Source organism: Sminthopsis crassicaudata, chromosome 2 (genome assembly GCF_048593235.1).
Source record: "Sminthopsis crassicaudata isolate SCR6 chromosome 2, ASM4859323v1, whole genome shotgun sequence".
Classification (NCBI taxonomy): Eukaryota; Metazoa; Chordata; class Mammalia; order Dasyuromorphia; family Dasyuridae; genus Sminthopsis; species Sminthopsis crassicaudata.
Window position 1 is genome coordinate 51,611,374 of NC_133618.1, and position 72,089 is coordinate 51,683,462.

A 72,089-nucleotide genomic window follows, 5' to 3' on the forward strand; every position below is an offset into this window, starting at 1 on the left:
AACAGAGCATTTCCCAGAGTTCTTTTGCTGGGTGTAGCTGGTTCTATTCATTATTGAACAAATGGAACTGATTTCGTTCATCTCATTTTTGAAGAAAGTCACATCCATCAGAATTGATCATCATATGGTATTATTGTTGAAGTATATAATGATCTCCTGGTCTTGCTCTTTTCACTTGGCATCAGTTCATATAAGTCTCTTCAGGCTTTTCTGAAATCATCCTGTTGGTCATTTCTTACAGAATAATAATAAGGAATTCTTTTTTTCAGGGAATTTTTGTGCCTCTTTTTTTCATTAGGCCAATTCTGTTTTTAAGGTGTTATTTTCTTCAGTATTTTTTGTGTCTCTTTTACCAAACTGTTAATTTTCCTTTCATAATTTTCTTTTATCACTCTCTTTCTCCAATATTTCCTCTAATATTTTTAATCTCTTTCTTTAATTCTTTCAGAAATTGTTATTGGGCTTGTATTTGTTTAGTATTTTTCTTTGAGCCTTTGCTTGCAGATATTTTTATGTGGTTATTTTCTTCTGAGTTTATGTCCTGGTCTTCTCAACCACTCTATTACTTTTTATGTGTGATTTCCTTTTTTGTTGTTTGCTCATTTTCCAGCCTGTTTCCTAATTTTGAAGTTTGTTAAAGTTTGTCTCTGCTCATCTGGAGGTGGGAAGGCACTGTCCCAAGCTTCAGGATTTTTCTTGCTACTGCTTTCAGAGCTAGTTCTGTCTCTTACAAGTTTACAAGATGATGTAATCTGGAAGATCTGTGATTACTACTTTTCTGGTTTGTCCTCTGGTCTTTATCCAGAAGAGTCCTTGCTTCTTTGCAGTTGCAAGTGCTAGTAATTCTCTGGACCCTAGAACTGTGACCACTTACTCTGCTCTCCTGCAAACACAAGTTTGAGCCCTCCTTGCTTCCTTGGAACTGTGAGCAGGGTCCTTACTCACTCAAGAGACTCAAGAGAAGCACAAAAAGGTAAACAGAAAAGAAAAATATAAGAGCTTCATTAAGGTTAACTTGTTTATATTTCTACATGGCAATATAATACTTGTAATTATTAAGAACTTTATAGGGTAATTAGAAGGAATATATATAGACCAAAAATGAGAGTGAGACAAGACTACTTATGGACAATAGAGCTGTCAATCAGCATCAGCTGCACTCAGTATCAGCTGAGGTCCCCTATGATCTCTTTCTGACAAGTTGTTTGACTCCATTATTGTCCTTAGGCTGAGAGCTCCCAGTGTTGTTGCTGCTATTGTTGTCAGGGCCAGCACCAAAGTCCACCCTGCTGCTACATTCCAGGCAGAGCCCCACACCAGTGTCACAGACCTCGCCTTTGGACCTCCTAACTTGTCTGAGGCTGGAAAAATATCTCACTCTGACATTTTGTTGGCTCTGCTGCACCAAAATTTGATAAGAAGAGTTTAAATTTAAAATTGTTTGGAAGAAAATGTTGGGAGAATTCATCTGGGTTACTGCCTGTACTTCATCATCTTATATGGCTTATATTTTAAAGTTCTATTGATACCTGTCATTTTTATATCACAGTAATTGACAAACATGGTTTTTCTCTTCCTGTCTATCCTCATCCCCCAGACCAAGTAAGCATTCCCTTCTAAGAAAGAAAAACAATTGAGAAAAAAAAAAAAAACATAATATCATATCAGTCTATCTATGCACATTTGTCACCCACAGTCTCCTTTCATTATCCAATGAATGGAGGGTGGTAAATTTTGTCATATCTTATCTGAAGTCAAGAACCTTTACTTTCAAGGAGAAGAAAGGAGGAAAGGAGGATTGGGAAAGAAATGCCCAGGTAGAAGGTAGATATAGACAAAGACTTTAAAGGAAGAACCATGAGGTGAATCTATCTATCTACAACTTTCTTTCCCAATACTATTTGGATCCAGATTTTTTGAAACACAAAAATAACAGGGATTGGAGAGGAAAATAAGTCTAATCAAAATACTATTAGTTTAGAAGTCTAAATGTTTTTTTTCCCACTCCCTCCTTCCCTTCCTTCCTTTCTTTCTTTTTCTCTTCCTTTGTTTCTTCCTTCCTTCATGCATTCCTTCTTTCTTCCCCCCTTTCCTCCTTCCTTCCATCCTTCTTTTCTTTTTTCTTCCTTTCCTCCTTCTCTCTCTCCTCCCTCCCTCCTTCCTTCCTCTCTCTTCCTTTCCTCCCTCCCTCTCTCCCTCATTCCTTCCTTCCTTCTTTCCTTTTTCTCCAACTGAAAGGTTCCAAAGAGACAGAGGATACACTTAGTCTTCCTATTTCATGGAGTAAGGAATTATTAAAATATTAAGAATAATGACAGCACAAAAAGAAACATAGCATGGTCCTATTCACATAAATTACATATCTCTGCATTTGCTGTTTGTGTGTTTTAATGACCTAAGTATTCAGTTTTCAGTAAGGGACAGAATGGGACCATAATATTTTTGATTGAGGGCTTGAAGAGGTCTTGGAAGACATATAGAGAGAACAGAGGGGGCAAAAAGCCAGTCTATGGGCCACATGGGACTCATAACATTCCTGACTCATGGATGGACCAAATTAAAATGTAGGTCCCATTTGATTCTATTGTGCTGATAAATTAATAACAAAAGAAATATGTAAAAATGTGTGATTTTCTAAATGAATATGCAACCTGCAGGAATTCTTATATATAGTTTAGAGATCCCTATTTCTATTTGAGTTTGACAGCACTTATCTAGACTACTTACTGCTATTTTACAGATGAGGAAACTGAAGCCCAGAAAGGTTAGATGACCTCATTTTTGGGACTTGGGGTTCAGGGCCAATGCTTTTAATATCTACCTTTAAATTCTACCTTTTAATATTTACCTAATGTCTAAGAACTACCTTTAGGATGGATCAGTCCTGACAATATAATGTTCTTCATTTTTCCAGGAATGTAGATTATTGAAAGTCAATGTATTTCATGAGCCATTTTAAAAACAAACGCCATTTGCTTAAATATTTGCTAGATGTCTATTTTACACAATCTGAATTTTGGACAAAATGGCTCGAACAATCTAGCTGTGGAATTTTCAAGCAGAGTGTTCTTTTCATTTGTTCATTCATTCAATTATAGCTAAATACTGAGTTCCTACTTTGCACAAGCCATTGCCATAGGCTCATAGATATAGAGCCAAAAGGGAAACTGAGGCAGGCAGTGGTTAAGGGATTTGCCCAATGTCACACAACTAATGAGTATCTGAAGCAGGATTTGAATTAAGGTCTTCCTGACATCAAGTCCAAATAAGACCATAACTTAAATGAGTAGTTGCTGGAAGTATTGTCAAAGGGCAGAAGGGACCCATAAAGTTATCTAATCCAATCTCCTCTTTTTATAGATGAAAATATTGTGACAAAGAGTGAGGTGACATGACTTGCTTAGGATAACACAAATAGCATCCATCAATTTTGAATCTGAGCTCTCTGACTCCTAATCTAAAGCTCTTTTCTAGAGGAAATAATTTCCTACAGACAAAAAAATACTCTCCCACTTATTGGAATTGTTTAAACTTCCTTATCCAGAGACAAAAGTTTTTATTCCTTTCCTCTCCTGCTTCAGGAATGACTTAAAATTTATATTCCTTTGGGAAAGAAATAAAGACTTAAATTCACACTAAAGTATGAAGGACTGACATACTGCCTTCCTATTAAAAAGCAGTTTTGATATAGATAGACAAGAGGTAAAGAGGTAGAAAAGCTTGGCTAGAGAAACTGACTAAAAACAGCAGAAAGTAAGACAAGCTTAGAATGTTAAATTTGGAGTTAAAAGATGACTTCAAACCCTAATTCTTCCATTAACTACCTGTGTGACCTTGGACTCTCTGGACCTCAGTATGTTCATTTGTTAAACAAGGAGACTAGACTACATGACTGTTAAGACATCTTGGGATCTATAATCACATTATTTGTGATTATTTTGGATATCTGAAAACATCTGGGGCCTTGGACACTTAAAGAAGAAACAAGGACAGGTAAGAGAAAGGGAAAGCAAAAGCAGCCAAACTTTAGGATTTAGGATTTTGCATCAGTCTGGCTGGGTATCAAGAGGGTCATTTCTTAAATGTCAAACTATTCATTTGCTCCTTCTTTCTCCTTGTTTGATTTAGAATTAGCTTTATTTTGTCATATGGTGTCATTTCACTCAAGGCCAGAATCATGTATACACTAATTTATCTTATATCCTTTCTTAAGTCTTCTTCTGAAAATAATTCATTCATCATGTTGGTCAGCTAACCTATGTTGACAAAACCAAAGGACACAAATCAGACCCATACAGCCAATCGTGGTTGTCTTACTCCATCCTCAAACAAAACTCCACGTCAGCCTGGGTTGAAGGGTCAGGACAGGGATTGTTTGAAGATTAACAATTTAGCTTTGAGATTTGGGTGGCCTTTTGCATGGTGTAGGAGGCACAGTCCAGCTTGGGCATAATATTCCTCAAAGGGAGAATAAGTTTCCATCCATCAAAATATTCGAGGTACAAATCAGAGTGTCCACTGGGGATCTGGGAAACATTTGGGCTCAAGAGTAGAACAGCCCAGGATGTCTAGAGCCAAGACGTTGGTCTTCAACAACCTCAGAAGTTTGAGTTCCCTGTTTTTTGGCAAGCAGGTGAGAAGAAGTCCCAAGAGTCACCCGATGATACCAGAAAGAGCATGTGCTGGGGGATCCTGTGCTCTAAGAAATAGGAATAAATCCTGTAAGTCAATACATGGTTATTCTTTTTCTTTTTTAAAATTTTCAATAAGGTTTTAGTTTCCGAATACATGTAAAAATAATTTTTAACATTTTTTTGTAAGACTTTGTGTTCCAAATTGTTCTCCTTCCTTCCTTACCTTCACTACCTTCCCCCCTCCCCAAGACAGCAAGTAATCTGATCTAGTTTAAATGATATTGAATTAAGAGCAGTGAGTGTATGTGAGAATCCTCTCTACAATGTACTGACAAGTAGTATTCTTCTTATTCACTTAATGATTTCAAGTGGAGGAGAATTTACCTTAGAAGCATCCCATTCCACTTTAGAACAAATTTTTTTCCCCTGTGGCAGTTAGGGTTAAGTGACTTGCCCAGGGTCACACAGCTAGGAAGTGTTAAGTGTCTGAGGACAGATTTGAACTCAGGTCCTCCTGAATTCAGGCTGGTGCTCTATCCACAGCACCTACAAGCTGCCCTGGTCAGGCCAAATCTATTAAGGTCTCTCCTACTGGTAAATCCAGCATTCTATTCCCTTTATGGTGCTGCTGATATTAAAACTAACTTGAGGGGGAAAAAAATTTGAGGAAATTCTTTTTGTTGTTGTTTTGTTTAAATAAATTTTTATTAAATTAAATTTTATTTAAAATAAAAATTTTATTTTTCCCAATTATATATACAAAGAATTTTTAACACTTATTTATCATGCCGCACAAGGAAAATCAGGTCAAAAAGGGAAAAAATGAGAAAAAAAAACACAAGCAAACAAGGTGAAAATCCTATGTTGTGATCCACATTGAGTCCCCACAGTCTTCTTTCTGGATTCAGATGGCTCTCTCCATTACAAATTTATTGGAATTGGTCTGAATCATGAGGAAATTCTTTAATTAATTAGCATTAAAGGTAGGTTTATCTAATAATTACTTATGTTTTCCATTTTATTTTGGCCATGGAAATATAGTTCAACCAAGCTAAGAGTACGTATTTGAATTGATTTTAGTCAACTAAGTGTCTATTTGCCAAATCAATAGACATTTCTTGAAAGTTCCACAACCAAGAATCTCACCCCCTATCCTTTACAACAGAATCCTAACCTAGTATCACTAACCTATGCTCACTCTCTTGACACCACTCTCTAACTTTGCAAGAGAATGACAAGGGACCTTTTTTGATTCTTTGTGAATAAACATTAATGGTGGCCATGTATTTCATCATCTGGGTCTGTGTTCATGTCATTTTGACACCGGGAAAGTCCACCCACTGTGACCACATTCCATGAAAGTAACAGTAAAATAAATCAAATTTATGCCTGAAGCATTAGCAGTTGGATGGAAAGTAAACTCAAAATTTTACAGACAGAAAAATAGCTTTTAAGTGAGAATCACAGCAGGTAGTAAATTCTCATCTTTAGTTAAAATGCATTTCCAATCTCATTTCATTCATCCATTCATCCATTAACCATTAATTAAGTGCCAATCAGTGTGCTAAAGATTGAGAATATAGAGAAAGAAGAAACAGTTTTCTCAGTAGGACATAACATGTACCCAAAAAAAGAAATATATACTGTATGCATACATCCCTTAACCACTGTTTGTCTCAGTTCCTTCAAGTGTAAAATAGGAATAAAAATGGTTGTTGTGAAGTTCAAATGAAATAATATTTGTAAAATAATTTACAGAGTGCCTGGCACATAGTAGGCACTTGATAAAGGCTTATTTTCTCATATATATGAACATATATGTATACATGTGTGTATATGTATATGAACATATACATATATGAATGTATGTGAATATATATGTACACACAAAATTGGAGCAAAGCAATTTGGGGGAAAGGGATATGACTACAACTATGGGGACCAGATCTTTTAGATGAACATTAAAAGAAGGGGTTCTGACCCAGAGGCGAGGCTGGAATGTGTTTCAGGGATGGGATGTGTATAAGTCAGGGTGACAAACTTCTATAAAGTCACTGAAACAAGAGGTGAAGTTAGCAATGAAGAAGAGCTGGTCAGATCTGTCTGGCCTGATTGTAAAGTGAATAAAGTTGAGCCATCAGTCTAGAAAAAATATAAAATACACATGTATATATCTATTTTTCTATATATTTTATCATCTATCTCTAGTTGTGCATCTTTCTATCCATCTAACAATCTCAGTTATCTTTATCTAAGCTATCTATATCTATCTCTTATCTAATCTATATCTATCTATATTTAATCAATATCTATTTTACTATCCATCTATCTATTCTGTCTATCTAATTTATCTATCTCTATATATCTGTCTATCATCAATTTCTAGTTAATCTATTTATCTAAGTATCTAGTCTATATATCTATCTAATCTATCTCTATCTATCTATCTATTTCTATCTACCTATCTAATACATCAATCTATCTAATCTTACTTGAGCCTCACAACTATTATGAGAGGCAGGTATTATTATGCTACCCTCCCTTAGCAAAGGAAGAAATGATTAAGTTGAGTAATTTGCCTATTGTCCCACAGATTACCTATCTATCTGATTTAGAAATTAGAAGTCTTGTGACTAATTCCAGTCCTCTGTAAGCTAGTCTATATTGTTTTATCAAGTAATGAGCATTCAGCTGAGCATTTCCCCTTGAGGTGGTTCTGTAAAATGTTTAATCACTGGTTCTCCAAAAAAAACTATGAAAATAAGACATTTTAAAGCTTCATCAACTTTATTAACATTCTCCCCATCATTTTCTAAGCCTAGAAATCACCATAATAATAAATCAAGTGCTGATTCGTTGTGTTTACTGATTTGCAATGTATAAATGTCTATAATGAAAATTTAACAATTGCCTTTCAAGGCAAGTAGATAAAATATTACATTGATTTCTTTTCTTTTAGAGCATCTAATTTCTGGTTTGGTTTTACAGAATCAAAATCCAAATAGCAGCTTGGTTTGCCCAAGGTTCTAATGCTTCAGGTTGGGCTTATGGGGTGCTTGGCAGAATGGCTTCGTTAATATAGTCTACTTTTCTCTGGATTATAGTACATCCACTCTGGACAAGCCCCATATCTGTACCAGGAGGCACTCAGCAATCTCCTATCAATATTCAGTGGAGAGACAGTGTTTATGACCCTCACTTGAAACCTCTGAAAATCCACTATGACCCCTCTTGTTGTCTTCATGTATGGAATACAGGATACTTATTCCAGGTTGAATTTGATGATTCTACTGATGGATCGGGTAAGTAGTAACTTGCATCTACTGACCTAATCAATAATATCCAATCTTTCCTCCCAGATCTCCTACTTCTCTGTTTCTCCCTGTTCTGTCCTGTTTGTAAAGGGGAAGGCAGTGAGGAATTCTAAGCTTGAGAGAGATCTGAGAAAAGCCTCTCTAATAAAGAGAAACCTTGACCTTGGTCTAAGTTCTCATATATCTTGTGATCTCCAAACTTGTCTGATTGAACACCTGATGGGTAAAAACACTTTGAGTCTTTTGAGATTATGTATATATTTACAAGTGACGCATGGATTGGAGTCAGGAAGACTCATCTTTATGAATTCAAATATAGTCTCCAATACTTGCTACCTATGTGACTCTACTTGCTTGTTTGTTTTTTTCCTCACCTGTAAAATGAGTTGGAGAAGGATATGGCAAACCACTCTAGTATCTTTATCAAGAAAATATCAAATACATGATTGAAATAATCATTCATTAATAATGTCTATGATCATAGTAATAATTAGATGTCATAAGACTTAAACATAAAATAGATATTTTAAAAAGATGAGATAAAGATGAAATAACATTTTATCTTATTGTCACTGAAGTTCTTGAGGATAATTCCTTTGTCAATGCTTAAGAAAAGCATTTTTGGCACCTGTATTGAAATGGAAAAGAGTTGAGGAAGGGAGACCAAGAAGGAAATTACTGTAATTGCTTTTCCAGGTGAGTGAGAATAGAGTGTGGTCTATCCGGATGACTGTGAATACAGAGGAGACAGATGTAAGGGATGACAACTGATTGGATAAATAGAGTGATGGAAGATGACACAGAGATTGTGAGCCTTGGGTGACTGAAAATATTCTGATGCCCTCAAGAGTAATACAAAAAGTTGGAAGGAGGATTGGTTTGTGGGGAAAGATAATTAGATGTGTAAGGAAGATCATTATCCATCCTTGACTGCTCATCCTTATGCCACTTATCTGTCCCACCCAAAACAAAAAATGGAAAGGATAGACTCTTTCTGGTCATGGGTCCAGAGCATAGAACTTGGCTTCCAAGGGCAGCCATGAAGTGATCTGGATTGAAGGGAGTGGAGAGATGGGTAGAATTTTCTATGCAGTTATGAAGCTACTGCTGTAGTTCCCCAATTAAGTTATAATTTCCCCAAATGAAACCAGGGGAAGTTAATACTTATAAAATGGAATGAGGGAACTATGTAGGGGAAAATATGTTTAAATGGGATTGTTTTTAGAGATAAGTCCCGTCATTGGCCTTTTAAAAAACTTATAATACTTTCATCTTTTGACCAATCAGTGTCTTATATCTAGTCTTTAATATTTTCTTTATAGTTCTTCTAATCCTATATATCAAATTTTCCAATGAGTTCTAGTCTTTTTGTTACAAATATCTGAAAGTTTTTCAGTTCATCAAATGACTTTTTTTTTCATGCAGAATTACAACTTTGCTGGATGCAAATGCTGGATGGATCTTTGAATGCAACCTCATCTCTTTTACTCTTTGACATTTAATGTTCTCAAGTCCTACAGTCTTTTGGAATGAAATCTGGCTGTATTTCTAAAATAGTCATTTTTCCTTGTTGCTTGCGATATTTTCTTCTTAACTTGAGAATTTTGAAACTCAGCTATGATATCCTATAAGTTTTCCTCCTAGGATCTCTTTCAGGTGGTGAACAGTAATTTTGTTTTCTTTTTCTACTTTACCCTCTTGTTCTAGAATTTCAAGGCAATTTTCCTTAATGATTTCTTTTTTAAATTAAAGCCTTTTATTTTCAAAACATCTTAATGATTTCTTGCAATATTGTATCAGGATTCTTTTTTTAAAATCATAACTTTCAAGGAGTCTGACAATTCTTATATTATCTTTTCTTGATCTGTTTTCCAGATCAGTTGTTTTTCTAAGATATTTCAGATTTTCCTCTATTTTTCCTAGTTTTATTATTTTTTATATAATTAGATATATCATCATTCAATTCTTCTTGCTCAATTCTAATTTTCAAGGTTTTGGTACCATTTTTCCCAATTGGTTAACTTGCATAATTTTCTTGGATTGCTTTTTTCCCTCTTATTTTTCTTTGATTTCTCTTATTTGATTTTTGAATTCCTTTTAAAGTTTTTCCAAGAACTCTTTTTGGACATGTGACCATTTGGTGTTACTCTTTGGAAAAGGAGAAGTTTTGTTTTGTTTTACTAAAGTTTTTTATTTACAAAACATATGCATGGATAATTTTTCAACACTGATCTTTGCAAAGATTTCTGTTCCAAATTATCTCCTCCTTCCCCCTCCCTCCTGGCCTAGATGGCAGGTAGTCCAATACATGTTAATTATGTTAAATATATGTTAAGTCCAATATATGTATGCATATTTATACAGTGATTTTGCTGCACAAGAAAAATCAGATCAATAAGGAAGAAAAAAAAACAAGAAAATAAAATGCAAGCAAACAACAAAAGAAAGAGTGAGAATGCTATGTTGTGATCCACACTCAGTTCCCATAGTCCTCTCTCAGGGTGTAGATGGCTGTCTTCATCACTGATTTATTTTGTTTTTAATCTCATTATCTTCTTTTGAACATGAATCCAGATTTTCTTTCCCACCCAAGTAGTTATCTATAGTCAGGTTCTTTCTTCTTTGCTTGCTTATTTTTATTTTGTTTTATTTTTAGCAGTATATTATTAATCAAGTTTTAGTCCCAAATTGTGGATAATGTTGCACAATGTTATTGTTATTTTCTGAATTCTGTCTCAACCTCAGGGATTCCTCTCCCCTCCTAAGCCACAGCCAGAACCCCCAGTCATACTTTCCTGAAAATGTTCTTGCTCCCTGTGGTATCCCACTCACCATGTGTGTGTCCGATCCTCCTAGCCCACAGCCACAGCCTGGGATCACACTGGCCAGCACTGCTGGCCTGTCTTCTGGAAACAGCAGTCTTCCTTCTGCCAGCCTCCTGATATTTCTTACATGCAAATTCATGAGATAAAAGCTCCTGAGGCAGTGGGGTGAAATGTCCCTAAACTAGAAGCTGCTCTAGAGCTTGTTGTTTTCCTACCATTGGCTTTTAGTGGGAGGATGAGAGGGAGTCTACCAGTGAGCTGGTAAATGTCTAACTACATACTGAGACGCACTTTTCAACTAAATCTCCCTTATTAACATTTTCTTCATCACATTCTTAAGCAATAAAGCAATACTTCAAGCCCTGACTTATAGTAATTTCTGGGGTCTATGTGATAAATTTAAAGCCACAGTAAATTTCACAATTAACTCTGAGTCCATCTCAAGCTTGGAAGTAAAGCATTTTCTCATTTTCCAGTTGATTGATCACACACTTCTTGGGTTTAGACCACAGTCCCTTTGGAGTCAAGCCATGGCCCTAGCTTTAGAGATTCTAGAGAATCTAGAGGATTCCTGGGAAGTTAAAGTAGTTTTGGGTCCAATCCCAGGGTTTAGATAGTCATTTAAGCAGAATGTTAAAAGTTCGAAGAATCCCTGGAGAGGTAGGGCCATGTATGGAGTATGATGTCATAGATATGTTTGAGAATATCATAGTCATAAATCATTCAATCAGGATGAAAAGATACCTTACAGATCCTAGTGTCTCATTTCCAAGAAATTGAGGTTGAAAGATCCTAGCCAATAAAGCCAGAATTGGGAGTCAAATCTTGGGATTTTGGATACAGAATCAATATCCTTTCAATTCTGGATATAGATTCCTAGATATTTTGAGACTATATAGGATTTTGTGGCTAATTAGGAGTGGGAGCAATATATATTAGAATAAGGTATGAAGGCAGCCTATGGAAATAGACAGCCCTAAATTATACCTCTCTACACAGAGATCAAGTGCATGCTGGTCCAAGAGCTACTTGCAAGGAGAGATTTTAGCATTTGGAAACAGTGATGATAGAGTCTAAATGGTATTGCTATTTGAATGGCTGTGGCCTCTGGATTAGAAAAAGTGATTGGGGGACAGGAGTGCTCAAGGTGACCCAATGTTTGCATGTAAATACTGTGTCTATGATATGTTATAGTAGGAGATCAGTGTCTGGACTGACAAACAGACGTCTATTCAGTCATTAAAAGAGCTTCTCCCCTTAGATTTCAGTATTTCTTTCCTTTTTTGGGGGGGGTTTAATATTTTATTTTTTTTAGTTAACAATTTTTAGCATTTGTTTTTAACACTTTGAGTTTCAGATTCTCTCCCTTCCTCCCTCCTACTCCATACCCCATTGAGAAGGCAAAACATTTCCATAAAAGTCATGTTGTGAAAGAAAACATAAATTCCTTCCCCATCCCCCCCAAAAAAGTCAAGAAAAATATAGTTTTTTTAAAAAGTATGCTTCAATCTGTTTTCAGACAATCAGTTCTTTCTCTGGGTATGGATAGCTTTTTTTACCATAAATTTTTCAGAGTCGCCAGATTTCAATATTTCTATGATCTAGGGATCCCTTTTAGTTTTATGGGACTCTCACTTATGTCTCCCCCAAAATCTTTACTGCTGCTACAGTTTTCATAAAATTTTGACCCTCGACTTTCTTTTTCCTTTGTGTCTTTTATTTTTCTTATTTCTGGATATTTCCATCTTGCCCAGTGAGCATCCCCTATCCCTATCCTTCTCTTGTACAAGAGAAAAAATGCACTTAAACATCTATCTTATCTAATTTAACATTCCACACTCATAGATTCCCATCTCTTCAATGAAGGGAGATATATTTCCAACTCTCTTCAAAGGGCCAAACTTGTTCATTATGAATTACAGACATGTCAAGTTTCTTTTTATTATTCTTTTTATTTACAGCAGGGATTTAATTTTCTTTTAGAGAAAAAAAAGTGAATGAAATTTCCTAATTTTAGCAGTTCTGAGTTCTCTCCCTTATTTAATAATCCCTCTCCCTTCTTCTCATGGAATTTTGCATTTCTTATATTCCAATCTGAATTCCATCCATCTAGTGCTTAGCACATTGCCTGGCACATGCTTGTCCATTAATTGAGTGATCCTTTTTATTAGATTGTAAAGGCCTTGGGGGCTAGGACTATACACCAGGATCTGGGGGCAGATGGTGACACTACTACAGTCTGGACACAATTTCTCCCAATGTAGTCCAAGATTATCTCAAGTTTTTTGGCTGTTGCACCACATAAAAAGTTGACTCATATAAAGCCCACTAAAAATATTAGATCTTTTCCAGATGAGTTTCTATCTATACTCTCTTGCACCTGTGAAGTTGATTTTTTTTCAACCCAAGCAGAAGATTTTACATTTCTATTTAATTCCATCCTCTTAGACTTTGCTTATCAAGATTTCTCTAATTTGAAAGAATTACTATCAAAACCCCAAAATGAATGTTGTTAATATCTCTTTTAATCAGAATTGGTATTTTAAAAGCATGTTATGGTTTGCAAAGCTCTTGATATACATGATCTAATTTATAGGCAGAATTCAAAACTAGGTTTTTCCTGTATCCAAGTCCAATGCTGTTTCCACTAGATAATAGCCAATCCACCAACGTTTGTGTCACTTACGAATATGCTAAGTATGTTATTTGTGTTTTCATCCAGTTGGTTGATACATTAACCAGCAGAGGACAAAATAGATTCCTGGAACAATCCACCAGTGTTTTCCTTCCAAATTGACCTTCAGCCATTAATGATTTTAGTGTAAATCTAGCCACTCAATTGCTTCTCTTTAAAAAAATATTTTCCTTTTCAATTGATCTTCTGTTTTTCTTTTTCTTAATCGCCAAAAATTTCCCCAGTATCCCCTTCCCTTCTTAGAGAGTCATCTGATATAACAAAAAAGAATTTAAAGACAAAAAAAAAAAAAAAAAAAGAGGAAAGAAATCAGCCAAACTCATCATTTCATTGCAAAAGGCTAAAAATATGGGCAATGTATCATAATTTGCGTTTCCTACCTCACAAAGGGGTAGATTGGGAGCATCTCATATCTTCTATGTGGAAACATACTTTGTAATTTTGCAATACTCATTTTTTTTATCTTTATTTGGGAGGGTAAGGATTCTCCTTTCTATTTAAATTATTGTAGTCAATGTGTATATTGCTTTTCTTGGCTCTGCTTATTTTACTCCAAATTAGTTAATATAGATTTTTCCATCCTTCTCTTCATCCTAGAATAAATTTCTTTTAATTTTTTTAACCTTTCCTCAATTGATGGGCCCTACTTTGTTTCTGATTCTTTGCTACTGAAAAAAGAGTTGCTATAAATATTTTGATGTATATGGCAACTCTTTTATCAATGGTAGTAGTAGAATCTCAAGGTCAAGGGATATAAACATTTTAGACTATTTATATATTTTCAAATACTTTCCAAAATGGTTGTACTGACATGCAACAATTTCTGAAATAACCCAACTGTACTGTTTATTCCTCAATTTTATTTGGAATCTAGAAGTATTGAAGCAGTAGGTAGCATGATAGGGAAACTGAGCCAGCCACTAAATTCACTGAGAAAATAAACAGAATGCCCTGGAAATTGGAGGATAATAATAATGGGGATGTATATTGACTGATAAATTTGGATAGAATCTACCTTCAAGGAGAAGGTTCCCTAGTGATGGTAATAGACACAAACAGACAGAGAGACAAAATAGAAATAATGATAAGGAGAAAAGAAAATATAAAAGCAAGACATGCCTTTTGGTTGGTATCAGCTGATGGTAACTAGGTGCTCAATGGATAGAGCACTCAGTTCAAATTTATCATATACTACCTAGCTATATGATCCTGGGGAGGTCAGCCTCAATTTCCTTAATATTTAATACAGTGCCTAACATCGCTTAGCAGGTGTTTAATAAATGCTTAGTTTGTTCAGCTGATTTTCACTTTTAGCAATTCTTATGTAATTATTGCTAGGCAATTAGGTGGGACAGTTGATAAAGTGCTGGACCTGGAGATAAAATCTGAGTTCAAATCCAGCCTCTGACATTTATTAGATATATGATACTGGACAAGTCACTAAACCTGTTTGCCTCAGATGCTCATCTGTAAAATGAGCTGGAAAAGGAAACAGCAAATCACTCCCATATATTTGCTAAGAAAATTGCAAAGGGAATCATGAAGAGTTGGAAACAACTGAATAATATCAACAAAAATGCAATTATTTCTAGGCTATGTCACATTTATGCTTATTGGGTCTTTCTTCTATCTTCAAATTTTTTCCTTAAAAACAAACAAAAAAGCCCAGATCCTTTTTTTTTTTTTAACATATCATTTTTTTTATTTTAAAAACAACTTTTAACGCATTTGATTACATTACATTTGGGTATCCATTAAACTGTGCAACTTTTTTTTAAATAATAGTTTTTTATTTTTGGAATATATGCAAAGATAGTTTTCAACATTCACCCTTACAAAACCTTGTGTTGCAAATTTTTTCTCCTTCCCTTCCTCTACCTCCTCCCTAAGACAGACAGTAATCCATATATGTAAAACATGTGCATTTCTTCTATATATATTTCCACAAGAAAATAGACAAGAAAAATCTGATCAAAAAGGAAAAAAATAAGAAAACAAAAAGCAAACAACAACAAAAAAGGTGAAAATACTATGTTATCATCCACATTCAGTCCCAACAGCTGTCTCTCTAGGTTCAGATAGCTCTCTCCATCACAAGTCTATTGGAATTAACCTGAATTATCTCATTCTTGAAAAGAGCCCCCTCTATCAGAATTGATCATCACATAATTTTGTCATTGCCTTATATAGTGATCTTTTGGTTCTACTCATTTCACTCAGCATCAGTTCGTGTAAGTCTCTCCAGGCCTTTCTGAAATCATCTTTCTGCTCGTTTCTTACAGAACAATAATATTCCATAATATTTATATATCAAAACTTATTCAGCCATTCTCCAATTGATGGGCATCCACTCAGTTTCCAGTTCTTTGCCGCTAAAAAAAGAGCTGCTACAACATTTTTGCCCATAGAAGTCCTTTTCCCTTTTTTTATGATCTCTTTGGGATACAGGCCCAATAGATACACTACTGGATCAAAGGGATGCACAGATTGATAACTTTTTGGGCATAGTTCCAAATTGCTCTCCAGAATGGTGGCTCAGTTCACAACTTCACCAACAATGTATCAGTGTCCCAGTTTTCCCACATCTCCTCCAACATTTATCATTATCTTTTCCTGTCATCTTAGCCAATGTGAGAAGCATGTAGTGGTACCTAAAAGTTGTCTTAATTTACATTTCTCTGATCAATAGTTATTTAGAGCATTTTTATATGACTAGAAATAAAAAAAAAATCTTGAGATTAAATGATCTGTATAAAGTCAGAAAGCTAATAAGCTACAAGACTTAAACCCAGGTGCTCTGGTATCCTGCCTACTGAATCACCTGATAGACTTAATAAATAATTGTTGAATGAGCGAATGTCTCTTTCTATATTCTATATCCTAGAATCTTACCAACAGCTTGGCAGGCCTCTGATTTCTACCTTTGGCTTTCACTCAGTCTCGATTGTGGACTCCCTGGTATTATCTCCACTGACATCACACTCCATTAGAGTTTTAGGTCAGACAATGTGTCTTTCTCTCTGAAGTTCCTGGCTTGCATAAACAGTTATTTGGGGGGATGACCATTATCCCTTTTTCCAATTCAGAAGAAAGGGGAGATGCAGGGCAATATATCCATGTGCTTTTCATCTACTTTTTCAGACCCTTCATGTGCCAAGAGCAGGAGACCTGTCGAAGGTAATTAGCGGAATGCACTCATCTGCGTCTCCATTCACTGCTGCTTCTGCTTTTATGATTTGAATGTCTCTGGTTGAGTCATTATGCTCAGCTCCTGGCAGAACATTCACACTCACTGCCTCCATTAAAGGTTGAAGTCTCCGAAGAATTTCATTCCCCCAAATGCCAGAGAATAGTTATGTTCCAGGAACCATGCTCTGGGTCCTCTGCTCTCTCCAGAAGCCTGAGATCCCTCATCAAGAAAAGCAAACCAACCCAATAAAAACCTACTTTGGTCCAAAAGCCCGCAGTTCACATTGGAGCCCTGCGAGTCAGGGTCATGTTGGGGTTTGGTTCTAAACGCTAGGATCCTATTTCTTCAGGGAGAAAAACATTCGTCCACTGGGCTAAAGAGATCCAAGGTCATGGATTCGAAAGCCACATGAGCCAGTTTTCTCTGCTCTGTTGCACAGACCCAGACTACACCCCTGATCTCTGCCAAATAATTAGCAAAACGTGTGCACTTTTTGTTCGTGAAGGCGACCTGGCTCTGCAGTGTACATGGTCCAATCTACCTCCCTTTGGGAGAGGCAGCTTAGGGAAGAGGAACATGCCCTGAATTTAAAATCAGAGGCCGTGAATTTGAATCCCAACTCGGTCATTTATCAGCTTTCTGACTTTGTCCAAAGCACTTAACTTTGCCAATTCTAAATCATTGATCGTAATAGCCATTCGGAGCCTTTTGTCATATCGCCAATGGGTAAATGGTATGATCTTCAATTCCCCGGGACATTGAGGTTCTTTATTATCTGTATTTATTGACAACATGTTTAGTTTTAGAATTAAAATGGACTTGTCTCCCTTGGAGAACTAAGAAGGAAATTCTTCCATGTCAGTACAAATGGGGACAGAGATCTCATGTATACCAGAACACTGGCATTTTGGCAGTATTGCTGAGAGGTTTGAATGAGATCATGTTTGCAAGGCGCTTTGGGAACTTTCAATCGCTGTATAAATGTCACTTATTATCATTGCTATTATTACTCAAATATTCAAGTGGCGATATGATCTCATCAATCTGGATTTTCCTTTCAATAATTCCCAACCTCTTCTTCAACCTTTCTCAACCCAACCGTGTCTGTCCATATCCTCCTACAAACAGGATCTCCACAGGCCATCCGGCCAACAGCTAGGAGCCTTTTTGATTTTCTCTTGACAGTTGAGGAGGCCAGTGGAGGCCTTGGGCTCTGTGCCTGTTAACTTAGCTCATTCTCACTATGTGAACAGTCCATTTTCTTTTATAATCATGTTTCCCACTTGACAGCTATGTTGGGAGCAATATCACCATCCCATGCAAGTTTTAGACTAGTTTGCTTTAAAGGTATTGGAACCGTCCTCAAGCCTTTAGTTCGCAGGAATAAAGGGGAAAGTTGTTATGACATCTAAGTGGTACAAGGAATAGAGTACTTCAATCTGGGGCCATGAAGGTTGAGTTCAAATCCTAGTTCAGATATTTAATAAGTATGTGACTTGTAAGTCACTGTCTATCTCAGTTTCCTTGACTGTAAAATGGGATAATATGCATCTCCCAAGATTGTTGTGAGAATAAAAGGAGATAAAATTTGTGAATTATTTTGCAAACCTTATAGGATTTTATAAATTCTAGCTATTACGGATATCACCTCCTGCTCATCTAAGTCCTAAATAGCAATGAGAAGCTCTGATGCTTGGCTGATGAAAAATTATGGGCCATTTCAGGCAAGGGAGCTTCACCCAGTTATGTCTATTCAAGGTATACTCAATAGCTATTTTTGTTGAGTATTCTTCTACTACTGAGTCTCAGAAAATCTCCTTTTAAAAAACTATTTAATGACCTACAGCGATTATCTCATTTAATACTGATATCAAACACTACTAGTAAAGGGCTGACTTAAATCAAACCCACCCCAGAATGACAAACTTTTCTATTTCTTCTGTGAAATTTTTAATTTGTAGAAGCCTGCTCACAGTCACCATAAACCTTTTCATTGTTCTCAGGATCATGCAAATTTTTAATTCGTAGAAGAATTTAGTGTTTATGAGTCAGTGCCATACAATAAATGCCAGCAAAGTACTGATATCTAAGAGTCTGGCCTTTCATTCTGAAGTAAATTTCAGGTCATTAAAGGAGTTTTCTAATTTTTCTGAAGACCAGACTTTTCTCATCCTCCAATGATTTTACTTGCTCATTTTTGTTGTTTGTCTCAGATATCTGTACTACTGATAAGTTCTAGAGGTTATCCATATCAAAATAGATATTCTTCATGCACAGGGTGTTCTCTGTGTGAATTATTAGGTTAAATAAACTCTTTTGAGTAGACATAGATCTCTTCTAGGCAGTTTTTCAGCATTCTAGAACTCACTGTACCCAACACAGCATCACAGGCAGATAAGAATTACCAGAGTACCTCACCGATCATAGGGAGTCCCTCTTCAGCAATGTCATTTCCAATCTCTTACAATACAGATAAGAATAAATATATAAGTGTGAGGTTTATGTAGTCTTCATGTCTTCGCTCTCCTTCTTTCCTTATTTCTGATATGCAATTTCCACCATTTTCCTATGATTCTTATTTATTTTTACTCTTATATTAAAGTCATTGAATTTCAAAGTATATTTTATACAATAGTAAGCATTTATTAAGCATCTAATATATGCCTTGCAGCATGTTAAACACTGGGTGTCCAAAGAAAGGCAAAAAAAAAACCCCAAAACCCATAATAACCCAGTCCCTGCTTGCTAAGAGCTTTTATTCTAATGGAAGGAACAACATACATATGTATATGTATAAGATATATATACATATATGATGAATGTTGATTTAATTTAGAAAGATTTAACAAACTCTTGATGTGAATTCTCAAACTCCTTATTCTTTGTAATGGATATTAGTACATAATAAGCTGTGATTGTGATTATTTTCATGTTGCTTTTTTTTTTTTTTTTTTTGGTAAATTCTTATGAGCACTACAACATGAGATGACCAAATGTCTGATGAAATTATCTTTTTTTCTTGCCTTTGGGCATGCAGTAAATACAATTCTACCAAGTCCTTTATTAGCTTCTCAAAACAAACAAACATAAAAAAAAACAAAAAAACAAAACCCTGTCATCCTTCCTTCTGTGATATCCATCATTACTTCTGGGTTTCATTTATAGTGAGAATGCCAACATTGCTATAACTCGGTTCTTTTGCCAGAATGTCCATTCACAGGCCATTGGACAAGAATCTCAACTGTTGATAGCATCTGCTATGTTAACATTTGTAGAAATTCTAAAAACAAGGTGATTCTTAGTTCTCTCTGCCCTCCTCCCTTTTTGATCTTTGACACTGTGAAAAGAAGGTAGGAAGGATGAGAACTAATTTTTTTTCTATTTTTATTTCAAGAATGGCCAAAAGATTCATCCCCATGTAAGCAGGTTATTGACGATGAGCCTCTGTACTGAGAAGTAGGCCAGACTTCAAAAAGCAGATTAAATCTATTGCTAGGACTATATTGAAACCATCCTGTCATGGCAGACTCTGTCAGAACTTTCTGTTCAAGGAATAGAAGCCATACTTTCTCCACACTACAATTAGTATTGGATTAAGATTTTGTGTAGGATTGTTATTATTATTAACTAGACTATAATTATAGTATATTAATAATAATGCTGACCATATATGTCCAAGGAGAATAAACTCTTCAAACTAATATTTGTAAATCCTTTTGTTTTATTCAGATGGCTCAAAGAAACCCTACTTAGTCATCTGAAGTATTTTTCTCACTAAAGAGCATCTTTTTTTTTCTAGGGAGAGAGCAAGAAAAGAAAGGTAATTAGACTCTAGAGGACCTGGGCTTGACTTCTACTGTGTGAGCATGGGAAAGCCAACCTCTGAAACTTAGTTGCCTCATCTGTAAAATGTTTCTCTGCCACATGAGGATCTTGTGAATATACAATGCATTTTAGAAATCTCCAAATGCTATATAAATGTTAGCACATTATTAGTATTGTTCTATTTCCAGTGGAAAGGCCTAATGACCAGAAATATACTGGCAATGATTCAGAGAGGGGTTGAGAGACCTGTTAAATGCAAAAGCTGATAAAACAGCCAATTGTCCTCTTATATTCTTTGCCAAATTCAAGAAACTTTGGAAGCCTATATATAGGTCACAAAGGATTCTAGATTTGGAGTTTGGTAGACCTGGAGGTAGACCTGGATTATTTCTTTCATTCTCTACTCATGAGACATTGGACAAGTTATCATCCCATTTGGTTCTGAATTCAAAAAAAGGAGTTCTAGAGCTCCTGCTACATCTTTGAGCTCTGGATTCTATGATTCTGTGGCTCACATTCTTTTTATCTTTCTTGCCTGCATTTTTCCCTTTTTTCACATCTATCTCCATGATCCAGTCCTGTCTCCAGTGACTGCCCTAAGTCTACTCCCATCTAAGATTACTTCTCACCTGCACTGTGTAGATCTTCTATAATATACTTAGGTACTCCCTGTCTCCCCATTCCAATGTAAGTTTCCTGAGGGCAGGAATCATGGTTTCAAACTTTCTTTTTATCCATAGTGTCAGGCCCATAATTAACACTTAATATGAACACTTGTTGATAACATGTTTCTCTTTCCAATTTTTACTCTTGCATTTTTCTATATTCCTCTTCTTGACTTTTTTCATCTATCCTTGAAATTGGAAGATTTCCATAAAGGGCCTGACATATTGCAGAGTGCTTGGGATGGCATCACTTCACATGGAGAAACTGGGAGCCTGTTTCTGGGAGAGTCATGGTGATGTGTAAGGGAAAGGCACTGGAGCATGCATAAACATTTCATAGTTCTGGTTGACTAACTGTATGTTGAAAAACTGTATGTTTGACTAGCTGCCAAGGCATTCAAAAAGGTCTATCAGCTTCAGCCGCCGTTGCATCCCCCAGTGCTTAGCACAGCGCCTGGCACGCGGCAGGCACTTAAGAAATATTTATTACTTCATTCTCTTTTGGCTTCATTTAGTGACTTTTGGCTCCCGCTTTGATGGGAGACTCTACCAACCATGGGAGTTTAAAACTCTGGGAGGGCAGGCTATAGGAATCTGGTAACCACAGTCCAGGATAAGTTTTGCACTTTAAGGAACAATTAGAAACCTTTGGAAGTAATTTCCATAACTCCATCCCAGCAGTATCTGAGATGCAAGTTCATCTAGAAATTGTGTGACTTCTGGACCATAAACTTATTGGGACTAATGCTATATGGGAGCTGAACTAAGTTTGACTCCAGTTCTCCAGGTGGTATATGGGAAGTACTGGGAGAGAGGAGAAAGGAATATTTGTTTTTGCTATAGACTTGAATGATTTCCTTGTAAAAGCTAACCAATGTTAAGTAGTTAAGTGGGTGTTACTAGCACTAATTGGGGTGCTACTCAATGGAAAGAAACATCACCAATGGGGGCCCACGACGATGGCAGCAGCAGAACAATGTACCTTCAGGTTTATGGTAGATGTGGCTGTGGGAGAGAAGGCCAAAGTGGACATGTTAGATATGAAAAGAAAAAAAAACTTATAAATCTGAAAAATTAAATGTCACTTAAAGATTTTTTAAAAAAGAAAATTAGTTAAAACAAGCAAAGATACAAAGAAACTAGAATGCTTTATGAATACAGTAAGAAGAGGAAAAGATTTCAAATTGAAAAGAAATGCAGAATATGAGTTAATATATGTAAACCCATAGCTATTTAGGTATTGGGGCATTACCAACTGGGTGAGGGCCCGAGATGTGAAGCCAACCATTACTAAATATCCATGCAGATTTTCCTTTGGCTCCTGGGAGCCCAACAAAGCTAAGTGAAGGCAAAGATTCCGCACCCAAAGCCTGGCCAGCAGTGGGCTCAGGGAACTGTGAATTCAGTTTCTGGAATGTTAATAGCACTAGAAGCCAAAGTGAAAAAAGGAGGATAAATGATTTTTATAGGGATGGGGGAAGCCAGAGGAAAAACTGAGGTAATACAGAAGAATAAAACTCCTGCCTGGATAGACACCCACTGTCAAATTCTCTCAACCAAGCAAACACCTGACTTCATGCAAACCTTCAGGTTATAGACCTAGATCAGCGAACAGAGAAAAAGGAGTCCTTTCCATGTTTGGTACCAACATTCACGCAAAAAAGAAAAAAACCCCAGAATCCATGGACTTCAAATATAAGCTTCTTCCTCTTAAAATAAGCTATTTTTTACTCTTCCTGTCTTATATATAAACTGACTTGTGAAAGAATGAAATTTTAACTTGGCTACTTCTCCCCGGCTTAAGACAGGATCCCACGGGAGATCTAAAGACCTGGTGATCCATGCCAATGACTCCTTGAATTTCCACATCCCCCAGAGATAGGGTTACCAAAAAAAAAAAAAATTAAGCTCATACCATAATACAGTAATAAGAAATGACCAAGTTTTGGTTTAAAATATAGCTCAAGACCATCAGCACTGGCTGCCTGTCACAGAAGCATAATATTTGAGCTAAAAACCCCAAAAGAGCAGAGAAGTTATTTAGCTGTCATCTTATTTTACAGTTGAGATAATGGTGGTTTGGGGTCTTCAAAGTCACATAAGTAGCAATTTAGCGAATTTGAACTCCAGTCCTCTGACTCCAAATTAGGGACTTTTTCTAATATCCCATAAGAGTTACTTTATTCTCATTATAAATGAGAATACAAATTGGGAGTATTTTCTGTGTATTTGCTACTGTAGTGATGATGTACCATGTAATGCTATAGAGAACAACCTTGATCCCAAGAACAGAGCAGTCACATCAGTTTCAGGATAGCTCTGTTCTAAGGGAGCATTTTATAAGAGTATAATACACCAGCCTTTGTGCTAAGCATTGGGAATACAAAAAAGACAAAAACATTCCTGCCCTCGAGGAGACACATAAACAATTACAATCATGCATATAATATATACTTATGCATATACATATATATACATATAATATGTATACTTATATACTATTTATAAATATGGCATATACAGATATTCTAAATATATATATATACATATATATGACAATCAAAAGAGGAAAGAAGATGAGATTTCCCATTCTTTCAGTCCAGAGAGCAGAAATGAAGGCAGAGAGCTGAGAATCCCAAGTAAGGGGTAGAAGTTGCAGAGAGGCAAATTTTGACCTGATATAAGGAACTATTTTTAATAGAGCTGTCCAAAACTGGAATAAATCACTTTAGGAGAGAATTATCTCCTAGGAGCCTTACTGCAGAGCTTGGATAAGCACCTAGCCGGGATGCCATATGAGGGATACCTGCTGAGGAATATATATGGGCCAAAATGGCCTCGCCCTTCAAGGGGTCACAATTTAAGATTTTGGATTTATTTCTGGGTCTCGTGGATTGGTCACACTGCTATTTGTGATTGAGTCCACTAGATGGCAGAAAAGAGAAACAAGAGAAGTGGCTAATCAGAACAAATGGAAAATTTATGTTTCGCTGTGGAACACTTGGACACAGTGGGTTTTGTTATCTGAGTTGGTTTTTTTTTTTTTTTTGATGACTCTTATTTACTTCCCCCTTCTCCTCTTCATTTCTCACACTCATCCCTTTTATCTATGATTTACCTCATCTGATCCCAATATTAACTTTTTGTGACTTATTGTCTCCCCCATTTTACAGGTGAAGAAAATGTAGCTAACAGAGGTTAGTGCAAATGCCTTGCTGTAGGATACTAATGAGGCAGGATTTGAATCGGGGTCTCCTGACTCCAGTTCCCCAGTCATTTATTGTAATTTGTATATAGACAGCTAGGTGGCGTTAAAACACAGGATTTGGAAAGGAAGACCTGAGTTCAAATTCCACCCAGACATTTATTAGCTGCAGGACCCTCTGTCTGCCTCAATTTTCTCACAGATAAAAATTGAGATAAATAATAGCACCTACTTCCCAGGTTGTTGTGAGAATCAAATGAGACAATATTTCTGTAGGGCTAAGCACATAGTAGTGTGTGTGTATGTATATGTATAATATGAGAGACAAGATGAAGAAATAAGATGAGATTTCCATTCTTTCAGTCCAGAGAGCAGAAATGAGAGCAGGCCGCTGAGAATTCCAAGAAATGGATGGAAGCTATATTAATTTAGCAGTTGTTAGGAATTTTATTAAGTACTTAATGGCATTAAGTACTGATTATTCCCCCCCCCCTTGCTGCGGTTAAGTGACTTGCCCAGGGTCACACAGCTAGTAAGTGTTAAGTGTCTGAGATCAAATTTGAACTCAGGTCCTCCTGAATTCAAGGCTGGTGCTCTATCCACTGCGCCACCTAGCTGCCCCAGTACTGATTATTATTAACAGTAGTAAGCAATTAATGTTTTTGATTATGTCATACTGTCTCTCTAGGACGTCATACCCTTGAATTCTTTACATGTTACGGATCATTTATGTATGTATTTATATTTGCACTCATTGCACGTGCTATACATGTTATCTTTTCCTATAGAATATAAGCTCTTGAGGGTAGGGATTATTTCATTTTTGTCCACCATTCATAGTAGAAGCTTAGTAAGTGTTTGTTCTTGACCATAGAAGATTCTGTACTTTTAAACCCCAACTTTGGATTATTCCCACCTGTCATTGCTACCTTCATTCCTTCTCATGGACTACAGCATGAAGCTAGAGAAAATAACAAAACTATTGACTGAGTCCACTATAAGTTTATGCTATATAGTTATATAATTGCAGTAAGGAATTCTATAAAAGAATCCTACAAAAGAAAAGGAAAAATACCTTCCTAATTGATTCATTATCCCACTTACCACACTGCTTTTCCCAAGATTTTTTCATCTCTTCAAATTTCCTCTGGCTCCTGAACTCACTCTCCTCTCAGCTGAAAACCTTGTCTCATGTTTCACAGGAGAAAAATGGAATCCTTTCATGAAGAGTTCTGTCCTTCTCCTCCTCCCCCTCCCGTCTTGAGTACTGAAACCCTTTTTGCCACACTTTTTCATCCCCAACTCACATAAGGATGTGATCCTTCTCCTTACAGAGGCAATCTTCTTTACATGAACAAGAAATCCCATTCTACTTTGTCTTCTCCAGCAAATTTCTCCTACTCTCTCCCCATCCCTATTCTGTTGTCACTATTTATTCTGTCTACTGGTTGTTTCTTACTGCCTTCAAACATGTCCATATCTTCCCCCATCCTCAAAATACCCTCACTTGAGACCTCCATTTCTTTTATCTTTCCCTTTGTGATTAAACTCCTTGAGAATGTTATCCACATTAGGTATCTCTATTTCCTTTCCTCTCATCCTTCTTAACTAAAATCTAGCTTCCAATTTTATTCACTTGAAACTTCTCTCTCAGGAACTGTCAATGATCTCTGAATTGTCCATCTAATGACCTCTTCTCAGTCCTCATCCTTCTGAACCTCTCCACAGTCTTTGACATTTTTAATTAAGTAAGCTCTTCTTGATTCTCTTCTCTGGGTTTTCATGACATTTTCTTCTGCTGCTTCTCCTACCTATCTGACTTTGCCTTCTCTGCATTCTTTGCTAATGTTTGCTAATAATAAAACTCCTCGAAGGTTCTATCCTGTACCCTCTTCTCTTCGACTTATGTACTATTTCACTTGATATTCTCATCAGCTCCTATGGTTTCAATGAACATTTCTATGCAAATGACTCTCAGATTTACTTGTCTAGTGCTAATCTCTCTACCAATGTTTAGTTTTAGATCTTGAACTGCTTATTAAACATTTGAATTGTATGTCTATAAACTTTTAAACTCAACAGTCCCTAAACTGAAATAAATTTTTTTCTCTCTAAATCTTTCCCTTGGCTTAACACTCCTGTTACCCTTGAGGACACTACCATCCTCCTAGTTATATTTAGGAGTCATCTTAGACTCCTCTCTCTCTCAGCCCACATATTCAGTCTGTTGTCAAGGCCCTTTTTGCAGGATATCTTGCATTCCACTTTCTCCTCTCTAGAACTGTCACGATTGGTAGACCTTTATCACCTCATGTTTATACTATGGCAACAGTATGGTTGTTGGTTTTTCTGTTCCAAGTCTCTCCAATCCGTCTTCCATTCAACTCTCAAATTGATCTTCCTAAAACCCACAACCTTTCCTCTCTACAGTAAAACTTTACAGTTTAAAACTGAAGGTTAATCTTATTACCAATGGAATCAAGTATTTAACAACCCTCCCCCAATATGATTTTTAAAGCTCTTAGTAACTTGTGTCTTCCTCCCTTCCCAATTTTATAAGGCTCAAATTCCCCTTCCTGTACTCTGTAATCCAGTGACACTGCTCTACTCCTCCCATATGACACTCCATTTCTCAATTCTCTGTGTTCCCTTGAGTGTCATGACTGTCCCTCTTGCTTGGAATGCTTTCTCTCTTCATGTTTGCCCATGACTGGAATTCTCTATCTCCCTCTGTCTTTTTATTTTTTCCCCTCTCTTTCTCCGTCTTGTCTCTATCTCTGTCTCCCTATGTATCTCTGTGTCTTTCCATCTCACTCTGTCTCTGTCTTCCTTCCTTTTACCATTTTTTCCCTTTACCTTTCTCTCTCCCATCCCCCCAACTCTAACTCTAATTCTATCTCACTCTCTTTCTTCCTCTATGTACATGTCCTCCCCCCCTGACTTTATTGCCTTACTTCTAGTCATAGCAAAAGTCTCACCTTTTGCAAGTAATCTTTTCCAATCCCTCTTAATTTTGAGCCTTCCCTTTGAGATTACTCTCAATTTAGCACGTATTTATCCTTTTTTTGCACATTAATGTTTCATCTTGTCTGTCCCACTAGACAGTGACCTCCTTAAGAGTAGGGACTAGCTTTTGCTTTTCTTTATAAGCCCAGCTTTAGCATAGTACCTATTAACCAATTGTTGATTCAGACAAGTAAGAGAAAGAACTCATAGTGACCTAGGAGAAGTCAGAAAAGACCTTTACCTGATCAGATAAAAGAAACTACATTGTACAGTTTTCAGTCCTTTCAGAATATCTTTAGTCTATTTTATCAAACAAGCAAGTGGGAGGATAGGACATAACTGTTCTGAAGAATTACTTGAATGAGATTTAGATATATAATCAGTCCCTCTTTGGTTACTCTCAGACTTTACATAATTACAGAAGAACCAAGAACATCAGGAACACAATTATCAGTTGAAATATATATAGGTCAGAGTCAAAAGGGGTTTAGAAGCTGAAGGTTTCATCCCTTCCTCTGAGGATGATGATAATGGAGCCTGGGAGAGGAGAGAGATTTGCTTATAGTCATAGCTAGTTAGGGAGCAGATCTCAGCTTTCAGGATTTGGAGTCCTGAGTTAAATGTGGTCCACTATATTCTACAGTGTTCTAATAGAGTGGAAAGAATACTGGACAAGATATCAGAACACCTGGGTTTAAATCAATTCCCTTTGGGTTTTAACAGAGGGTACCAGGTGCTGGGCTTAATCAGGAAGACCTGATTTCAAATCTGCCCTTAGGCACTTGCTAGCTCTGTGATTCTGGGCAAGTTGCTTAACTTCTGCCTGACTCAGTTTCCTCAATTGTGAAATGAGGATAATAATACAATATATTATGAAAGTGAGGCAGTTAATATTTTTTACTAACCACCTTGATTTGCTCAAGATCCCCTATGTCTGACCTGGGATTCAGAAACAGGAGTCAAAGTGAGCACATCAGAAATCCCTGTTAATATTCACATGCTGAACCTGAAACACCCCTTGCTATGCCACAGAACCAACTCAGATTGGTGCAAGTCCACTCCCAACCTAGTTCTGAAAAACAGCCTAGGTCAAAGATAATCTGATAAAACGCCTATGTGGTTTCTTTTTTCCCCTTTTCCTCTCTCTCTTGTTCCCTCTTTCTCTTCCTCCCTTCCTTTCCTTCTTCCTCTCTCTCTCCATTCCTATTTTCCTCCCTCTATTCCTTCTTCCCTTTCTTTTTTCCTTCCTTTATCTTTCCCTCATTTTCTCCTTTTCTTCCTTCACCCTTTCTTTTTTCATTCTTGATTTTTTCTTCTTTCTTTCCTTCTTCTCTCCCTCCTTCCCTCCTTCCTTCCTTCCACTCTTCCTTTAGTCATCACAATTACAGTAATATAAAAGAAAAGGAAGCTAATATAAAACATTGATTCAGCAGTGCCACTAATGGTTCTGTATCCCAAAGATATTGTAAAAGAGGGGAAAGGACCACCTGTGCAAAAGTGTTTGTAGCAGCTCTTTTTTGAAGTGATAAGAAATTGGAAAGTAAGTGGATGTCCATACCATAAGTTATGGTATATAGATGCCATGGAATATTGTTGTTCTATAAGAAATGATGAGCAGGCTAATTTCAGAAAAGCCTGGAAAGACTTAAATGAACCGATACTGAGTGAAGTGAGCAGAACTAAGAGAACACTGTACACAGTAACTGCAAGATTGTGTAATGATCAACTGTGATGGACTTGGCTCTTTCCAGCAATATGTAATTCAAGACAATCCTAATAGATTTAGGATGGAAAATGCCATCTAAATTCAGAGAGACCTTCTAGAGATCGAATGTGAATAGAAGCATAGTATTTTCACCTTTTTTTGTTTCTGTGCTTTCTCTTTCTGTTGGATTTTCCCCCCCCCTTTTGTTCTGATTTTTCTTTTACAATATAATAAATAAGAAAATGTTTAAAAAGATTGTACATGTATAGCTGTCTTGGAGAGGAGGAAGGTGAAGAAAGGAGGGAGAAAAAAATTTGGAACTCAGGAGTCCTACAAAAATGAATGTTGAAAATTATTTCTACATATACTTGAAAAAAAATACTATTAAGGAAAAAAAGAAAAGGAAATCAAACATTGAGTGAATATAATGACCAGTCTTTCCCCTAGAAAATAGATGATAAAAGGTACACCTAGGTGACAGAGTAGATAGAGTGCTGGCCCTGAAGTCAGGAAGACCTGAGTTCAAATTTGACCTCAGACACTTAATACTTCCTAGCTGTATGGATCCTGGGTAAGTCACTTAACCCCAATTGCCTCAGCAAAAAGAAAAAAAGAGAAAATAAATGATAAAATGTACCTCTCTCCTTTTAGCAGAGGCTATGGTCTTCCACTAATATCCACTAATAATATTAACAGTTTTCCTTATTATAAGAAGGGTGTTCTTTCAATAGGGATAGAGAGGAAGTATATATGGAAATTATTGTGATGTTAAATAAAAAGGTACTATTTTAAGTTATTTTTTAAAAGGATAATATTAGAGTTTTTTATTTGTCACTTTTCTCTTTCTGGAAAAGGAAGGATCACGATTTTGTGATTGTTCCCCAATTCCCTTTCTACCACTCCACCTCAGGAGGCTGCTCTTCCTCAGGGCAAGTTTGTGAACATCTTTTGGAGACACTTTGTTCCAGAGAGTCCTTGAGGGCAAGGAACTTTTTCATATATTTTTCCCCAGGAAGAGGGAAGTTTTGCATAATTCCCTGAATGCTCTTTTAAGCACAGAGCTTATGGAAACCCAAGGAATTTTTCATTGACTTCCTTGCTTCCCAATTGTGTAAAACTCCTCAGTTTCATAGCTGAGGATCTGTGCCATAATTGATACTTACTTGAGCTACAATCAATACTCCCTCACCATTCTCAGTGAAAGAACCCATCTACCCACACTTATATAAAGAAAACTTTTTTTTAACAAAACTACCAGGGAATGTTAGTAGAGGGACCACAGCCTCTGCCAAACGGAGAGAGGTACATTTGTCATCTTCTCTAGGGACAAAACTGGTCATTATAGTCACTCAGAGTTCAACTTCCTTTTCTGCTACGTTATTATAGTTCAAGAGCTGGGACAACAAATTGCTTGATCTTTTTGAGCAGTTTCTTCATCAAGAAGATGGGAAGGAAGTAATAATATTTGCATTTTCTTCTCCACAGGGTAATAATGCATGTGAAGAAAGTTTTATGAACTCTTACATAGATCATTATTCTATTCCAAATAATATGAATTAAGTGCCTATTACATACAAGAATTTTTACATTCTGGAACATGAAAATATAAAAATGGCAGCAGGATCTAGTCTTTTAGTCTCATGGGCAGCTAGGGGATGCAGTAAATAGAAGTGATGGGGGTTGAGGTCCCTTTAAGATTCCTAATTGCCCAACCCATGACTGACCTTGATTCACAAATCCTGGTCAAAGTCACCCTTTGAATATCTGGGCCCATCCCCCCACTCTCAGTTCAGCTTCCCCCAGCCCTCACCTGATCTGGGCTAACTGAAAAGCCTGCCAGAACTGGGTACCGCCCATCATCTTTTGGGTGTAAAAGAAACAAGCTGGACCGCCCTCATTGCAGGAGTCCTCCCAGCCAACACATGGTATCCTTCCAACCATGTAAGGGTCCCTGCCCGCCAACGGCCACCTTTGGCCCTGGTGTCTTTCTAACTGAGTTTTACTTCCAAATTCCTACAATAAACCTTTTATTTATCAATCTAGGTTTTCGGGCCTGTAAATTCATTTTACAGGGGACACTGCGCCTCATGGAATTATCTATGCGCCGACAAATGGGGTTCCCCCTTTCCTTTCCCTCATTAGAAGTTGAGCCTGGAATTAGGAATATCGAAATTTAAATCTGTCTCAGACACTTATTAGCTGTATGACCTTGTGCAAATATGTAACTTTGCTTCAGTTTCCTCATCTATAAAATGAGCTGGAGAAAAAAAATTCCAATATTTTTGCTAAGAAAATCCCAAATGCAGTCATAAAGAATAAGACATGAATGAAATGACTGAATAATACAAAAAGCTTTCAGTCTTTTAGGAAGAATTTGACATGTTCACAAAGAAATATAAAGCAAGTTACAGGGTAATAGGGACAAAAAGAGAGAATTGGATAAACTGAAATATATTAGGATAAATGGAAATGGCCTGAAATTGGTATATCCTATTTGGAATAAGTGTACTTTAAGAAAATTGGGCCAGAATATACCTTAGAGAACATTTGTCATTAGATAATTGATCCCCTTCTTTTTGTGTATGGGGATAACTGAAGCTCACATAAGGAAAGTGACCTGCCCAACTACTTGTAGAAAGGGCAGAACTGGGAGTGGAACCCAGACTTTCCAACTCTCAGTCCAATGCCAGTTGTATTCTGATACTTTTCCAATAAGTGGTGTCGAAATGTGACTTTCTTCACTGGTTTGTGTGCAAAGACTGGAAGGAACTGACTCATGTTTTTATTTTTATAAGCAAATTATTCAGATCATTTTATTCTGTCCAACACAAGATTTGTTTGCTTTCCTTGACACATACCTTGAATGTTCAGAACTGATTTTCCTTGATAATTTTATGAGGATTTCTGGGGATCAGCAGTTTTGGAATGTGACTTTTGTACTTAATTTACATAGGTGGAGGTCTCGGGTATCTACCACAGCCTACAAGGACAGTTGGATATGAAATTTGATAGGCAGGGTTGGGTCATGACCTAAGAATTTAGCTTGATAAGATGGAGAGCTGGAAGAGCTTTCAGAAATCATTTAGTTCTTAGATAAATAGACAGATAAATAAGAAATTTTAAGTTACAAAATTTCAGAGTCCCTTTTCAGTAGCCCTAATTATTAGGAAGTTTTTCTAGCATCTAAGCTCAATTGACCTTTGTGACTTTCACCCATGTTCAGCCAAGAAGTGTGAATCTAATAATTTTTCTTTCATGTGACTTTTCAATTACTTGACAAGACCACCCACCCTCAACTCTTATCTTCTTCCAGGCTGAAAATCCCCTATTTTCAACCAATTCTCATAAAACATTAACGGGATTCTTGACCATTCTCCTACATGTTCTCAGCTTATTAATGTCCTTTCTCAAGTGTGGGACTCAGAATTGAACCCAAAATTTCACTTATGGTCTGTTCAAAGTCAAGGACAATAAAACTAGCCCCTCAAAGTCTGGGAAAAGGAAAGGAAATTGCCTGGAATGGTGTAGGTAGAAAGTAGCCAGGCTATAATTTGGAGTTCTCATTTCAGGAATTTCCACTTTCCCTTCCCTCCTCCCAAGCGAACTTGGGCAAAGTAGAATCTGAAGTCTGACACATCTATAAAACAATTAGTCCAAGCCAGTATTTGGGAAAATAGAACAAAAAGGAGACAACTTGATCTAAAAACTTTTCTGCTTTACTTTTCTAGGAATTAGTGGTGGACCCCTGGACAATCATTACAGACTCAAACAGTTCCACTTCCACTGGGGAGAAATCAATGACTGGGGCTCAGAACATACAGTGGACAAGCAAGTTTACCCAGCTGAGGTTTGCACATGTTACCATGGGTTTATTATCTAGTGGATTTAAAGATGCTTCTCTCTGACAGAGAATCTGAGCCTAGAGAACTTTAAAAACAGAAATACTGGGATAGAGGGAAGAGTAATGGTAGAAGGAGAAGTAGCAGGTATCATTAAGCAGAGCATCATTTGCTTTCAGATATGGGAAGGGCTTTATAACATAAAAGGGGCAGCTAGGTAGAACAGCAGATGGAGTTCTTGGCCTGGAATCAGGAAGACTCATCTCTGACCTCAGACACTTTGTAGCTGTGTGACCTTAGGTAAGTCACCTAACCCTAACCCTTTTTGCCTCAGTTTCCTCATCTGTTAAATGAACTGGAGAAGAAAATACCTTCAATATCTTTCCCAAGAAAACCCTCAGCTAGTCACAGAGAGTCAGACATGACTATAATGGTTTTACTACAACAAATACTTTTACTACTTACCTGACAGGAAAGAGCTTTATAAATCTTAACCCACTATAACAATTTGAGTGATAATTTATTATTCTTCCAAGTCTAATAAAATTACTACATCAATTGGAGTAGAGAGAATGAAGCAATGAGAGATCCAGATACAACTAGATGGGGCTATATCTAGGGAATTTGTTTAAAGGATAGTTTTGGGTCTCACAAAGAATAATCCCACCAAAGGTATGAGGGCCCAGAAACAGGGATGATGGGGTGGTGGGGAATGGGTTGTTACCTTGGAGCTCCAAAGAACTGTAATAGGCAGTAAGAAAATATAGCTGTAAGGAGAAAATACCCTTTTCCTGGCTTTTGACACCCTGGAGCAAAGTTCCCTTTGTTCCCACTTAGTTACAATTCTGCAGAGCACTGCTAGTACAGAATGCCCTAATTATATAACAAATTATAAGTTTCAATTTGGAGAAAAAGATGAGATTACTGTTCAATTTGCCCATATTTTGTCCTGTTTCTAAATAATAATAACAATAACATCTAGCATGTATATAGTGTTTTAAGAGTTTCCAAATACTTTATAAATGTCATTAGATCTTCACAACAACTATGCAGGTACTATTATTATCCCCATTTTATAGATGAAGAAACTGAGGATGATCTTATCCAGGATAAGTGCTCAGAACAGGATTTAAATTAACATCTTCTTGGTTGAGTTCTAACACTCTATCCACTCTGTGCCCCCTCCATTTTTTGCCCCCATCTGCCAGTCTTTGGAATAATACGATGGAGGGAAGGAATAGGGGAAGAAAGGACAGGGTGACTGACTTGAGATCTCTCCCCTGACAGACAGAACCTGCCTGGGAGGCTCAAGGATACATCAGATGTTTGTTCTCCGGTAATAAAGTAAATAAAGGAAGGCCAGGATTAAGACAGTGAAATCCTCAAAGAAAGAAATCCAGAAGCTAGGGAGTGAGAAAAGGGAGGGGAGGAGGAGAAGCTGGAGAAAATAGGAGGGGAAGAGAAGAAGAAGAAAGAAAGAAACATAATATCTTAGGATACAAAGGCCAGAAACTAACCATAGCAATAACAGTGGCTAGTGACTAAAAAGTAGCAATAAATAAATAAATAAATGGAGAGAAAAGGACACATTTATTTACAAAGAGACAATGAACATTTGTTTAATATCTAATCAGTAGGGAACTCCATGCTGAGTCCTGAGAGAGACAGGAACTTCAGATAAGACATGGTCAGCTTCATAAAAGTCATGTCCTGTGCGGCACTTGGGGAATTTTCAGAAATTTAAAGGCTTTATCTATATAACTTTAGACAAGCTATGTCCTGCCTTGTGGCTTTTATTTCCTGATCTGAGATCAAGGAATTGAACTGTATACATTCTAAGCTCAAAGTCACCCACACTTTTATTAAAAATGAGGTGGCAGAATATAACTTCTGGCAAGTCTTGCCAAGCTAGAAAGTAGAATAAAAGTCTATTATTCAAGAACTAGCCTGGTTGATTGTTAGAATGGACCATCATCACAGTGATTAAAGCATCATGACTCTCTTTCTTGTCCATGACAACAATTCACTGAGACCATCTCCTAAATTGTAGTGTCCCATAAGCCTTAGTTTGGGACAGCACCATTACAGGATCATAGAGATATAGTTAAAAGAGATCTCAGAGGTCATCCAGGTCAAAATCTCTTCTCCTTCCATTTTATATGTGAGAAAATTAAAGTCCAAAAAACGTGCCTCTGTTCTTTGTACCTCCTTGCCTCCCAAGGGTTGAGATCAACATGGGTGAAGGGAGTACCAATTCTGGGAAATTATTAATTATTTGAATTATTATATTGAATGTTACATTATATTGAATTATTGAAGTGTTTAAAATGGACTTTCTACTGTGTTAGGGAATCGACTGAGGATACAGCATGCAAACAACTATATCAAAGAAACTAGAGACAGACCAAAAATTGGAGATGATCAGAGGGAAGGCACTAACATAAAGGGGAACTCGGAAAGACTACTTGAAGGAGGTGGAATTTTATCTGAAATCTGAAGGAAGTCAGTGAAGACAGCAGGAAGAGATAAGCAGAGAGAAAGTTCCAGGTAGGAGAGGACAGCCAGTGGAAATATCCACAGTCTAGAGATGAAGGGACTTGGCTGAAAAACAGCAAAGAGGCAAGTGTCACCAGATTGCAGACTATGTCAAGAGATGAGAAAAGGAATGTGTTATAAGAAGACTGAAAAGGTAGGAAGGAGCTAAGTTGTGTAGGATTTTAAAAGCCAAACCGAAGATTTAATATTTGATTGTGGAGCCAATAGAGTTTATTAAATAGAAATAGAAAGAGTTACTATGCTTATGCTTTAGGAAGATCAATTTTGACAATTTGAGCAGAGAATGACTTGGAGTGGAGGAAGACTTGAGGCAGAGAGACCATGACATCCTCCTTTCAACTTTTTTTTTCTAAATACCATCCCAACCTTAATTTCCCCAATATACAAGTTGAAGGAGAGATCAAAAAGGGGCCATAACTTTCAAGAAAAAAAAATTTATCTTTATATTTGCTCTGCCTCAGGAAATTTAGATTCTTTTTGAATTTCATTTCAGCTTCATTTAGTACACTGGAATTCTGCCAAATATCAAAATTACAAAGAAGCAGTAATGGGAGAAAGTGGTCTAGCAGTGATAGGAGTGTTTTTGAAGGTAAGCCCTTGTAAAATTATAGTTCTTTCATATAGGAAATCAGGGCAAAAAATTAAAACTGAATTTTTAAAAAATAGTTTGATGGGCATGTATTTGTCATATTATCTTGTTAAATTACTCTTACTTTCTGTTAAAAAAAAACCACACACAGCACTTTTAACTCAAGTTTTAATGAATTTGCATCCTATAGCTGGGAGCAGAGCATAAGGAGCTACAGAAGTTGGTCAATATCTTACCAGGAATTAAGCATAAGGTAAGATGGCTATTCAACATAATTTGGAAAGCAAAATTCACTTACTATAGTTCCTGACCCAGAGGACGTGCTTAAGAAATTCTAGCTGACCAATCTAGCTGTATTTTAGTTCCAAAAGAATGCTTTTTATCATTTTTGTGATTTCTTGTCTTGTCTTGTCTTGTCTTGTACATGCTACAGCAGAAAGACAGCAGAAATCCAGGCTTCTGTTAATTAATGATGTGACCTCAGATAAGTAGCCACCTACTCTATAGCACTTGGCTTCTAAAAAAAAAAAAAAAAAAAAAAGCCTTTGGTAAGCAGGAGACTAGGCAAAAATGATGTAAAGGGAAAAATAAAAGAGTTTCAATGAAGCATTTACAGAAAAATAGAAGTAAGCAAAAGGAAGTTCAGAAGGAAATACCGAAAAGCAAAGCAGTGTTGGTACTATTGTTCTTAACATGTGCTTTTAAAATGATATATGATAGAGACAGTTTCACTTATAATTTTCTTTTTCTATATGGAAATAGTCATAATTATGAATCTTTGTCAAGTTCTTAATTTAAAAAATAAAGGAAGAAAAGAAAACAGAAAAAAAAAAAACTTAGTTTCTCCCTCCATAAATTGAAGGAGTTACATAAAATGATCTTTAAGGTCCCTAATTCAAATCTCTTATCAAATGAGATTACATTTGCAAAGTGTTAGTGCCTTCCTTCTGATCAGCTCCAAGAAGATAAACATTTACTAAGTGCCTACTATGTGCCAGAGCTGACTTCCATAGTCATTAAAGCATCCTAAATTTACTGATTTAATCACAGCACAATAGGGGTAATTTGGTACAATGGAAAGAGAGTTGGTTCTTTCATGTGAAGAACTAGAAATAAAGTGGACAGCCAACAAATGGGGGTTGGCCAAACAATTGTAGTCTGTGAATGTAATGGAATATTATTGTACCATAAAAAAGGATGGATATGAAGTTCATAGAACTCGGGGAAGATTTTTCTGAATTGATACAGAATAAAAATAGCAGAATCAGAAGAACAATTCATACAATGACTTCAGTAACAAAAGGAGAATGTGCTGCCTCAGGGGTCAGAAGACCTGAACTGATACAACCATTATAGAGAGCAATTTGGAACTATACCCAAAGGGCTATCAAACTGTGCATATCCTTTGATCCAGCAGTGTTTCTTCTGGATCTATATCCCAAACAGATCATTAAAAAAGCAGAAAGGACTCAGATTTTGTAGCAGCCCTTTTTGTAGCGGCAAGTGGCAAGGAAACTGTGTGGATGCCCATCAGTTGCAGAATGGCTGAATACGTTATGATATATGAAGGTTCTGGAATATTATTATTCTATAAGAAATGATCAGCAAAATGATCAGAGAGGCTTGGAGAGATTTACATGAACTGGCTAAGTGAAGAGAACCAAGAGAAAAAGTAACAAGTTTATGTGAAGTTAAATTGTGGTGAACTTGACTCTTTTCAACAATGAAGTGATTCAGGCAATTCCAAGAGTCTTGTGATGGAGAGAGCCATCCTCATCCAGAGAAAACTGTAAAGATTGAATGTGGTTGATAACATAGTATTTTCACCTTTTTTGTTGTAGTTGTTATTTGCTTGCTTACTTGGTTTTTTTTTCTCATTTTTCCATGTTTAATCTGATTTTTCTTGTGCAGCATGATAAATGTGGAAATATATTTAGAAGAATTGAACATGTTTAACTTATATTGGATCACTTGTGGTATAGAGGAGTGGAGAGATGGGGAGAGGAGAAAAATTTGCAAGGGTGAATGTTGAAAACTATCTTAGCATGTATTTTCAAAACTAAAAAGCTATTTTTAAAAAGAAAAGAAAAGGGGCTTTCTGATTGTTAGGTGAATATGAAGTGGAAATTTCAAGAAATGCTGTTTGTTTGTTCAAGGTCAAACAAGAAGTGAAATGTATAAGCATCTTGAAGGAGTTCTAGATGCTGTGAATAAACATCGATATTAAGATGTGCTCCTGGGAAAACTGTCAACTTTTCCTAACAATGGTGTTGGCCACCAGTGGATTAAAGCTTAGAAAAACATGAGTTTTCCTCAGAGCAACTGTTTGATCTGTACATTGGACTTCCTTTTAACCCCTTCTCACTAATGGGGGCTTAGATCAAGTCAGTCCCACCCTCCCCACACACATCTTAGTTCCCAGCAGCAAACTGCAAAACTTTACAAGTTCAAGGTGAATCCTGAGCCCTCATCCTTTTCTTTGCCAAACTAAACCTGGGATGTTTTCCAATAAGAAGGCCATAACACAATGCCTTTTGGTAGGAAAGAAAAGTTCTGGCAGTGAAGAACCAACCCCTGCAACGCTGTGTACTCAGGATTCCTTTTTTTTTTTTCTTTGAAAATTCTGGGAAACTTTTCCCCCCATCTCTCCCTGGGAGGATGAGTACTAATCCTGTTTACCTTGGATAAGTCACTTTGAAATCTCATCTGTAAAATAAAGTTGTGCTCTTAAGTTTCCTTTCAGTTCAAAACCCAGGATCTCATGAGCCTTTCTGGGATCAACATTCAGGAAGGCAGCATTTTCATGGTGAACTAACTTATAGAGTTCTGGTAAATGTCTAAGAGATCACGTAACCCTGGAGTTCTTTTAAAATTTTTAAATTTAATTTAATTTTTTTTTTTTTTAGTTTTCAACAATTTTTATAAGATTTTGATTTCCATTTTCTCTCCTTCCTTCTTCCTCCTCAAGTCAGCAAGCAATCTGATATGGGTTATACATGTATAATCATTTGAAATTTATTTTCATATTAGTCATGTTGTGAAAGAAGAATCAGAACAAAAAGGAAATACTGTGAAAAAGAAAACAACAAAGTGAAAATAGTATGCTTCAATCTGCATTCAGTTTCCATAGCTCTTTTTTGTATGTGGATAGCATTTTCCATCATGAGTCTTTTAAAATTGTCTTGGATCACTGCATTGTTCAGAAGAACTTTCTTATTGCACAGCATTGCTATTACTGTGTGCTATGTTCTGCTGATTCTGCCTACTTCACTCATGACAAGTTCATGTAAGTTTTTTGAGGTTTTTTGGACATCCTTTCAGCTCCTCATTTCTTATGACAGATATATTCTATGTATATCACAATTTGTTCAGCCATTCCCCAGTGGATGGGCATCCTTTCAATTTCCTGTTCTTTGCTACCATAAAGAGAGCTGCTAGAAACACTTTTGTGCATGTGAGCCCTGGGGTTCTTCACCTGGAGTCCATTAATTGCCAAGGAGACCATGAATAGATTTCTAAGAGTCCATGAACTCTTAGTTCATGAAGGGGGGAAATTACATCTTCATTTTCACTAACCTTCAAGTTCCATTATAATCCTACATGTTTTATTTTATGCCTTGAAGGACATGATTCTGAAATCCATAGATTTCACCAAACTATCCAAAGTGTTCGGGATACAAAAAATTTTAGATAACTCCTGAAATCTTCCCATCTTATAGGTGAAGAGGCTGAAGGACAGAAAGGGGAACTGACTCTGACACTATTGGGTCTGTATATAAAAGAAATCATAAAAAAGGGAAAAGGACCCATATGTTCAAAAATGTTCATAACAGCTTCTTTTGAGATCAGAAAAAATGAGTGAGATGCTTTTCAGTTGGGGGATGGCTAAATAAGTTATGGTATATGAAAGCAATGGACTATTATTGTTTTATTTTTTAAAATGACAAACAAGCTGATTTTAGAAAGACCTGGAAAGGTTTAAATGAACTGATGCTGAGCAAAACAAACAGAACCAGGGAAACATTGTACACAGCAACAGCAAGTTTGTGTGATGATCAATTGTGATGGAACTTCTCAAGAGTTCAGTGATCCAAGGCAATCCTAATAAATTTGGATGGAAAATGCCATCTATATCCAGACAGAGAACTATGGAGACTGAATGTAAATCAACCCATGTTATGTTCACTTTTATTTTCTTTTTCTTCTGTTTTTTTTTCCTTGTTTTTTTCCCTTTTGTTCTGATTTTTCTCTCCCAACTTGATTCATGAGGAAATATGTTTTTTAAAAATGAATGAACATGTATAACCAAAAAAAAGTTTTTCTACATGTAGCGGGGGAAAATTTTTTTTAAGATTTATAGTTCCAAGTTTTTCTCCCTATCCCCTTCCATGCCCCTTTTCCAAAAATGGAAGGCAATTTGACATAGGCTATACATTGTTATCATGTAAACTATATTTCCATATTAATCCCATTAGTGAAAGAAGAAACAGATCAAAAGGGGGGAAAACACACACAAAAAGAATAAAATAAGTGAAAAAAATGCTTTAATCTATATTCAGAATCCATCAGTTCTTTATCTGGATATAGATGGCATTTTCCTCCATGATTTTTTTGAACTTGCCTTGTAGCATTGTGTTGCAGAGAAGACCTGAGATGATCATCACAAAAGTTTGCTGATATCGTGTACAGTATTTTCCTGGTCCTTCTCATTTCCATTTCCATTAGTTCATGCAAGTTTTTCCAGGTTTTTCTGAAATCTAACTATTCATCACTTCTTACTGCAATGTATTTCAATACATTTATATATATTCAGCTTGTTTAATTATTCCCCAACTGATGAACATCTTCTCAATTTCCAATATTTTTACATCACAAAAAAGGACTGCTATAAAAAATTTTGTACATTTAAGTCCTTTTCCTCTTTTTACATGATCTCTTTGGGATACAGACCTAATGGTATGTTCCTGCATCAAAGGGTATGCACAATTTGGTTGCCTTTTTGGCATAGTTCCAAATTATTCTTCAGAATGTTTGGGTCAGTTCATAATTCTATAATTGTGCTTTAGTGTTCCAATTTTCCTACATCTTTCCAACATTTATCATTTTCTTGCATACCAGCCAGTGACGTGGTTTTTCAGAATTGTTTTAAATTGCATTTCTCTATTCAATAGAAATTGAGAGATTTTTCTATACCACCATATATAGCTTTAATTTTTTCTTCTGAAAAATTTCTGTTCATACTCTTTGACCATGTATCAATTGGGAAATGATGTATATTCTTATAAGGTTGACTCGGTTCTCTATATATATTTGATAATTGAGGCTCTTTTCAGAGAAATTTGCTGTAAATTCCTCCCCCCTCCTCCCAATTTCCTACTTTCTTTTTATTCTTGACTGCATTGCATTTGTTTGTGCAAAATATTTTAATTTAATGAATCAAAATTACCTAATTTATATCCAATTATGCTCTCTATCTCCTGTTTTGTCATAAATACTTCCCTTAATCCATAAATCTGATGGGTAAATTATTTCATGCTCCTTTAGTTTGCTTATAATATCACACTTTCTGTCTAAATCAAGTCCCCATTTTGACCTTCTCTTGGTATATAGTGTAAGATCTACACCTAGTGCCTGCCAAACTGCTTTCCACTTTTCCCAAGTTTTTGTTAGTGAATTTTTGTCCCACAATTTGGCATCTTTGATTTCTTAAACAGTAGATTACTTTAGTCATTTGCTACTAAGTATTGTATACCTAATCTGTTCCAATGGTCTCTCATTCTCTTTCTTAGCTAGTATAAGATTGTTTTATTGATTTACTACTTTGCTATATAGTTTAAGAACTGGTATTACCAAAGCACTTGTCTTCAGATTTTTTTCTCATTAATTCTTTTGATATTATTGACCTTTTGTTCTTCTAGATGATTTTTGGTGGGCTTTTTTTTTCCTAGCTCTACAGAATAATTTTTGATTAATCTGATTGGTATGGCACTGAATAAGTAAATTAAGTTAGGTAGAATTGTTATTTGTATTTTATTGACTTGGCCTACCTGTGAGTAATTGATATTTCTCTAATTGTTTAGATCTGGCTTTTTAATTTGTATGAACAGTGTTATATAATTATGTTCCCATCGTTTTTAGGTTTGTTTTGGCAAGTAGACTCCCAAGTATTTTATATTGTCTGAAGTTATTGTACATGGAATTTCTCTATCTGGCTCTTTCTTCTGGAAGATGCTGATAATTAATGTGAATTTATTTTATATCCTGTTACTTTGTTAAAGTTGCTAATTATTTAAACTGATTTTTAGTTAATTCTCCAAGGATATTATCATATTATCTGCAGAGTGATAGTTTTGTTTCCTCATTACTCATTCTAATTCTTTCAATTTCTTTTTCTTCTCTTATTTCTATAGCTAGCATTTCTAGAATAATATTAAATAATAGTGGTTATAATAGTTATCCTTGCTTCACACTGATCTTATTAGAAAGGATTTTAGCTTATGCCTATTTTGAATAATGTTTGTTAATCTTTTTTATTATATCTTTTTATTTTTCAAAACATATGAGTAGACAGTTCTTCAACATTAGCTCTTGCAAAACTTTGTGTTCCAATTTCCCCCCCACACTCTCCCCAGATGACAAGCAGTCCATTGTTAAACATGGTAGAAATATATGTTAAATCCAATATATGCATACATATTTATACAATTATCATGCTGCACAAGAAAAATCAAATCAAATAAGTAAAAAAAGAAAGAAAGAAAGAAAAGAGAGAAGCAAAATAAAATGCAAGCAGATAACAACAAAAAGAGTGAAAACTTTATATTGTGAACCACATTTAGTTTCCACCATCCTCTCTCTGGATGTAGATGGCTCTCTTCATCACTGAAAAATTGAAACTGGTTTGAATCATGTTATTGTTGAAGAGAACCATGTCCTGTTGATGGTTTTTGATAGGCACTACTTATTATTTTAAAGAAAGCCCTATGTATTCCTATGCTTTTGAGTTCTTTTAATAGGAGCAAATGTACTTTATCAAAAGCTGTTTCAACATCTTTTGAGATAATCATATGATTTCTATTGGTTTTATTACAGATGTGGTCAATTGTGCTTATAGTTTTCCTAATTTTGAACCAGCCTTGTATTCCTGGTATAAATTCCACTTAGTCACGGTTAATGATCTTTTCTATATATATTGCTCTAATCTCTTTGCAAGCATTCTATTTAAAATTTTTGCATCAATGTTGGTCTATAACTTTCTTCCTCTCTTGTTTTTTCTTTTGCACTTCCTAGTTTAGCTATGAGCACCATACTTATGCCATAAAAGCAATTTGGTAGGATTTTTCTTTGCCTATTTTTCCAAATAATTTATATAATATTGCAATTAATTGTTCTCTAGATATTTGGTAGAACTCACTTTTAAATCCATCTAGTCCTGGAGATTTTTTCATAGTGAGCTCTTTTATGACTTATTTAATTTACTTTTCTAAGAAAGAGTTATTTAAATATTCTATTCCCTCTTTTATTAATCTAGCAATTTATATTTTTGTGAATATTGATTGATTTCACTAAAGTTGTTAGATTTATTAGTATATAATTGGGCAAAGTAGCTATTTTCCATTTCCGTTCAATTTTCTCTAGAAATCTATCATATCTAACTTTAAAATTCTATTCATCTTCTTAGCAGCTAAGAAAATGAAATTGTTTTAATTTCATCTTCATTGATGATAATTTCACTCTTTTCATTTTTGATATTGATCATTTGGTTTTCTTTTCTTTTAAAAAAATTTAAATTAACCAATGGCTTATTTATTTTATTGTGGTTTTGGTAAAAACTTACTCCCAGATTTATTTTGTTTTTTTTTATTATTATTTTTATTTATTATGTTTTTTTTAACTTTCAGTTTTATTAATATCTCTTTTGATTTTTAGAATTTCCAACTTGACATTTAATTGAGGAAATTTAATTTGTTATTTTCTCAGTTTTTCTTAGCTGCATGACAGATTCATTGATATGCTCTCTCTTTGTATTATTGATGTGAGCATTTAAAGATATAAATTTTCCTCTAAGTACTGCTTTGGTTGCATCCAACAAATTTTGGTATGTTGTTTCATTGTTGTCATTCTTTTTTAATGAAATTAGTTATTGTTTCCATGATTTTTGCTTTAATTTCACTCATTCTTTAGAATTAGAATATTTAGTTTCCAATTAATTTTAATGTTTTCCCAGTCTTTTTGTTGAATTATGCTTTGAAAAGGATGCACTTAATATCTCTGTTTTTCTGCATTTGGTTGTGAGGATTTTATGTCCTAACATATGGTTAGTTTTTGTGAAAGTGCCATGTAACAGTTAGAAAAAGATATGCTATTTTCCATTTCTGTTCAATTTTCTCTAGAAATCTATCATATCTAACTTTAAAATTCTATTCATCTTCTTAACTTCTTTCTTATTTATTTTATGAGAGGGGAAGATTGAAGTTCTATATTAATTTTACTGTCTATTTCCTTCTGTAACTCATTCAACTTGTCTTTCAAAAGTTTAGATGCTAAACCACTTAGAACATATATGTTTAATATTCATATTGTTTCATCGTCTATGGTACCTCTTAGCAAAACATAATTTCTCTTTAAATTAATCTATTTTTACTTTTGCTTTATCTGAGATCATAATTGCTGCACCTACTTTTTAAAAAATTTCACTTGAAGCATAAATATATTTTGCACCAGCCACTGATTTTTACTTTATGTGTATCTGTTTTTCAAGTATGTTTTGTATAAATAACATATTGTTGGAATCTGGTTTTTAATCTACTCTGATATCAAATTCCATTTTATGGGTAAGTTCATCCAATTCACATATACAGTTATGATTATTAATGATTTCTCTCCATCATATTTTCCTCTTGTAATTTTTTGTTCAACTCTGATCTTTTAATTTAGGAATGTTTAAAAGTCCTTTCATTAAATACCTATTTCCTTCACTCTTCCCTCCAAAGGACTATACACAGTTTTTCTGGGTAGATGATTGGTTGCAATCCTAACTCTCTTGCCTTCTGGAATACAATATTCTAAGCTCTTCAATTCATTAATGTGGAAGCTGCTAAAAACTGTGTGATTTTAGGATATCCTTAATAATTTCTTGAAAATGATGTTTAGGTTCTTTTTAAAAATTATTCTGATTATGGCTTTCAGATAGTCCAATAATTTTGAAATTGCTTCTCTTAAATCTGTTTTACAGGTTAATTGTTTTTCCAATGAAATATTTCATAGTTTCTTCTATTTTTTTAATTTAAAAATTTTTAATAGTTTCTCAGTGTCTCATGTTTTCACTTGCCTAATTCTAAATTTTAAGGAATTATTTTGTTCAATGAGCTTTTATACATTTTTTTCCATTTGACCAATTCTGTTTTTTATGGCATTATTTTCTTCAATATGTTTTGCCAATCAGTTGATTATCTTTTTCATAATTTTCTCACGTCAATATAATTTCTTTTCCCCAATTTTCCCATTTCCTCTTTTATTTGGTTTTTAAAAAGAGCTCTTTCAGAATTTTTTGGGGGGGCCTGTGACCAATTCACTTTTCTTTTTGAGGCTTTGTTGCTTTTGACATCATTGTCTTCTGAATTTGTGTCTTTATCTTCATCATCACCACCACAACTTTTTATGGTCAGGTTCTTTTTTGTCATTTGCTCATTTTTCCAGTCTATTTCTTAAGACAAACCTTTCCTACCAATCTTCTAAGTTTCATTGGGCTAGACAACTGTTTCACTTGGACTGGTATTGGTTCTGCCACTCCAGATATAAGGCATTATTTAAGCATGATTTAGAGGAGAATTTGAGAGAGCTCAGCCAAGTTCTTTTCTTCTGCCATCCTGCCTCTTTCTTTGTGAAGGTAGTGGGAATGTTTTTTGACTATGATTAGCATATAGCCACAGTGCTTGGTATATTCAAATGCTTTTGAATGCTTATTGATCAATCAAATGATTATAAGAATAGACTTATAGGATGATGGACTGAGAGTTAGAGATTTTAGAGATGTCATTAATATAAATCAGAGACCCAAGATGTAAATTGCTATACCTTTAAGTTGCTTTCTATAATTCTTAATTTATTAGTATATTTATTAAATATACTTTACTGATTTTATTGATATGTTAGGATACTCGTGTGACCTTTGACAGATTTGATCCCTCATGTCTTTTGCCCTCCTGTCAAGATTATTGGACTTATGCTGGATCTTTGACCACCCCACCACTTACAGAATCTGTCACTTGGATCATTAAGAAAAAACCTATTGAGATTGGTCATAATCAGGTGAGTCATGGGTGTAATCAGTTTCTTAAAATTCTTGGCCTAAACTGGATTTCCTGGATAAATTTAAGATATCCCACAATACCCAGAAGCTTTGCTTTCATGTTTTAAATTAGCAAAATATGACTGTATGAACAAAAAAGGAAGCAAGCCAATCACATGGTGAAAATGAGAGATAAATTGTAGATAACTCAAGTTTTGTAATGATGGATATATAATGGCAAGTGGCCTTGAAGAAAGTTCTTAGGAAGTTGGCTGTATTTATTACACAATTATATGAGATGAGAAGACAGCAGTGAATTGTTACTTTGGAAAGGGGGGCAGAGAGGTGCAAATCTCAGCCTGTGTTACTGGAGAGCCCAGAGAGATCCTCACCTGCCAGTGGGTAAGACTGGAGGTCAAATAGAAAATTAATTTATTGGCATGCTAAGGAAGATTACTTGCCAGTGTGGTTCTTCTTAAGATTCTTGTTTTGACTTATGAAGTTTTTTCCATATTACCTAGAGTAGAACTTCTTATTTTTTTCCACTTGCAGCCCCTTTTCACTTGAGAAATGTTTACACAATCCCAAGAATATAGCTACATAAAGTAGGCATATAAATCAAACATTTACTGATAATAAATCACAAAACATGATCCCTATTTGCAGTTATGGGACTATATATGGGGTTATGACATACAATTTAAGAGTACTCAGCTCATCAGTAGCATTCCATGGCATTTGAATGGTTCAGTAGAATGCAGTCTATTGCTATAAGAAAGTTGAACCAGAAGTTTCTAGTTGTAGACTACAAAATTTGTGAAGTCCTGTATATATAGATGTATATTATGAGATTCTTGTCTAAGTCCTTCCACAAATGCCCTAAATTAATATATAAATACTCTATATACATGCCCTATATAAATTTCTAAATGACTCATATAATATATACTCTATATAAATGCCCCAGATAATATATAAATGTGTATATATATGTGTGTGTGTGTGTGTGTATAATAATATATAAATACCCCATATAATATATATGCCTTATATAAATATACAAATTTCTACATAAGGATATAAAACTCCATGAAAATCTATAAATGCTTCATAAAATCTATAAATACACCACACAAATATCTAAATGCCCCTAAATGTTCAAATGCCCCTACATTTATGTTATATATAAATTATAGTGTAGATATTTATTTTTTGCATTGCCATCTGGACCTACCTAAGCAGCTTATTCTGCCTGCCATGAACATAGTCCTTCATGTTCATGTTCCCTGACAAATACCTCACAGCCATCCAACCACTTTGAAATGATGACTGTTGGCAGAGATTTGAGAGAGACCTTCCATTCTGTTCTGTTTTGTGAAAAGAACAACTAGATACAAGATCAAGGTCCTAGGAATCAGCTACAGGGGCCTGGCCCAACTTCCTGATAACCTGGCTGAGTTCATAGCTTTTGACAAGGGGTTTGCACCAGGATTAATACTCATGGAGATAATATGGCATTTTGCTTTAAAAAAAAAACAAACAAAAAACAGTTTCAGTTGGTAGATCCAGAGGCCCATAATAACAATATTCACCTCATCCTCCTTCCCCAAACCACACTCAACCAATTCCAATGATTCCCTGTCATTTCCAGAACCTTCTGTTGGATGTTCAGTCTTTCATCACCCAGCCTCTTCCTACTTTTCCCTGTTTACACTCCACTCCCTCACCATGCACATTGTTCAAGTTAAAATTTGAAAGTTGTAAAACCCCTCACTTTTGGAGGGAGACTCTGAAACTCTTCAATAGTATAATGATGATAATCTATTGGCAAAAATATATTGGAATATGTGTTTCAAGACCAAGATATGAAAGAGGCCTAAAAAGTTTTAGGGCTCTGCATCATGAATACTTTATACAAGACAAGAAGCAAGTGCTAGCTATGGCAAGCACTAAGTAACATCATCAAAAAATGCAATTGACTCTATTTTAACAGTTAAGAAATTATTGTTTACTGATGTGAGCCTTTTTCATGCCAGCTCAGTCAACTTGTTAAAACAAAAATCAAAATCAACATGAGATTATAAAACTAAAGATTTAATGTGCAAATAAAAATAATAATGATAATCTATTTAATTTAGGACTGAAGAATCTGGCCTCCATACTATTAAAATAATTCTTGAAAGTGTCACAAAAGCTGCTTCTGGATTTGTCCATAGCCAGAACTCTTGCAGCCTCTTGCATAGATATTCAAATCTAGAAAATTTGGGGTCCATCCAAGCATTGTTCTTATAGCTTGTTGTATGTAGACTCCTTGACCCTGATAATCTACTTGTTCCGTCTTTTTTCCAGCTAGCTGAGTTTCGGAGGCTGCTGTTTTCTGCCCTTGGGGAGGAAGAGAAGAAGATGGTGAACAACTTCCGCCCACTTCAGCCCCTCATGAATCGTACTGTCCGGTCATCCTTCCAAGCCTAGCAATTTTGAAATAAAGAAATCTCAAATAGACTCCTCCTTTCATACCCCCAGTCAACCTGTCTCTAGCTGTTTTGGTTTTTTTTTTTTAAGAATGAGCCAGCGTGCTCTTTCAGTACTCCAATTTGCTAAGAAAGGTAGGAAAGAAATCGATGTGAAAAAGAATAATGAGGAGATTCACCTCCTCATAGCTTTGACTTGACCTATATCATAATAAACTAAGAAAAATTTCATTTCATCCATTCACCCGACACAATTGATCCGTCCATTGGGTGACTCATTCACTCAATTATTCCAATAAGTGTTTATTAAATATCTACTGCTTGTAGAGTGCTATTCCAGACATTTTGGGAAATAAGAGTTTACATGAAACAGTCTTTATTTTCAGGGAAATCATAGGATAATAAAAACACAAAGTTATAGATAGATATAGTATACAATAAATATAATATAAGTTTACTTGAGAAGCACAAAACAATTTAATAATCTGAGTTGTGAAAAGGCTTTTTGGAAGAGGTGGTATCTGAGGTGAACTTTAAAGGATGACTGGGATTTGATCAATTTAGCACTCCAACATCTTTTTATTTTTTGCTGAGGCAATTGGGGTTAAATGACTTGCCCAGGGTCACACAGCTAGGAAGCATTAAGTTTTTGAGGTCGGATCTGGACTCAGGTCCTCTGACTTCAAGCCAGCACACTCTCATTGCACCATCTAGCTACCCCTTCCAACATTATTTTTTTTCTTTTTCTGAGGCTGGGGTTAAGTGACTTGCCCAGGGTCACACAGCTAGGAAGTGTTAAGTGTCTGAGATTAGATTTGGACTTGGGTCCTCCTGAATTCAAGGTTGGTGCTCTATCCACTGCGCCACCTAGCTGCCCCCCTTCCAACATTATTTTAAAAGGAAGACTCTGAAAGTTTGTGAACACAAAAAATGCAAGAAAAGTTGGGTTTTACATGGAGAATTCTTGATAAGCTTCTGGAAGGATTTCTGACCCTCTGTCACAAACACTGAAGCAAACAGTAACTCTACTGGAGCACCTCTGGAAAATCTTAGGGATACCCTATATTTTTAGATTAGTGTCACAAAATAGCATAGTATAAGCAGTTACAAAGCACTTTACAAATATTGTCTCATTTGATCATCACAAGAAAATTGAAAGATAGGGACTATAATTATCTCAATTTTACAGATAAGGAAACTGAGGCAGAGGTTTAAGTGAGCCAGTGCTCTGTTTCCCATGCCATCTAGTTGCCTAGGTGAAAAGGGCATTGAAAGTACATCAGGACAGCTGGATTTTTGCCCTAGTTATGCTACTAACTAATGATTGTAGGATTTTGGATAAATTGGTTCCACACTTTGGACCTTAATTTCCTCTGAAAGACTACAAAATCAGGTAGTTAAACTACATGAGCTTTTAGCTCTGCCATTTTATGTTCTACAGTCCCAAAGTATCTTCTTCTTTTAACATCCAAAGGTAATAAGATGAGTCCAAGGTACCTAAAGCCAGGTTTGGATTGGTTCTCTGACTTGAGCCCCATGTGAAATCCAGGGGATGAAGAGGAAGAGTCTAATTTCCTCAGGAGATATTTCCAAGGTCGTGGTGGTTGGGGTGAAGAGGAGAGGGCAAGAGGGAATAGGATACCAATGGCTGAGAACTAATTGAGATGTGTTAGCCTGCACATGTTGTGCAAGCTTTCAGCTGACCACCAGATACCAAGGGGATTTGTGCGGCCAATGAGGGTGTAATTAGCTGACACAGATACATTATCAGGTCACTGTGTGACTCGAATGAAATGTATTAATGTTCATTCCTTGAGATTCAGTAGGATTTTCAGATTTCAGCAGGACTTTAGACCCAGAACCTGAACTGCAATTCCTCTTAAACTGTCAACAAGTTCTGTGGCTCAGGGCCAACAGACTCCCAGGAGACAGTGGGGTATATAATCTTGCATGGCCTTGATGTGCTTACATTTTTATATTATTTTGGAAAGTGGAATCAGATTGCTGCCTGAGCATATTATAAAGGCCAGTCATTCTCTGTTTAAAAATCAATCCCTTAAGGTAATACTATAAGGTCTCTAACCAAGGGTCTCAGATTGTCCCTCTTGTCTTCTCTCCCCCAAGGTTCTAATCCTGTAAAACTCCTCTTCACTCAATTTGGTTTAATTCCATTTTTGTGCAATTCAATGAACATTGCTGAAGTAATTGCTTTGTGAAAGAGATGCCTTTGGGCATTGGGTTCCTCCAGGACCTCACAATCTAATAGTATGAAGTTGGAGGGGATATGTACACAATTAAGACTAATATATGACCTATATTAGATTGCTTACTGCCTTGGGAAAGGGGGAAGTAAAAGAGGGAGGGAGAAAAAAAAATTTGGAACTCCAAATCTTTTTTTTTTTTAATTCAGTAATATTTATATATTCTTCTATTAAAGTAAAGCTATTTTAATTTTATCACATTTCATATTATAAATCTGACCCTGTATGATTTCTTTTTTGAAAGGGTTAAATATTTTTATTTTTCCCAGTTACATATAAAACAAATTTTTTACATTTGTTTTTAAAACTTAAAGAAAATCAAAATCTTATGAAAAAAGGTTGAAAAGTATCTTTACATATAATAGGAAAAAATAAAGTACGATTGAATTTTTTAAAAATACAATATAAGGCAGAATATTATAAAAATGGCAAAAGAGAGGCAAAGAATCCTATAAAAGATTTTTGTGAGATAAGACCACTTAGCTAGGGGAATCAAGGAACACTACATTGAGGAAGGAAGGGTCTTGCCTGGCCCAATAATTGTTTTGGTCCTCCAGAAAGGCACCCTTTTGGACCTGCTATAACTCCACACTTGTTGCCCCAACCTGACCAAAATTCACTTGCTTTCTCTTATTGGTGAGTTCCTCCTGAAGCATCTGTTTTATGAAGAAACCAGGGCAAAGTGCTTTGTCCTCCTCCTTTCCCTGTTCTTGACTTTCTCTGGACTTCAACATTTATTAAGCACCCACTGAATATCAAAGGCAAAAAAACAACTCCTGCCCTCAAGGAACTTACAATCTAACAAGGGAAACAACATGCAAACCAATATATACAAAGCAAGCCATATAAAATATATAAATTATATAAATTATATATAATTATATAATTATATAGATATATAATTAAATAAATATATATAAATAATATATAAATATATATAATATATATATATAAATATATATAATATATAAATATATAAATAATTATATAATTATATATATATTATATATATAATTAAATAAATTATATATAAAATATAAAGCCATATAAAAATAAAGAGAAAATAACTTTTTAAAAGTTTATTTTATTTTATTTTTAAACTTTTTATTCTTCAAAACATATGCATGGACAATTCTTTAACATTAGCCCTTGAAAAATCTTGTGTTCCAATTTTCCCTTCCTTGCCCTCACCTAGATGGCAAGAAGTCCAATATATGTTAAACATGAAGAAGAAGAAGAAGAAGAAGAAGAAGAAGAAGAAGAAGAAGAAGAAGAAGAAGAAGAAGAAGAAGAAGAAGAAGAAGAAGAAGAAGAAGAAGAAGAAGAAGAAGAAGAAGAAGAAGAAGAAGAAGAAGAAGAAGAAGAAGAAGAAGGAGGAGGAGGAGGAGGAGGAGGAGGAGGAGGAGGAGGAGGAGGAGGAGGAGATTGTTTTCTTCCTTACTTTCTTCTCACGTGGATGGGGGTAATCTTCCCCATTTCAGGCCTCTTCACTGACTGCCAAGCCCCTTGGAACTCCATGATTAATAAACTCCCATCCCAGTGATTCTGAATCATCTGCTGTTGTTATATGAACTCTGCTTCTCAGTCTCCTCATCTATCCCTTTAAGAAGCATCTTTTTCAGTCCAACCAGGCAGCCCAACATTACACTCTAGGTCTATCCAGCCCTTTCATTGTGCTCTCTAGAACATCTGATCCCTAGATAATAAACTTAATTTCATCTCAATCTTATTCCATTTTTTTTCCTGCCATCTTTTTTCACTCACTGGAACCTGCCTCCCCTGAAAAGACACAGCTTCCCAGATCACCTTGTTTTTCATGCAACTTTTATTCAAGTAACTCAAGTACTGGGAATCCATTTTCTTACTCTCCTTTACCACTTTCTAAGTTCTGCCTCTGTCACTATCACTCAGTAACCTCTTCTTTAAGGTTCATTCAACCCACATTTATCACTCAATCAACTTTCTCCAATAGCTGTTATCTGCTGACCTCTTGGACATTCTTCTCCTTCTTCAAAGGGTTCAGTGCTTTCTTCTCATCCATTAACTCCTGCCCCCAAATGCCCTCATTTTTTAGTTTTCAACTTATTAATTTCACATGACCTACTTCTCCACTCTATCTCAGCTACACACAGAGATGGTCACCCCTCTTGATCTTGCCATCACCCACAAATGCATCATTTCTTTTTTTATGAACTCTGAAATCACCAATTCTTGACCTCTAGTCCTCTAATTTTTTCTCAAGCAGGCACAGTTATAGTCTTCTCCTTCCCTCATCTTGACACCCTGGTCAACCAGTTCAACTGTATACAGTATCATCTTCCTTCAAGTCCATTGTTTCTATATCTTATAGCCAATCTTGCCCTGGTAAGTGTTAGCCTTTACTGACTTCTACTCACCGTGGCCTCTATTTACACGATCCCAAAAGAAACTAGAGAAAAATCACAAAATTGTGCTGACTGGGCCTACTAAAAATTCATATTACATCCTTCAACTGAACCCCAAGGCAATTCTTTTATAGGTTCCTATTGATTCAATATCCCATTTACCATAGTGTCTTTCCCAAACTTTTTCATCCCTTTGTGACCTTCCAATGTTCCCCTCTACTTTCTCAGCTGAGAACTTTGCCTTGTATTTCACTTAACTAACAGAGGCCATTTTCTGAGAGCTTCCTCTTCTTTCCTTGTTATTTTATATTATTTTATATGTTTATTTTATATTACTGAGCTACTTTCTAAGAACCCTTCTATGAGCACAATGATCTCATTCCATCCATATTCTCCAGCAAACCCTCTCTTCTTTTATCCTTTCTCTTACGCATCTTCAATCTCTGGCTGCTTCCTTGCTGCCTGTGAACATGCTCACATCCCTCCATCCTAACACAAGAACTACCTAGCTACCATTCCATATTTCTTCTCCCTTTCATGGCTAAACTCCTTGAAAAGACTTTTTACTTTCAGAATATCTCTCATCTGACATAGCTATCACTCTGGGACATGACCTCATCAACTCAACTTGGATAGTCTTTGATGGGTGTCCTGGTCTTTAATGTCTTCCCACTCTAGCCCATGCTCCTCTCAGCTATCAAAGTGATCCTTCAAAAGTCCATGTCTGAATGTTTATTTAGTTTGTGTTTTGTCTATTGTTGTTTGCATATTGCTACCTTTTGAGAGCAGGGCTTATTTTTGCCTTTCTTTGTGTCCTCAGTAGCTGGCACATAGTAGGTCCTTTCTCTCTCTCTTTCTTTCTTTCTTTCTTTCTTTCTTTCTTTCTTTCTTTTTTTTTTTTGGCAGTTGTGGTTAAGTGACTTGCATAGGGTCACACAATTAGTAAGTATTTGACTTCAGATTTAAACTTAGGTGCTAATGAATTCCCATAAGCTTTTAAACACTTATTTTTTAAAAAAAATAATTAATTAATTTAAAAGGAGGTAAAGCCTGAAAAGAAACGAGCTACTCTTTGAAAGAAGAATTTAAGACATTTATTAAGCATCTCCCATGCATGAGGCCCTGTGGTAACTGCAAGGGATAAAGATGATCAAGAAGACAAACTTCCTATTTTCAGTATTCTTAGCATAGAAACTAGATTTGCTATTTCATGAATATAAGGAATTGCCAGATTAAAAAACTACATCTACAAATTCATGTTGGGCCTTCTGAGAACTGCCTAGAAGAGAGGTGTCAGAAAAGGTTCCCCAGAGCCAGATGTGGCCCTGAGACAGATAAAAATGGGATTGGGAAATATTTTTTTAAATAAATAAAAATATTTTTTAGATAATATTGATATGTTATTTTCTAAGTCAATATGCAGCCCACAAGAACCCTTAGGGTGTGGTTTACTGGTCCCTATTTCTCTCTGAACACCACCAGAAACCCCTAGAATTCAAGTGTTTTGTCCAAAACACAAAGTCAGTGTTATGTTAGAGGACTTGAACTTCCTGGCTCCAAGTCACTTCTCTATTCATTTCGCCAGGCTGCCTCTCAAAGACTTTATATACTTTTTTTTTTTTACTTTCAAGATGCTTTTTAGTTTTTGTTTTAAAATTTTTTAACTCATTTTTCACAAATATTTATTCATAAATACAAAAAGACTGCAAAAAGGGAGAATATTTCCATGTGCATAGAACAACATAAAAAAAGACTCAATAAAACCATGAATTTCCATTTCATACTGCTTATTAAAAAAAAAAAGCACAACCCAGCAACAATTTATATAATAAATGTATAACCATTGTTTTCAAAACAGTTTTTCCCTTTTTTCTATTTTCTATTTTTATTTATTTTTAATCTTTTTTTCTATTTGTCAGTTCTTTCTCTAGTTGTGTGTGTGTGTGTGTGTGTGTGTGTGTGTGTGTGTATAGCACTATATTTACTTCTATTTGTCAGTTCTTTCTCTAGTTGTGGATAGCACCTTTTTCCATAGGTCCTTTATAGGTGATTTAAGTATTAATAATACTCTAAATGACTTCGTTTTAAAAAATTATTCTTAGAATAATATTACTGTTCCTGTGTATAATGTTCTTATGCTTTTGCTTATTTCATTATTTATTATTTAATTCAAGTCTTTCTGTGTTTTCCTAAAACCAACTAGCTCATCATTTTTTGTCATAGTATTATTCCATCACAATCATACACCACAAATTGTTTAGACATTTCCCAGTTGATGGGCATCTTCTCAATTTCCAATTCTTTGCCACCACAAAGAGAACTGCTATAAATATTTTAGAATACATAGATTTTTTTTCTTTTTTCCTAATCATCTTGGGAAACAGATTTAATAGTGGTTGTGCTGGGTCAAAGGAGATGCAAAGTTTTATAAGTCTCTGGGCATAATTCCATTGTGTTCTCCAAAATATGTGGAACACTTTATAATTCCATCAATAGGGAATCAGTGTCTGACTTTTTAAAGTTTGATATTAATATCTTTTATTTTAAAATACTTTCATTTCCAAATATATTACTTTTCTCTCTTCTACCCATCAAGCCATTCCTGTAATAGAAAAGGAAAATAGTTAAAAAAACAAAAACAAAAAAACAAAAAAAACCCAACTAAGTAGATAACAAAAGAGTCTGGCATTGTTCCCACCTCTTCAAAGAAGGGAAGGAGTTAACCTTTTCTATTCTTTTCCTTGGGGCTAACTTTACTATAATTCACTCCCTTTTTTGCTAAAATAGTTACATTGCTATAAATATTGTACCATAGTTTTTCTGGATCTGCTTATTTTACTTTGTGTCAGTTCATTAAAAATCTTCTCATGTTCCTCTTATATTTTTCATATTCATCATTCTTACTGTACCCTAATATTCCATCATAGCCATGTACCACAATTTATTTAGACAGTCCCCAATCAATGGACATCTATTTTGTTTCCAGTTCTTTGCCTTCACAAAAAGTACTATTATAAATATTTTCATGTATATGGCACCTTATTTCTGTCTTTGATCTCCTTGAAGATGTATATGCCAACCTATAAGTTTTGATATCTTTTCGTCAAAGGGCATGAACATATCAATTATTTTCTTAGCATAATTCCAAATTGCTTTCCAGAATATTTAGACCAATTTGCAACTCCCCTAACACCTTCTAATGCTGTCTTTCCCATCTTTTGTCATTAAAAAAAAAGCTAAATATAAAATAAAACTTCAGAGTTGTTGTTTTGATTCTATTTATCTTATTATAAGAGATTTGGAGCAATTTTTGATAAAGTTGTTATAGTTTATAATTTTTAGAGAACTTTTATTTTCCTATTCTTTGTCTATTTATCCATTGGAGAATAGCTTTTGAACTTATATATTTGTATTAATTCTCTCTATATATGTATCTTGATTACCATGCCAAGACTACTGGTAAAGCCAGCCAAACAAATTCTCATGACTATTAATTAGTCTTTAGTATTGAATATTCTAGAGGACAACATAAACTTCAAGGTATCAGGAGATAGATAGATAGATAGATAGATAGATAGATAGATAGATAGATAGAGATAGATAGATAGATATCTTCAAGTGCATGGGCAATTTAATTTTTATTTTTGCATCCCCAGATCGTGTACTTAGCAGAAAGTAGACATCTAGGATATCCTTATTGAAATGAAATGGAGAGAGTAATAGGTTGGAGGCAATGAAAAGAGGGAATTCTAGACCTGCAGAGATAGAGCCAATGAAAGTCTAAGAAGAAATTAAATTAGTGGTCCCATAAAATAGCTGGTGAGAAAAGGGTTGCTATGTTTTCTGAATTGCAAGGCTGGGGACTGTTGGAGTAATGATTTAGAAAGACAGGCTAGATCTGACATGAAAGGACCTGTGTTTGAGTCCTCCCTTAATTACATATTAGTTGTGGGACTTTGGACAAATGGATTTGCCTCACTGGACTTCATTTTATTTGTTTATGGGGAGGGTTAGATCTTGTGATTTCTAAGGCCTCTTCTGGCTCTAAAACTGGCGATCCTATTGATTTATCTCTCATTATTATCTCTCATAGTTAAGAATATTTCCTTGAGGGAAGGGATTGTCTTCCCTTTCCACAGATGCTAACCATAGAGCCTGGCAAATAATAAGTGCTTAATTAATATTTTTTTCTTTCTTTGCCTGGTAAGGAAATGAAAATAAACCCAATCTAATTTCCTCCCGCAATGATCCTATAATCCTCTTAGAAAAGCCTGAATTGATCTTCTTCTTGTCTCCAAAATTCCTGAAAATGCATACTTGCTTTAAAGGCTGATAGGTACTCACAATGACTTTTACTCTCTGGGTTTGGAGTGGATGACGGATTTTTACTAGGACAGGATTTGGGTGAACCTAACAAAGTAATATAGATCTTTCTCTATCTCCCTCCCTCCTTTTCCCTCTTGCCTCCAAAATGCCTTCCCCTGCCTTGAGTTCTTTTGATTCAATTAAATCAAAATGTACTTTGTTTGGATTTATATAGTATTATCTCTAGGAGGCAGCTAGGAGGTTCAGTGGATAGAGCACTTGGTCTGGAGTCAGGAAGACTTGAGTTCAAATGTGGCCTTAAACACTTCCTGCAAACCAAAGGCAAGTCATTTAATCTGTTTGCCTTCATTCACTGGAGAAGTAAATGACAAACCCATCTTGCATCTTTGCCAAGAAAACCCAGTGGTCAAAGTTCATGGGAACACAAAGAGTCGGACAGGACTAAACAGCAGCAATTATCTCTGGGGCATTGATGCTACATCATAGCCATCAACGTAATTCAAGGGTTTCTTGGTCATATGGGAGATTTGATGGTGATAGTGGAGGCCCCCATCTCTGAGAATCAAAGAGTGTTATAATAAAAATAGATTTTGACTCAAGGCACATTCTCTGACATTTGCTGTGTGTCCTTGGACAAAAAATAGAATTTTTTTGAAACTTTGTTTTCTCATCTATAAAATGAGAATAGTAGTATTCATTTTTACTGCCTCACACACAGGGTTGTGATATGTGAAGTGCTTTGTAAATCTTAAAATATTGTCTAAATGTGAACTATTTGACACAGAAGCTACTCTCAAGGAGTTCAGGGCCTAATATGGTGATTCATACAAAAATTCATAACTATTCGAGTAGAGGCAGTTTTCAATCTCAGGCTCAACTCTGATATCTCTTTCTCTCTTACCCTCCATATTCATATCGCCGATGGCTCTATCTCTACCTTTATAGCTCTCATATGCAAAGTGTTTTCTTCATTCATCCATCCTGGAACTTCCCTCAGCTCCTGAAGCCTCCTCACAATGAAAAATCTTTTCATGTCTCTAACCTGCTCACCCTGGAATATCCCTCAAAAGGCTCACTCTTCTCCCACTCCACCAAATCCCTTTTCTCATGGGCTCCTCTTGGAGCTCCCATTTTATGAACAGCCCAGGCCAGGTATTTTCCTACTAGCTTATCTAAGTCCATTTCTATCATGACCATCACCCTAGTTCAGGTTCTTCCCATCTCTCTTCTGGATGATTACTTAATTTTTTTTTGAAATAATGAAGTTATGAAAGTCTGTGAGGTCCTTGAAATCAAGGATTATTTTTTTTCTTTTTTTATATCCACATGTTTAGCAGAATTCTGGCAATGGAGTAAGTGCTTAAGGAATTGAATTTCTAATCAATCAGAATTAGCAAAATTATAAAATATCAGAGAGTTTACCAGAAAGGTCCAGAAAGGCTACAAAGAATAGAAAGGAATACAATAATTGTGAGGCCCTCTAGGACCCAGGCAATAACTCTGTATTAACCAACCTAAAAATCAACCAGAAAGAAGGCAATGTCATGACAAAACCGATCCAGAATGGAATCAGGGAGAGCAGGCATACATTTATGGAGCTCTTCAGTTGGTAATAACAGACTGGACATGAATGAAGGAAGATAAATCTCTTTTTACTATTTTGGCAGGGCAGAATTATTTTGATTCCTTTTAATTGAGCGATTGGTTTTTCTTCCAGGCAACTACAAATATTGCTCTTTTTATATTATTTTGTTATTCAGTTGTTTTAGTAATGTCCCCATTTGGGAGTTTCTTGGCAAAGATACATGGTGGTTTGTCATTTTTTTCTCCAGCAACTTACCCATGGACACAGAGAAAGTATCTGAGGCTGGATTTGAATTCAGATTGTCCTGACTCCAGGCATAGCACTCTATCCTTTGGGCCACCTAGTTGCCCTCTTTCTATTTGCAGTATTTTTTCAATCTGCATTCAGAGCTCATCAGTTCTCTCTGAAGGTAGATAGCATTGTTCATTATAGGTCCTTTGGAATTATCTTGGTTTATTATCTTGAACCGAGTAACCAAGTCTACCCCAGTTGATTATGCATTTTATTCTTTTTTTCTATGTAAATGGAAATTTTATTTTTCCTATTATCGTAAAGATAGTTCTCAACATTCATTTTAATAGTATTTTATTTTTCCAAACACATGCAAAGGTAGTTTTTATCATCGCAAAACCTTGTGTTCCAATTTTTTCTTCCTCTTCCCCCATCCCTTCCCAAGACAGCAAACAATCAATACAGGTTAAACATGTGTAATTCTTCTAAATATATTCATCACCAACATTTTAAAATAAGATTTTGAGTTCCAAATTTTTCTCCCTCCCTGCCCCTTCGCCAAGATGGCAAGCAATCTAATATAGGTTACACATGTGCAATCCTGTTGGATCTATTTCCACACTTTAACCAGACATTTTAATGAATAAATGGATTGCTTCAAATACTATCATTTTAGTGCTAGAAGGAAATTGAAGGCATCTAGTTTTGTCCATTGGATCATAGATTCAGAGTTTGAAGGGACCTTAGAAACCATATAGTCTAATCCACTTCATGGTACAGATAAAGAAATTGAAGCTCAGAGAAATTAAGCCACAGAGTAGTAAGCATCAGACATAGAGAGTCTAAAAGAACTTAAAAGGAAGCTTTGAGACAGCTAGGTAGAGTAGTGGGTAAGTGCTGAATCTAGAGTCAGAAAATTCTTAGTTCAAATGCGATTCAAATACGTTTATATTTTGTCTGCCTCAGTTTCCTCAACTATAAAATGTACATAATAGTATCCCTCTCAGAGGATTGTTGTAAGAATTAAGTGAGATAATGTTTATAAAGTACTTTGCAACCCTTAAAGCATTATATAAACTTTGTAAAACTTAAAGTACTACATGGAACTGGCTATTATTCATTATTAATACTACCAAAGATAATAAGTGGCCAGTACTAGGGATATGAAACATCTTCTGCCTCCAGGTCCAGAGATTTCTCCACCACTTTCACAACACCTTCTTAACATTCTTCAAAATGGTCAATTAGGCATTTTCAAGTTTAGACATGGCTTAATTCACTCAAAAGTTTCTCCTCAGATACCATCTTGTTTATAATTGAATCAATTTGAAGTGTCTGAATAGTTATCTGCCAATCAATTAAACATAGTGAACCCTGATGTAGTGCTTTGTACATAGCAAGTATTTAATACATCCTTGGGGCATTAAGGGAAATAAAATTGAATTGCTCATGTGTCTCTACCTGAGGCAAACTGTCTGGCAAGTAAAAATAGCATTGCATCTCTTTTATATACAGACATTAAAGCCTTGTTATTTCACACTTGGGTTAAACACCACAACATTCTCAGTAATTGTATTTTTTCATTAAAGAAACATAAGGAAGTTATGTATGTCTTTGTCTGTAGTAACTGCCAGGACATTGTATGGCTCGAAGTACTTAGTCCTGTAAATTGCTGATAGCAGAATGAAGGAAATCTGTTAGGGACAACATCAACAAATAATAGGACGCACATTTTTGTCAAAATAAACGACATTCAAAAGATAATTTCTCTTCTTTGATTTGAGATGCCATTTGAAGACTCTAACAGGCCTATTTGTCCTTTTGTCTCCTCCAGTGAGACTAGGTTTACAGGGTCAGGTTCACATTCTGTTATTCTTTCAGATTGATTGAGACTATATTTTGGGATAATAATGTAATAATTAGCATGTGTATTACACATATTATGTATATCTAGGTACATGTATTTAGTATTGTTACTCAGTAGTTTCAGCAGATTCTTCATGACCCTGTTTAATGGTTTTCTTGGGAAAGACATTGGAGTGCTTTGTCATTTCTTTCTACAGCTCATTTTACTGACGAGGAAACTGAGGTAAACAAGGTAAAGTGACTGGCCCAGAGTCCATAGTTAGACCTAACATAACATAGGCATAGTTAGTGCCTAAAGCTGGATTGAACTGAGGAAGATGAGTTTTCCTGACTTCTTGATTTAATGATCCAGAATTATGAAACCGGAGATTGGTTTGTGGTTCCCAGGTAAGACATTTTGCCTGTCATCTAGAGTGGGTAAAGTGAATGATGATGTGTATCAGGTCTAAAAAGGAAGCTTCCAGACCAGTATGATTAAAGTCCAGCTTTAAATGCCAAGTAAAGGGAATTGTATCTTATCCTAGATACAACACAGATCTTTGAGAGCTGGAGAAAGACATGATCTTTTAAGGACACATGTACTTCAAAGCAAAGCAACAATACGACAAACCTTTAAGACTATGATCAGAATAAATGGGAAGCCATTTTCCAGCCTTATCCTGAAAAATGGAGAGATGGGCAAAATAAAGCAAGGCAAGGTTAGAAGGATAAAAAAGATGAAAATTTGAGGAGCCTTTCTAGGGGTCATCTCCTATACAGATTCTCAATGTATTTGAGATCAACCTTCAGAAAAAGGTATTAATTTAGGACTTGGTATTACAATAAGATTCTGAGCTGAAAGGGACTTCAGAAATGCTCTGTGATAAGTCTCATTCTATTGATGAGAAATTAGGCTCAGAGAGGTTATTTCTGTTGCCTAAGTTCACACAGCTTGTAGATAAGAGTTGAGATTTTAATTAAGAATTAGCAGTAGAAGTTCTTAATCTTATTCAAGCCCAGAAAACCTATGGGCCCCTTAGTTGGTCAAGTTATAACATTAATTAAGCACTTTCTAGTGTAAGAGATTCAAAGAAAGGCAAAAGACAATGAAGATCTCAATGGAATTTCAGTGAATAGGAGATGAGATAATATGTTGTGTTTATGGTAGAGAATAAGGATGGAATTGAGGGCTTGGGAAAAATTAGGCAAGATTTGAAATAGACATTGTGGGGATTGAGAAATGTTTTAAAGTGTATGAAACAAAATAGAAAGATTACAAAGGCAAAACAATTATGTGAAAATTCACTTATCCAAATATTAACCCTAACCCTAATATTAATCCAGAGTTTAGTATAGTGCCTGGTATATAGTAGACACTTAATAAATATTGATTGATTAATTGACTATAAAAAGTCTATGAATCCCAGATTGAGATCTTCATACCTGTACTTGGTAAGAATGAGTTAGAAAGATAAGAATAGAGAAAATGGAATAAGATAGAAGGAGAGGACAGGAAATCTGGCTTCTAGTTATTGTTTTGCAAACAATTGGTTTTTTTATAGATAAACACCAATCAAATTAATTGACTTCTCTATATTTCAGTATCCTTGCTGCTATAATGAGGTTAGGTATGACATGTATGGTAGAAAGGGCACTGAATTTAGAAACCAAAGGTATCAGTGAGCCCCTATTGCTTCCTGGAAAAAATCTCAGTATTTAAGGTGCCTTTCCCTCTCCTCTCCAAATCTGGCCTCGATTTACCATTCCAGTCTTATTTAGTATTATTCTTGTTTGCACATTCTATGTCCTCCCAAATTGGAATATAGCTTTTCCTTAAACTTTACTTCTCATTTTCTGACTCTGTCTTCTTCTATCCCTAGAATGTTCTACCTAATTATCTCTTTCAGAATCCTCATCATTCATTTACCAGAAGCTTTCCCTGATTCTTCATGTTTTTAGTTTTCTCCTTTCCTTGATTATCTCCTATTGATTTATCTATGTTCATGGTATATACCTTCAGTAGGATGTAAGTTCTTTGAAGGGAAAGATGATTTAATTTATCTTAATATTTCTAGTTCTTAACTGCACATAGTAGACACTTAATTAATGTTTGTTAAATTGTTGAATTTGATTTTTATTAATCTGTTGGGAAACTTTTACCCCAGATACTTTGAAAGACATTATAATGAAATGGAAAGCATGTTAGCATTAGAATTTCTTCCCTCCCCCACCCCCCCAGGCTGGGGTTAAGTGACTTGCCCAGGGTCACACAGCTAGAAAGTATTAAGTGTCTGAGAACAAATTTGAACTCGGGTCCTCCTGAATCCAAGGCTGGTGCTCTATCCACTGCGCCACCTAGCTGCCCTCAACATTAGAATTAGACGATGTGGGCTGGGATTCTAGATTTGCTACTTGCTACTTATGTGACTTTGTCCAAGTTATAACCTCTGCCCTTCACATTTCTTATCAATTAAATAGTAAATTGGACTCAGTGATCTCTAAGGTTTTTCTAATTCCAAGTCCTATAAAGTTCTGGCCCTCAAAGTGGAGAATTTTCATATTCTGAAAATGTATTTACTTGGACTACCTCAGGGGAGATAGGGCAGGGACTAGATTTATGATTTCATTGACAAATGTTTCATTATCACATTCCATTCAGCCATCAAACAAGGACATCTCTTTGCTGATCTGCTCCTGCCCACGTGGACCTAAGGCCTGCACTTCCATAACTGGATCTTTCTGAATCCCGGCTTCTGTCCCTTAGGGGAAGTTAATCCACTAATTTTTGGATTTCTGTCCTAGAATTCAACTCTGACATTGGCCGCTTGTGTGCAAACTAGCCTGCTTAGCTCTCTAAATCTGCTGGCTGGTCCTAGAGTGCAGAATATGTCTCAGCTTCACATCCCATTCAGACATCCAACCAGGCCATTTCACCATCTGTTTGATATGGTATCAGCACTCCCACCTCTATTTTTCATCTTCCTAGAACAAAACATTCATCTTTGATCACTATTCTCCTCCATATGCAGTATTCCTCTATTCAAATGTTACTTCTTTATAGAACAAGAATTATCTCTTTTTTAAACATTTGTATTTGTATCCAAAAGGGCCTGATGGCACAGGCCTGTAATCTTTACAACCAGGGAGGGAGAGTTCCAGGTTACCTGAATAGGGGTGAATTGGCAGGTCAGAAACACTCAGGTTAAAGCTTCCAACACAATTAGAGTGGGGTTGGTCTATGAGTAGCCCCCTGTATTTTTAATCCAGGAGAGATAGGGAGGCCAAGTTTTAAACAAACAAGCAAATATTTGTATTCCCAGTACTTAGAACAATGCCTGGAAAAAAAGTAAGAACCAAATCCATGATTTTGTTCAATCGTTTGTTCATTTATTTATTTATATAGGGAATTCCTAGCTAAGGACATCCCTCTGTGCATTCCAGTTGGTATTTCTTCTAAAACCTTTAATCTCTGAAAGTGGTTGAGAGCCCCAAGATGATCAGTTTCTATGCTGTCATGATGAAATTGCCAGAAATCTGCAATTAATCCACAAAGATGTGTTTTCCATGGATTCAAGATATTCTGCCAGCGTCCCTCCCATTTTTATTATTACATAAATAGAAAATGGCATTAAATCAAACAGAAGAAACCTTGACCTTTAAAAATAAAGCCAGAAATCTTATAATGGCATATTTGGCAATCACAGATAATAAAAACAATAGGTATTCATGTCAAATACTTTTGGGTTAGACTCTTTGATTTATTCTGACCATACCTTAGGCCAGGGGGTCTGTGAATTTGGTTTTTAAAATATTTTGATAACTATTTCAATATGATTTGTTTCCATTGTATTAACTTGTATTTTATTTTATACATTTAAAAACATGATTGTAAAAAAGGGGTCTAAAGGCTTTAATAGACTGATTCTGTGGTCCAAGATATAAAAAAGGTTAAGAACCTTTGGACTGAGAGGTTAAAAATAAATCTGATTTTTTTCTGAAACTCATTTTAGCATTTGTCAGTTCAACTGATTAAGTTGAACTAGCTCTTGAAAGACTTATAAGCATTTGTATCTTGGAAATCAGCAAAGCTATAAATAAGGGTTTGATTTATTGCCTTATTTATGATCTAGATTCAGGAAAGTGATAGGGAAAATGTTAATGTAGATTAAATTTAAAAATGTGTCTTGCATAATCTGACCTTGAATTATCTGTTAATGATATTTGTTGGTCAATTCTGTTGCCTTTTATGAAAGTCTTAAGGATTCTTTTCTACTTGGACATCAAAAGACACTTATGTGGTAGTGGTGGCTGATAAAATGATAAAAAATAAAGATGAGAGAAAAGAAATAGAGCACATGTTAAGTAGAAGTTGAAAGTATTTTCCAACAGAAGCAATGTGGTTTTAGTCCTCCTTTGTACCCAGAAAGATGTACCCCGAGGCTTTAGTCTGCTCTGGACATAGGAATCCTGAGTTACCACATGTTCTTCCTAGATCCTTATCTGTGATAGGGAGGCCAAGTGGAAGTTTTTCTTAGTTAAGAGCCATATGGTTAAGCCAGGATAAAGAGAAGACAGACAAGATGTGAAAGCTGGTTTTAGCAGTTAAGCTGTCCCCCATGCTTGGAATTCTCTCTCTTCTCATATTCCCTATGCTTGGAATTTTTCCTCATTCATTTCTGTCTCCAGGCCTCCTCAGCTTCCTTCAAGTCCCAGTGAATATATGTAGGAATAAATATATAAGGATTATAGGAAATCTTTCCTGATCCCCCTTAATTTTAGTGCCTTTCCTTTATCAATTTTTTCCAGCTTATGTTGTATATGTATTATACATACATTAATCATGTAAATATTCTTACACACACATAAACATGCAAAGGTTTATGTGTATGTATGTATTATGTATGTAGTTGTTTTCCTGTTATTTTCCTCATTAGGCTCTGAGCATCTTAAGTCAGGCAGGGGCTTTTTTTTCCCTTTCTTTGTATCATTGGGGCTGAACCCAGTGTCTTGCATAAAGTAGATCCTTAATAAATGCTTGTTCACTGACTAATTGGTTAGGAAAGTTTTGTTACTCAGAAGATTAGATTTCTACTTGGTCCCAGAGAGTAGAACTAGGAAGAACAGGGAAGATTAGCTGAGATTTTTCTTCAATGGAAATGTTGAGGTTAATTAGGAGTGCAGACTCTTCCATACCAGGTCACTAAAATGATGGAGTACAGGGTTGTGTGGTACGGAAATGGTGAGGGGTCACCATTTAATAAAATAGCTGGAGAGAGCTCTAGAGAAAAGCAAAGTTTATTGTACATTCTCGCGAGAAGGGCGTCCCACCCTTCGAGCACACAGTAGAAGAGAGGAGGCACCTCCTGTGGGCAGGACAGCACCTTTAATCCCTAACGCAAAACGCCCCCTCCCACCACTGACCCTCATCCTCATTGGCTGAGAGTCTTACATTCTAAACTCAAGATCTACCCATGAAATTGAACTTGACCAATAAGTACATAGTTGCCCATATTTGGATGAAATAGGGAGATGATATCATAGGAGGGGAAGGCAATGCCCTTTGATCGAACTTCAGAGTTCTTCAGGCCTACTGGAACTCTGAAGTAGATGAAGCCTTACTCGATTTTCACAACTGTCTTGAAAGATCTCACCTCATCTCATTCAGGGTGGAACCCCAAAAGTATATTGGGGTGATGGGCCAGTATCACAAATAGTCCCAAAAGAATTTGTAAACAGATCTCCAAATCAAGGGTAAAAATTGTATTAATTCTAAGAGTTAGCCAAATCCAAGAACAGTTAGCAAAGAAAGGGGTTTTAGAAGTTCACAAGGGGAAAAACAAATTCTTTACTGGAACGCACAAGACGCCATTAAAAGGATGACACCATGAGGTGGGAGTACCCCATTGAGTGGCTAGGTGAACTCAAAGAAAAGTTAGCAGACTAAACGGGTTAATGAGGGGACAGGGATTGTGCCTTGGAAGATTAACTCTAAAAGGGAAGGTATGAGCAGATTTTTTTTATAGGGAAAATATAATCTTGAGGGTTTAGCATAATTTGATTTTCAGATTAGATAAAATAAAATGGGATTTCTAGAGTTTCCATCTAGGATGGGATTACAATGAAGATCCACCTGAACAAAAAGCATATCTAAGAACAAAAGTCTCCTTTAAGGTTGAGATAATTCAATCAGAGGTCCTCCCAGCTTGTTTCAGGGAGTATCTAGGTTTCCACATTTTACACAGTGAATCAGGCTTTCTCTGCTAACACCCACCAAAATACTCTGGACCTTATCAGAAGGATATTATTTAGTAGCAATGTCCACAAGCAGATATGATGCTTCCATAAGTCTGTGGTTTTTCATGTTTTTGGATTTCTTTCATCTAAGATTTAATGATCATTTTGTAAGGGATAATATAGAAAAGATTTTTGTGTGAGAAAGGGGTTGAGTAGTCTACGAGAAGAGTTTTCCTAACCCAATTTAACAATTTTTAAAGGACTTATTATATGCAGACCCTGGGACAACAGAGACCTAAATGATAGTCCCCACCCCCTAGCAGTAAGGGGATACGAGAGGTCAACCAAGTTCAATAAATATAATAGGAGGAAGGAGAGAGAATGGACAATTGGGGAGATCAGGAAAAGGCTTGAGTAGGAGATAGATGACTTATAAACTTGGTCTTGAAAGAAGCTAAAGAATTAAAGAGTCAAAGATAAGGAGAGACTACTTTAAGAAATGCAATTCTGAATTCATGAAACAAGTAATTCAGTCTGATTGGAATATAGGATATACCAAGGTGAGTGTATGAAATAACTCTGAGCTTCTCTGACTTGGATTCTTCCTAACACAATATTCCCTTTAGGATCTCAGGACTTCTGTAAGGAAATTAGGGGATACAGTGATGTCAATGAATCAGTATCAATAGACAAGCATTAAAGTTATGTGCCAGGTAGGCACTGTCCTAAATCCTGGAAGTAGAAAAACAAAAGTAAAAACAATCTCTGACCCCATAGGGGCTACGTTTGGCCAACAAAGAAAATAAATACAAATAAGTACATAAAAAATAAAGACAGTGATTTGAGGGAAGGGAATTAGTAGCTGTTGGACTGAGGAAAGACTCATTTAAATATGTCACTTGAATCAAAGTTCAAAGAGAAACTAAGGTTTGTGAGGGAACAAAAAAGAGGAGTACCTTGGAAATATCCAATGCAAATATAGATCTAGGTGAGAGAGAACAAACACTTTGACTTGCCATATTGTGCAAGATAACCATGAGTACAGTGGTCTAGAGGCAGCCTAAGTGTCTGTCATTAAAAGACCAAGATAAGTGGGAGGATATTCACAATCAGAGTGTTGGCCATAGGTGATTTTTTACTTATCTACAAAATTTTACATGGGTTGGGATTTATATTGGTGGGATTGCACCCAATGTGTTGGAAAACAGGGAGTCCAATTACAATAGTCCAGGCTAAAAAAGAGGGCCTGGACAAGGGTGGAGTCCCTGTGAGCAGAGAGTAGGGGACAGATGTGAGTAATCGTGGAAGGCCTGACGTAGATTGATAGAGAGCCTTTTCTGAGAATAGATAAATGTCTTTGTCCCTTGTAAGGATTTTTTAACAGTTATTTTTAAAAACCTATGTGAACCTTAAGAAATCAGAATACCCCTGGGAGCTCAACAAAGCCTGGGCAGATATGAGATGAATTCACAAACAAACCTAGAGGAAAGGACATTGATTTCTACCCTCAAAGCAATAGTACAAAAAATAAACAGAGAAGGCCTTCATTCCTGCCATTGAACTAGAGCCAATAACAGATGTGTAAGGGGCTGTTGTTTCTAAGGATGGGATTTTCTTTGTAATGTGATTGCAGGTGACGAGATTTCTGGCTGAACTTTTAAGGTTCAAGGCTTCCTCTTTTTGTTTTGATGGTCTTTATTCTGTATGAAATAACAAAAATGGGAGAGGCATCAGAGTGTGGGAAAAATGGTAAGAATTCATGTCACCTTAGTGATAAGAATTTGTTACAAATCAAGTGAAAGTATAATGATACCTCTATTAACAAAGAAGATGCCTCCACTGTCTTTAACCCCTATCTCTTACCTTCCACATCTCCATCCGACTTAAGGCCAGTCAATTCCAAAATTCAAATCCAACTTCAGATAATGACTGGGTAAGCTACCTAACTCAGTTTGCTTCAATTTCCTCATCCATCAAATAAGTTGGACAAGGAAATGGCAAACCACTTAGCATCGTTACCAAATGGCTCATGAAGAGTTGGAAAAGACTGGAAAATGACTAAACAAAAGCAAAAAATTCTCTATATGTTAGAGGATAAAATACAAACTTCTTTATCTTGTTTTTCAGACCTACAATGTTGCTTCAACTTTTAAGACCTAAGGAAGGCCCTGATCATATTAACTGAAAGTTTTATCTTTCTCCTTAAATTTTCCTTTGACATTTTGTTTGAATCTTTTCCTCTGTGATCCCATTTTCCCTTGTGTTGCACTTACTTGAATATGAGCCCTATTTTAAAGAAAATATTTTTATTTTTAACCCATTTTTAATAATATCTTATTTTCCACAAAGATGGTTTTCAACATTCATTTTTGTAAGATTTTGTGTTCCAAATTTCTCTGCCTCCCTCTCTTGCTTTGAATCACAACAATATTTTAGAAGAGCCAAGTACATCACAGTTAATCATAACATAATTTTGCTGTTACTTATACAATGTTCACTTCAATATCAGTTCATGTAAGTCTTTCCAGGCTTTTCTGATATCAGCCTGCTCATCATTTCTTATAAATATTATTCCATTACATTCATACATCATAACTTATTCAGCCATTCTCAATTGATGGGCATCTACTCAATTTTCAATTCCTAGCAACTACTAAAAGGGACAAGCCTTATTTTTAACAAGTGACATATTGGGCTCCAGTTTACAAAGTATTTATAGATATTTGATTCTCAAACAATACTATGATGTAAGTAGGACTGATGGTTCCACTTTGCAGAAACTTAGGCTAAGATTGAGCAATTTGTCAGGGACAAACAGCTTTCAAAGATTTGGAAATAGATCTTCCTGATTCTAGGTCCTATGCTTTCCCCACTAACCTATTCCCTAATAGAATATAAGCCCCATTCAAGGCAATCCCAATAGACTTTGAATAGAAAATGCCATCTGCATCCAAAAAAAAAGAACTATGGAAATTGAAAGCAAATCAACACATGCTATATTCACTTCTTTTTTCTGTTTTTGTTTTTTTTTTTCCTCTCCCATCATTTTTCCTTTTTGTTCTGATTTTCCTCTCCCAACATGATTTATAAAGCAATATTTATTATAAATAAAGAAGTAAAGAATGTAAGCCCCATGAGGGCAAGGGACAGTGATATTTTAAAAGTTTATTGGGTCCACAGTCCCCTAAAGAAAGCTTTTATAACAATAGAGGCTTAATTGTTGATTTGAATTTGCCTAGGACAAAAAGGGATGTGCTCTTGGGGCCTGAAGATTGTCCTTGACCAAGTGGTACCCAATACAACTTCAATCACAATAATCTTTGCTTAAACACCATTTACTAGTTCCAAGTTATTGATTAGTTATTAATGGATTAGATTGTAAACTACTTAAGTGCAGGGATTGCCTTTTGCCTCTTTTTGTATATTCCTCCTTTAGCCCAGTGCCTGACACATAGAAAGGGGCTTAACAAATGTTTACTATTTAATAAATGATTATTGATGGGTTACATTGCTTTTTCAGCCTCTCACAGCCCTTTTGTTCACTTTGATCCTTTGGCCATTGTTTTTTTTTTTTTTTTTTTTTTTTCCCAACATCCAAGGCCTCTGCAGCTGTCACAATCAACTGGGATGTGGCCTCCATAAATGAAAAGTACTTTTCCCCCTTGCCTAGCAACCCAGTTGTTGTTTCTTGAGCTAATAAGGAAGAGTTCATTCAACAACGATGTTCTTTTTTAACTCAGTGGGAAGAGATCAAATATAAGACAGAATGTAGAAAAGCTTTGTTTCATTTGAAGCAGAATGGAAGCTCTCTGCAGGCTGGTTTTTTAATTTTTATTTGTTTGATTGCTTTTGTGTTCCGAGGTTTTAGCACCTAGTAAAAACTTATAAATCCTTATTGAATATGTTGAATTTAATAGCAAGCAACTTTGCCTAGAATTAGTTGCTCCTGATTCAATCATGGCTTTGACCAGGAGAAAATTCCTTGAGGGCAATGGCTGTCTTTCCCAATTTTTGTTAACATGCTTAAGACAGTCTGGAATAATAGGCACTTAATGTAAGTTTATTGAATGAAGTGAATTAATAGATTAAAATACCACAGGAGACCAAAATCACCTGAGACTTGACCTTGTTGGGCTAGGTCAATGGCCTATGGTTTGTGCTTATTCTAACCAGTAGACCATAGTAAGCTGGAAAAACTGCTTTCTCTTTTCTTTTTGCCCTCAGGGTGTTCACAACCAGCCTAGGACTATTATTTTTTAAAGAGCTGCTTTTGTAAGGGGAAGTGTTGGGTTGTTCATCTACTTGAGGCAGTGGCTAGAACTCCAGGCCTGGAGTCAAGAAGACTTGAATCCAAATCCAACTTGACTCATGCCAGTTGTATGACCACAGGCAAGTCACAATTTGCCATAATTT

The 72,089-nt window shown here is 35.7% G+C and overlaps 1 protein-coding gene across 4 annotated transcripts; it reads left to right on the plus strand.

Annotated features, from left to right (window-relative positions):
* The first annotated feature begins 815 nt into the window (after positions 1 to 815).
* Positions 816 to 48,866, plus strand: CA5A (carbonic anhydrase 5A). 4 transcript variants are annotated; one of them, XM_074286248.1, is made up of 8 exons: positions 816 to 973; positions 4,634 to 4,721; positions 7,739 to 7,936; positions 32,793 to 32,911; positions 35,953 to 36,048; positions 36,239 to 36,301; positions 46,204 to 46,359; positions 48,689 to 48,866. In XM_074286248.1, exons 2-8 carry the CDS (start codon positions 4,661 to 4,663, stop codon positions 48,809 to 48,811), a joined length of 816 nt encoding a protein of 271 aa, XP_074142349.1. In that variant the 5' UTR covers positions 816 to 973; positions 4,634 to 4,660; the 3' UTR covers positions 48,812 to 48,866. The 4 variants fall into 4 exon arrangements, with proteins under 4 accessions (XP_074142349.1, XP_074142350.1, XP_074142351.1 ...); XM_074286249.1 differs by lacking the exon at positions 816 to 973 and adding an exon at positions 3,868 to 3,993; XM_074286250.1 differs by lacking the exon at positions 816 to 973 and adding an exon at positions 4,370 to 4,499.
* The last annotated feature ends 23,223 nt before the right edge of the window (positions 48,867 to 72,089 follow it).

Bases quoted from the DNA above. Each gene is read 5' to 3' on its own strand.
- CA5A (XM_074286247.1), top strand. From the start codon at position 4,565: ATGTCTAGAGCCAAGACGTTGGTCTTCAACAACCTCAGAAGTTTGAGT. The intron at 36,049-36,238 runs GTAAGCCCTTGT...TGCATCCTATAG, and splicing joins TGATAGGAGTGTTTTTGAAG to CTGGGAGCAGAGCATAAGGA. The intron at 46,360-48,688 runs GTGAGTCATGGG...TCTTTTTTCCAG, and splicing joins TTGAGATTGGTCATAATCAG to CTAGCTGAGTTTCGGAGGCT.